The sequence below is a fragment of the Lissotriton helveticus genome, chromosome 4_1 (genome assembly GCF_964261635.1).
Source record: "Lissotriton helveticus chromosome 4_1, aLisHel1.1, whole genome shotgun sequence".
Taxonomy (NCBI): Eukaryota; Metazoa; Chordata; class Amphibia; order Caudata; family Salamandridae; genus Lissotriton; species Lissotriton helveticus.
In genome coordinates, this window is record NC_136063.1 from 818,155,479 (window position 1) to 818,227,567 (window position 72,089).

Below are 72,089 nucleotides of genomic sequence, written 5' to 3' on the forward strand. Positions count from 1 at the left end.
CCTTCAGCCCTCGGTTGAGCGCCCTCCCGCCTCCCGCTGCCCGACTCCCCTGACATCTCGGAGTCCGGTAGCCGAGTGGAGCGTAGTTCGAGGGGGGGAAAGAAACCACACTCCCCAGCATCCCGAGCGGCGCACGCCGCGTCATCTGCGCGGCAGGAGGCGCTGAAATAGCGCGTCACCCCCGTCGAGGGGGGGATTATTCTTTGAGTCTGCCAAACCTTTGCTGCAATTTGCCCTGACGCCCACCTGCTTTCTAGAGACCTTCAGCCCTCGGTTGAGCGCCCTCCCGCCTCCCGCTGCCCGACTCCCCTGACATCTCGGAGTCCGGTAGCCGAGTGGAGCGTGGTTCGAGGGGGGGAAAGAAACCACACTCCCCAGCATCCCGAGCGGCGCACGCCGCGTCATCTGCGCGCCAGGAGGCGCTGAAATAGCGCGTCACCCCGGTCGAGGAGGGGATTATTCTTTGAGTCTGCCAAACCTTTGCTGCAATTTGCCCTGACGCCCACCTGCTTTCTAGAGACCTTCAGCCCTCGGTTGAGCGCCCTCCCGCCTCCCGCTGCCCGACTCCCCTGACATCTCGGAGTCCGGTAGCCGAGTGGAGCGTGGTTCGAGGGGGGGAAAGAAACCACACTCCCCAGCATCCCGAGCGGCGCACGCCGCGTCATCTGCGCGCCAGGAGGCGCTGAAATAGCGCGTCACCCCGGTCGAGGGGGGGATTATTCTTTGAGTCTGCCAAACCTTTGCTGCAATTTGCCCTGACGCCCACCTGCTTTCTAGAGACCTTCAGCCCTCGGTTGAGCGCCCTCCCGCCTCCCGCTGCCCGACTCCCCTGACATCTCGGAGTCCGGTAGCCGAGTGGAGCGTGGTTCGAGGGGGGGAAAGAAACCACACTCCCCAGCATCCCGAGCGGCGCACGCCGCGTCATCTGCGCGCCAGGAGGCGCTGAAATAGCGCGTCACCCCGGTCGAGGGGGGGATTATTCTTTGAGTCTGCCAAACCTTTGCTGCAATTTGCCCTGACGCCCACCTGCTTTCTAGAGACCTTCAGCCCTCGGTTGAGCGCCCTCCCGCCTCCCGCTGCCCGACTCCCCTGACATCTCGGAGTCCGGTAGCCGAGTGGAGCGTGGTTCGAGGTGGGGAAAGAAACCACACTCCCCAGCATCCCGAGCGGCGCACGCCGCGTCATCTGCGCGCCAGGAGGCGCTGAAATAGCGCGTCACCCCCGTCTCGCGGGACGACGGGCGAAGCCCGGGCCAAGGGCGGGCCCGTTTAAGCCCGTTCAAGACCGGGTAAGACTGGACTGGGCCACCTTATTAACATTTCACCCTGTGTGCCCCTAACAATACAATTCAACCCATTCTGTTTAATTTGGACTTCTTGCACTGTACTGTGTAACCGTGTATACTGTTTCTGATAACCATGTCACCCAGAATCACTAGAAACAGTAAAGCTGTACATGTTGCTCAGGTTATAGGGCCAATAGATCAATTCATTGCCAAAGCAAATGATGCCATAAATCAAGGTGTGCTCCTGTTAGAAAGGAGGGTCTCACAGGAACTAGCTGCAGCCAGGCGCTCTTCACTGGGCTTACTGGCATCTGCCATAACACCGCAACGCACCTTAGTCTCTGATTTACAACACGAGACCCAAACGGTCCCTGGGATCGTGGATTTATCGGTATCTATAGATCTTTCTACAACACAAATATCACACACTTCTGCACCCCATCCTTCCCGATCAATTGAGAGAACACCAATTCTCTTTTCAAATCCGGAGGAGAATCCTCCATCTCCTAACACCAGGGGACAGAGGGAAGGTGCCATTCCGAAAAAGAGAAAGGGTCAAAAAGATAACAAGAACCCTTCCTCAAACATTACTGACTCTCCCCAGGATCTTTTGTCACAATTTAACGAACATTCTTCCTCATTACCTCAGCCATTATCCCAACCAGAAATGTTTCAACAGCCGACTATTATAACAATGCCAGAAATAATAAATCTCTCGTCTGACATTCCTAACCCTATCTCGAGTGGTAACATAGGTAGTGGGCGGGATCCCTTGATACAAGATTCACATACATTAGCCTCTATAGAGGCCTTAATTAAATTACATCTTAAACCTATTGAATCAGTGTTATCAAAGATTGAAAAGTCACTAGCTACATTAACATCTGAACTAAAAGCCAAGAATAGCTTGAACCCTATGCCCTCCCTTTCTGTGACCCATCAACACAACCCAAAACTAATAAAGCCAGGGGGTACATTTCTCCATCAAACATCTCAAGCCCCTAAAGCGGTGACTACCACAGTGGTGGTCCACCAAAAACCTGCTGGTACAACCAGTACAAAACCACAGCAAGCTGCAACTAATACTGCTGCAAAAAATCCCGGTATCCCTTCCCTTTCTGGTCCTCCTGCACCAATGGGCAAACTTACTAGCTTACCAACCACACGAACTACAGCTAAAACACCAGTCTCCAAAAACGCAGCTTATAACATAAGACGTAACGGAGCTCGTCCCGCTCACCTCCCCCCAGAAGCAACGCCGTTTGTCGTTATCATGACCGGGGTTCCAGCGTTGTACATCAACTCTGAAGAACCTGGATGGTCTTTAAAGAATAAGGTACTCCACTGGTTGTCAATGAATCGGCCACTTCCCCCCTTTTCTAACAATAGAGTTGTCTCAGTTCGCAGAGTCCCCTGGGTAGGGAAGGAGTCAAAAACCATCCCAGGAGACTGCATTATAATAACCTTTGAAGACCCCCAAACTGTAGAATATATCTGCTCATGGGGCGGTCAAACATCTTCTGAAGGAATTGGCACGAAAAGATTAGCTTTTTTTTACCCTCCTGCCCAATCCCTACCACCAGGCCCCGAGTGGAACTGGACCCAGGTAGGGAACCGAAATAGAAATTCGGATTGGACATATTGGCCAGGACAAGGAAGTAGAGATACCACGCCATCTTTGGACTGGAGGGGTGTTCCCACGTACAACAGGTTTGACTGCTTGGAGATGGTGGACTGACCACCAACAGTTAATGTCCTGGACGACAGGAATTCTTCCCCCACAGGGTCACCACTCTCGACGCCATTAAGCTTTCCCTTACCCCCAATTCTGTCGAATAATACAATGCCTTTACCAACTTCGGTAATTTTAACTGACACAGTGGTCGTACATCCTTTCCATCGTGCTGGTAGCCAGCCTTGCCCTAACACTACACGTGACAAACAACGAGAGAGATTGTCCTCCTCTCTTAACACTAATTTTAGTTCATCACGAAATATACCATCCCAAAAAGGAAGGCCAGTTCTTACCAACAGAACCTCGTCGACCCAGCTAGTGCCTATATTATTCTGGAACGTAGCTGGACTACGACCCAGGATATTATCGTCTTCCTGGCTGGGTTTTGTTACCTCATACCAGATAATGTGCTTCCAAGAGACATGGACAATTGACCCACTGTACATACAAGGCTATTTAACGTTCCACTCTTCAGCCAGCCCGTCAACACACGGCAGACCTAAGGGGGGTCTTGTGGTATACATATCAAACAAGCTTGCTGTAAAGAAAATCTCTCTCCAGTGTACTACCCTGTATTATCAAATTCTTATGATTACTTTTAAAAATGGTACGTCATATAGTCTTATTAACTTTTATAATAATCTATCTCCCGCAGAATGTGTGAAAACTGTGTCCGCAATTTCACTTTTTGTAGGCGAACAACGAGCCAAGCACTCATCAGCAATGTGTAATGTAATCTGGGGAGGGGATTTCAATGTACAACTGTGTTCTAATTATAAGAAATCCGATTGTGGCCTCCTAGACGAAAATGATTGCCCGCTGACACATTTCACCCACTCCCCCGTAGGAGATTCTCTTAACGATAGCTTAATGTCGTTGGAAATGACTTATGCCAACGAACTTACAGATCCTCCCGTGGAATTTAATCCCACTTTTCACGGCAGGGGTTGTTTTAGCACCATAGATTTTATACTCTGTTCTTATTCTTTAAAGGGTACACTTTCTCAGTTCAGCACAGGATCAGAAATTTCAGGTGACCATTTCCCCAACATGATAGTACTAAAGTTAGCTACAAGAGTTGCCGATCCCATAAGGAAGAGTCTGCTGACCCAAAAGGCATTGACTATGGATAAAACAAACGGCTATTCCGTGAAATGGTCAAGGATAGATCCAGTAGCCACATCAAGTACGGTGATCTCTAAAGCACTTCCATGGATAAACATGTGTCTTGATGAGGTATCCTCCCCAGACCAAATTATTTCCAGCTTTGGGGAAATCCTGAAAGTCATTCAGAAGGTATTATTTCGAACCTGCAAACCGGGTAGCCACTCTGAGCCAGGCTGGTTTAACACGGCATGCCGGAAAGCTCTAAACGCCCTAAAAAAAGAGCTCCACAACCCAATTAGAGACCAAAGCAAAGTAGCTAAATTAAGATCTGAATACAAGCAGGCCCAAACAAGCTGTAAAAAAGACCATAAAAACAAACTATGGGCCCAACTACATGAGAGTTGCAACAGAAAGGACAGCTCTCTATTCTGGCAAGTAGTAAAATCTCCCTTCCTACTTGAGGTAAGCTCACATCAACACCTGGATGTAGCTGTGACCGCGGACGAGTGGGTGACTCACTTTTCTAAAATCTTTGGTGACCCCCCCTCGGCAAGCGCCGCACAATCCAATCCAGTGAGCGAGTCCCAAAAAAAAGGGGTTTATCCAATTGACCTCCATTTCACTCTTGGAGAGGTCATAAATGCACTATCTTCTTCAAAAACCGGAAAGGCCCCTGGTCCAGACGGTGACCCATTAGATATATTTCTTTCAAATATCGATTTATGGTCCCCAATCATCACCCAGCTAATGGCGGCAGTTTTAAGTACCGGCCTTTTGGACCCTTGGTCCTCCTCCATACTGCTCCCAATTTTCAAAAAAGGTGAGAGAAATAACCCTGCCTGCTACAGGCCCATCTCCCTCCTGGATTCACTGGGTAAAGTCGCGGGTCGTCTAATCCTGGATCGCTTACAGGATTGGGCGGCAGAAAAGAACATCATCACTGACCTACAGTATGGATTCCGGGAGGGACTGGGCACTGTTGAACAGGCCCTAAACCTAACACTCTTAATAGGAAAGTATGTTGGGGTAAAACGGGGCAACCTATTCATGGTCTACGTCGACCTAAGCGCGGCGTTTGACTGTGTAATCCACGCCAAGCTGTGGTCTATTTTGGAGGAGTTGGGTGATGACCGTCCCCTTATTAAATTTCTGCGCGAGCTTTACACTGACGCCTCGGCTTGCGTAAGATTTGGTACGGGTGGAGAGTTAACACCCTCTTTTCCAATAAATCGTGGAGTAAGACAGGGCTGTGTCCTGGCTCCCTTCCTATTCAATTTATACACCAATGGTCTGGAAGCAGCCATGCTAGAAGGGAGCCAGGATTTACCTACCATCAATCAGCGCCCTATTCCAGCATTACTCTACGCTGACGACTCCGTAATTTTTGCTAGGACCCTAGTGCAGCTCCAGAAGCAGCTGGATAAATATTGTAACTACATGCTTTCACTTGGGTTAAAGGTGAATAAGACCAAGACCTTCGTCATGCAAACAGGGCCCAAGGTAAAAAGCTCCAAACATCTCTGCATTGAGCAATCAAAACTGGAACGTGTTAGGGAATACCCCTACTTGGGTATCCTAATAGATGATCAGCTAACATGGAAAAGGGCGATGGTAACCAGGAAATTGCTTTACCAACGAGCAACTTCTGCCCTCGTCTCATTCTCCAGAAAAATGGGCAAACCAACTCCCCCTGTATTGCTCAAAATTCACCAAGCAAAATGCTTGAGCATTGCCACATACGGAGCTGGTGTATGGGGCTACATAAATACGGCTGAACTGCAAAAAATCCAAAATGGCTTTGTCAAATATCTGCTGGCCCTCCCACGGAGTGCCCCCACATACGGTTGCCATATTGAGCTTGGGATTGACTACTTAATAGACTACATCAAATGTCAACCAATGCTCCTTTGGCATCGTATTTGGACAAAGCCCCAGTGCCACCTCACACGTGCCCTGATCTTAGAATGTCTTGAGATGACGTCCTGGAAAAACATCCCATGGTTGGCGTATGTGGTCAACTTCTTGAAAGATCTTGACCTTATACAATATGTTATTGAGCCCTCAACTATCACCGAGATGAGCAGAAAAACTTTGAAATATCATTGTCTCAATCATTTAAGGGAACTCCGTATGTCTGGTGAAATATCTAAGCTATCTAACACTCATATCTTGATGGCTCAGGTGTCTCCAGGAATACAGCCCTACCTATCATATTATATATCTAATCACGAAAAATACCTACTAACCAGGTTTCGTTTTAATTTGTTTTTCCGATTGGTTACTTTTCCAAAAACGCTAAACTGGTCACATGAATTGGACAAATGTCCTTGTGACAAGGTCTCCCCCCAATCAACCATGCATGTAGTACTGTTTTGTCATTACTATGTTGAAATACGCAGACGCTGGGTTTTACCACTGTTGCGCCAAATGGGGTTGAGGACCTGTCGCCCGGCGTTTCTAGCTTTACAGCAGCTTGAATCACAATATGTGGCAAAGAATTTAGCGCTGTTTTTGAAATCATGTATAACCATTCGCAAAACTTTAGAAATGAACCCCAGTTGAATTTACGAATACCTGCATTAACTTTGTATATGGACTAAAGTGTATTCTCTTTTATTTTGCCTTTGTTTTTTAAATTTGAACTGTATTAATGTATTAACAACAATTGTGATTTTATGAAGAAGTGTTTAAATATGATGTACTTTTTATGATTAACAAAATGTCTAATCGAATAAAAGATTTTGAACTGAACTGAACTGAGACAAGTTGTTTGATACCAAACATGACACTTTTCAGTGGACCATAATGGAGCTGGCAACCTAGGGGTGCCCGGGTGCCAGCCCGTATTATTGCCCTCTGAACACTTATAGTAGCCCTTAATGGTAAGAGGCTACTATGGGGACATATAAGCTTGTGCTTCTATGTCCACACATTTAATATAATGCAGTCTGCCTCCTGGGCTCAGAAAGTATACCTCAGGGGTGACTAACATTTTAAAAATAGTGCTGTGACCTTGCCACTAAAGGTGACAGCAAAGTCGAGTTTGAGCAGTTTGCACTACCCTTGCAGCCTGCAATTGAAAGACTGTTGTTATCTGTCTACTTGGGTCCCTCAGTTTGGCACAATCAGTGCTTCAGGCTCTAATGACCCCTTTAACTCCCAATCCCTGGGTACCTCTGGGACCACTAACCAGGGATTTAGGGATTTATGAGGGGGAAAAATTCCTTGCTAATTGGGGTGCCAATTCATATACTTTATATTTAGGGAGAGGCACCGGTGCCTGGTTAGCAGCCGCCAGGGCACTTTCAGAGTCATAACCATCAGCATTGGGAAACAAAGTGTAGGGGGGATTATACATAAAGAGCACTTTCCTACACTGCCCCACACCCAATACTCCTCTGAGACCCTGTGCACCCTTAGGGCTAGCTCATAAGCTGAGAACCACTTGTCAATATCACCCCCCACCACATGGCTAGACACCAGGTCTTTGGGGATGTGGACCTCTTTATTTTCATTAGACACTACAGTATCACTGTCACAAATACTGCTGGATTCTGTTTGTCTAGCTCTAAGTTCCAGCTCTTTAGGCTCCTCTCATGAACCAGTCCCTTTCCTTCCACGGCCAGCTTCTCTTCCATTTTTAATTTGTCCATCTGCAGCGGAAATTTCCTCTCAGCTCTCCTGTCCGCTGACTCCTAGGGAGACAGCCTTGGAAGGATACAATGCTCTCTGCACTGACAGGGAGCTCTGTTCCTCGGAATAAGCTGTCCTCCTCCTCTGGGTGCTGCAGTTCAGGACCTGTTTCCAGGTCCTCCTCATGCTCCTCCATACCCTCTTCTTCATCGTGGTGCTCTGTTGTTGCCAGCAACTGGTGAGCCTCGGCCCAGGCCCTCAGTGCCTTCTGGAGCTCCAGCATTTTGGAGCTCTTCTTGGTTGGAAGCCCCCTTTCCATTCCATACAGAAGTCATTCAGCTCAGTCATAGTATAGCTCTTCAGATTGACGAGCTCAAATTCCATTCTTGCAGGTATGGTTGCAGACAGTCAGGTAGAATGAGAGTAAATTTGGAAAAAGCAAAAGACCAACTAAATGAGAAATAAAAATACTCAAATTGGTATCAAGATTTTATATGGCATTTTAGTGTTACACAAAATCACTGTATGGCACTGCACAAACACAAGTACTGAACCCCAGCACTGAACACCAATTTGAGAAATGGGGTTATTGGTTGAGGGGGGTGTCAGCCCTTCACAAACATCAGCCACAATCCCAATCAGGGTGAACCACAAAGGTCACTAAATTAACCTGGGCTTACCCCTCTGGTAAACTGGCACAAAAGTAGTCAGGCTTAACTTTGAGGCAATGTGTAAAGTATTTATGCAGCATTGAAACAGTGATAAAGTGAAAACACAACACAAGAAAAATCCCGCACCAATTTAGAAAAATAGAGTAAAGTGTAATCGATTATTTTACATCAAAACAGCAAAAATCCACTAAATAAAACCCGAGATATGCAATTTTAAAGGTTTAGATAAACATAGTGCTTTAAAGCATATTGCACCTACTGTGGATATCTGGCTGTGCCGGACTAGGAAAAAGGCACAAGTTCAGGCTGACTATGATAGAGTGTAGGCAGATACACAGACCATGTTAGGCCCACTGAGAATTGTACCTTATGTCCTTGATGTGGGGCATTGCGCCGGACAGTGGCAGTTCCTAGCAGCGATGTAGGATCCTGTGTTGAGATGCGCTACACTGTGTCAGTTCTGATGAGGTACCGTGAGGGCTGTGATGCAAGGTCCGCTTCGAGTTGAGTCATGCTACGTCGATTCTGTGGGGAGCTGCGAGGGCTACGATGCAAGGTCTGCTTTGAGTTGCATTGTGCTGTGTCAGTTCCGATGAGGAGATTCGAGGGCTGCGATGCGAGGTCTGAATCAAGTTGCAGAGCACTGCGAAACTTATGATGAGGAGCTGCGAGGACTGTGTTGGGTTGCGTTGCGCTGTGTCAGTTTTGATGGGGACCACAGCTGGGCTGGCAGAGCACCTTTATCCCCACTTCCAAGGATCCAGGACTGGGGAGGCTTCACTTGGGGGTTAAGAGTTACAGCAGCCAGAGTCCAGATGCAAGTTCAGGATGGCTGGAGCCTTTTCTGTGGATGTATGACGTTACAACGCATGCTTTTACCACGCATGCTGTTACAACGCAGTTTTTACAACGCAAACCTTTACAACGCATAGCGCTTTGGGGTGCTGGATAGTGAATAGTTTAATTTACTATTCCAACTCCAGTCCCCGTAGACACTAGGGAAGGTGTTGGATAGTAAATTAAATCTATTCCCTATCCTAGAGCGCCCCCCAGCGCAATGCGTTGTAATGGTTTTCGTTGTAAAACCTGCGTTGTAAAAGCGCTGCGTTGTTAAAGTTTCGTTGTAAAGGATGTTTCCCTTTTCTGTCCCTGAGACCCTCCTTTGTGATACCGTCTAGGAGGAATACACAAAATGCCAATTGCCAACTACACATAGTCATGTGACTCAGGAATAGGCTGCAAGCACCAAATAGTTAGGACAAGAAAATGCCAACTTTCTAAAAGTGTCATTTTCAGAATTGTGGCTTCAAATATAACTTTACCATTGAAGAGGATTTTACATTACAGATCCTCAGACACTAAACATGACTTTCCTACTTGTTTCCAATTAAAGTTTATCACTTGTTAAATTTAATGAGGAAACTCAATGTTATCCTATGGGAGAAGTAGGGAGAGAGTGTCGCTGGTGTTGTAGGGTGTTCTATAGAGGAGTTTCTCTCCACTTAAACTTGGGCACTACCCAGAGTTCTCTGCTTCCCTTTTTTGCATAATTCATGCGCCACTCTAACCTTGAAAGGGTATTGCTTTGATATATATACATATATATATATATATATATATATATATTTACTGAAAAAAACATAGGTTTCAGGGGTATTATAGTTAGCTGGACATTTCACTCGTACAAAATCATTGAAATTCCTCCATTATAGTTAGTTCTACTAACTATAACTTGCGGGCCCACAATCCACTGCTGATGATGTCACATATTACATCATTCATGACATGGTCAGTGACATCACTGATGACATCACTGATGACATCACTGATTACATCATCCACTGAATGTGGTTTGGTTCGATATTTAAATAAGTATTACATATATAGGAATCTGCATGGAAGACTAAGTAGATGTATAAGTGTCTGGATGGAGGATTTAGTAGCACTGTGATTGACTGTCTAAGTGACTAATTTAAAGTGTGTCACTAAATATATGGGATAGTGATTAAACTGTGTGAATATCTGTTTCACTGTATCTCTTGTTGTGTAAACTACTACATAAGTTGGTTACTAGCTATGTGAAAGTCTATATTAGTTATTAATTAGTTAAGTGACTATTTGTATGGGAGAGTGAGTGTGTGTGGTTGGGTGGGAGGTGTGTGACTGTCCAAAGATCTGTAAATAGTTGATTTTGTAGGTATATGAGGTTAAGACTGCACTTGGAAACACTTGTTTAGGTGAGTGAATCTCTTTATGGCTGTGCTGATGAGTAAATATATTTCTCAATGATACATGTCCAACAAAGTAGAAATATAAAAGGCAGTGTATGTAACACTTGTTGTTTATAAATAAGTATACTTAAGACTCAGTGATTCTATGAGTGACTGTATCAAAAACGGTATACTTGTAATAGTCATTTTATAACAAACTGAGTATGAGTTACTATCTATATCCATACTAATATTATAAAGAGAGAGCCCAAACCTTTGAGGCGGGTAATCTCAGGAACCACAGAACCAATCACAACACCCAATACAGCGTTGGAAAGGGCAGTTGCAGCAGAAGGACATAGGTTATGCAGACGCCCACCATATACATTTAAAAGGTAAAAGAACCGTGCCAGCAAAGTAGTCCCTTGTGGGCGTGTCTGCGTTGTGCTGTGGGCGTGTGCTGGGGGCGTGACAAATGCTGGGGGCGTGTGTTACGTTCCGCCCTTCATGCCATGTCTCATATTGTGTGCTGTGAGCGTGTGCTGGGGGTGTGGGCGTGTGCGGGGCGCGGGATTGTGGAAAAAAAAGCGAGCGTTGTTCCCAATATTTCATTGTTTTTTCTTCCCAGGTTCTGTACATTCCAGCTCCGGGTGTCCACCCTGCTCCCTTTAAATACCTCTGCACCCCATAATCATAACCCACCCTTACTCCTTAAAATACCCCAACACCCTTAAACACTAACCCATCTTAACCCTATAAATATACCCTGTACCCCAAAACCCAAAGCTATCCCTAAACCCTAAAAATACCCCTGTACCTCAAAACCCAAACCTACCCCTGAACCCTAAACATACCCCTGTACCCCAAAACCCAAACCTAGCCCTGCACCTTAAAAATACCCCTGTACCCCAAAACCCAAACCTACCCCTGAACCCTAAAAATACCCCTGTACCCCAAAACCCAAACCTAGCCCTGAACCATAAAAATAACCCTGTACCCCAAAACCCAAACCTACCCTTGAACCCTAAAATACCCCTGTACCCCAAAACCCAAACCTAGCCCTGAACCCTAAAAATACCCCTGTACCCCAAAACCCAAACCGAACCCTGAACCCTTAAAATACCCCTGTACCCCAAAACCCAAACCTACCCCTGAACCCTAAAAATACCCCTATACCTCAAAACCCAAACCTAGCCCTGAACCCTAAAAATACCCCTGTACCCCAAAACCCATACCTATCCCTAAACCCTAAAACTACCCCTGTATCCCATAACCTAAAACTATATCTGAACCCTTAAAATACCCAAACACCCAAAACATATACCTCAGTACCCCAAAACACATACCCCTATACCCATACTTACCTTATCCAAACATGAAAAAAAACATGCTTTTACCATTCATGCATTTACAACGAATTTCGTTGTAAATGTATGCGTGGTAAAAGCATATAAAATGTAATGCCATGCGTTATAATGGCATTGCAGAGTCATGGTATGCGGAAAGAAAGCTGCGGAATAATGGGTGTTTACCTTCCCCCGTAAGTACATTGGTGGCACGGCGGCCCACATCTCCAGCAACATGCTCATATTTTTTCACCACCAATTTGAAAAATGCACAGGTCTCTCTCACTGACGGCCAGCACCGACATACACTTTTAGACACACCTCCCGCTACAAGTTCTAGAATTGGGAACTTTAGAGCTGGGGAGCTACGTTCGAATCTCGGCATCAGCTCAACATCATGTGATTCCAGGCAAATCACTTTCTCTCCCCGTGCCTACCACAAATAAATGTGTTATTCTGTAATGTAAATTGTTCTCATGCCATGTTGTCGAGTTCGCGCTCTATAATATTGCAAGGAAAAATAAAGTAGGGAAACTCGAGTTCACACACTACTGAACGCGCACTCTTAAGTGCATCAGCAGTGCACTGTGAATCAGAGCGTTTCACAGGCCTGTCACAGATAAGAAATGCTATCAAAATGAAATCCTACAAAACAATATACTACTGGCCGGCAGCAATTCATACCCGGACAACGTCGGGACGGGCTGCTAGTGAATAAATAAAGTGGTGTTTGTATAAGTGTGTAGCTTAGTTAATGTAAGTATGATCAATTGTTTGCATAAGTGAGTAGGATGACTGCATAAGTGAATAGGATGTGTGCTGGTGTGTCATGTCGATGTAGGTGCATAACTATATTTAAGCATGTTAGCATGTATGAGTGAATCTATAGGTAAGTGTTTAGATGTGTGTAGATGTAGGAATTACTGAGTGGGGTTGTAGAACCTTGTACTGGTGTGTCAATGGTTTCAAATATAGTACTCCATATTTTATAATGAGTTCTGAAAGGTTATACTAGTATATGATGAGGTGTATCAGATTTTCACGTGGAAGATGTCATCAGTGATGTCATTTGAGATGTCATCAGTGATGTCATCAGTGATGTCATCAGTGATGTCACTGACCATGTCATGAATGATGTAATATGTGACATCATCAGCAGTGGATTGCGGGCGCGTGAGTTATAGTTAGTAGAACTAACTATAACGGAGGAATTTCAATAGTTTTGTATGAGTGAAATGTCCAGCTAACTATAACACTCCTGAAACCTATGGTTTTTTCAGTGAATTTCTAAGGTTTTTTAAATGCTAATTCCTAACTATAACATGCCTGAAACCTATGGTTTTTTCAGTGAATTTCAAAGGTTTTGTAAAAGACAATTTTTAAATGTATTAATTCTTATATTTATTTTTTTGATACTGATTTACTACATTTTTTAAACTATTTATTTTTAGATATTTTATTTTTTAAATTACTTTATAATTACATTATACATTACATCACAGAATGAATTACTTTAGTTTAAATACTTTGCAAATAGGCAATAGTCTTTAAGTACAGTAGTCACAGTTGATGCATTGGGCAACACAATTTCAAACACAATGCAACATTGAGCTCAATGTGAATTTCTAGTTAAATGCAATTAGTTACTTTATTGATTACTTTTCTAACCACAGGACTGAATCTTAGATTCAGTCCAGGGACTTCTCCTGTAAACAGTTGAGTAAAAGCGTTTTGGTTACAGTAGCGATTTTTAAGGAATAATTATTGTATTTTAAAAGTTAGAAATTTTTTCACATAGAATTACCAATGTTATCCTAAGGGAGGAAATTCACTTAGCAGGTAAGTAGTGTTATTGTTACTTTTTCTTACTCAGTGATGGATCCTGGATCCAGCACTGGTGCATCTCCTGTAAACAGTTGAAAGAATGCGTTTAAGTCATACAGGTGATTTTTTAGGAATATTCGTAGTTTGTGAAAATAGACACTTAGAAACTTTTCTTGTGAAAACCAGACAATGAATTCCTATGGAAGGAAATACAAGTTACTGGTAAGTACGGTTAGAATTACTTTTCAGAGTTAGTGCTGGGCTAAAAGATGCAGCACTGGATTCTCTCCTGATAACAGGTGAGTAAATTGGAATTCGTTGTTCGGATGATTTTAGGTGAATATTTTTAAGTTCCAAAAATCCACACTTAGAAGAAAACCAGTCAATGTCAGCCTACGGAAGAAAATTCAAGATACGGGTAAGTATGGTTAGAATTACTTTTCAGGATCAGTACTGGGCTCAAAGATGCAGCACTGAGGTCTCTCCTGATAACAGGTGAGTAAATTGGAATCCGTAGCACATCCAGTAAGCGCCACAGAGCTGCATAGCAAAGAGATGTAAAAAGGGGCACGGCCTGCTCCACCTCTCTGCAAGGCGACGCAGCGGCGCTTCTTGGAAGCACCTGGTGGGCTACTTGGCCCCTATGGTCCCTCACGTTTTAAGTGGAATTTTTTCCCCAACTTAAAACGCACCACAGGGCGTGTTTGCACACATCACGTCAGGGCCCGTCCCCTCCCTTCACCATAGTGTAAACGCACCATGTGGCCATTCTAAGTTGAGAGATTAAGTCCCCTTCAATCCTAAGGGTCCCTAAGGTCAAACTAGCCCACTAGGTACCTCTAATAAGCGCTGCAGAGCTGCGTTGTAGAGAGGTGTAAAAAGGGGCGTGGTCTCAGAACACCTGTCTGCAACACAGCTCTCTGGTGCATACTGGAGATACCTGTTGGGCTATTTGTCCCTCAAGGACCCTCAGTATTGAAAGAGAATTAATTTCCTAACTTAAAATGCGTCACGGGGCGCGTTTGCAGAGTGGTGAAGGAATGCCTGAGGTGACATGTCTGCAAACACGCCCTGTGACGCGTTTTAAGTTAGATAATTAATTCCTCCTCAATCCTGTGGGTCCCTGGAGGCCAACTAGCCCACCAGATACCTCTAGTATGCACCAGGGGGCTGCGTTGCATAGAGGTGTTCAGAGGCCACGCTCCTTTTTACAACACTCTGCAACGCAGCTCCGTGGCGCTTACTGGCGGTACCTGATGGGCTAGTTGGCCCCCAGGGACCCTCAGGATTGACAAGGAATTAATTCCCCAACTTAAACTGCACCACAGGGTGTGTTTGCATACATGTGAACTCAGGCCACGCCCCCTCCCTTCACCACTGTGCAAACACGCCCGTGGCGCGTTTTAAGTTGGGGGATTAACTCCCCTTGAATACTGAGGGTCCCTGGGGTGCAACTAGCCCACCAGCTACCTCCAGTAAGCACCGCAGAGCTGCGTTGCAGAGAGGTGTAAAAAGGGGCGTGGCCTCTGAACACCTCACTGCAACGCAGCCCCCTGGCGCCTACTGGAGGTTTCTGGTGGGCTAGTTGGCCCAAGGGACCCCCAGTATTCAAGGGGAATTCGTTCCCCTGGCGCGTTTGCAGAGTGCTACAAGAAGGGGGCGTGGCCTCTGGCGCGATGCCGGTCTTTTCCTTTTTTGGGGGGTTTAAGAAGGGGGGCTGTGTGGCCCCCCTTCTTTTCCTAACGTTTTTGAAAACTAGACAACCAAGGTAGTCCAGGGTGGTGTGCCTTGTGATGCAGCATAAGCGTGGTAGCAAAATTATTTTATTCGCTTATTCTCATTTACTCCCCTAATCTACTGGGCCCTTTACAATGAGCCAACTAGGTCAAGCTCCTTTACCACAAAGGCAATGATCCTCTGATGAATCTTCTCCGTTAATAGGAGGGGTGGAAATTAGGGTGACCAAACTCCACATTAGCTGTTCGATGAGGAACATTAATTGACAGCCAACTCACAGGTTAAAAATCAGATTTTTGTACACCACTCTTAAGACAATACTATAGAAATAAAGAATAGCAACAGGAAATCTCAACCTCCTAAGGAGGTTAAGACGCATAAGAATTATGCAGACCAATAGCTCTGCGATTACCACATAGAACAGAAGTAACACATTTTGGTGGGAGATTTGCTAAGGTTTTGTGCTGTATTTGCGTCACAAAAGTGATGCAATACATCTGTGTCGGTGGGGAGCATTGGGGAGAAAATACAAAAAAAATATACAAAATATGACCTCATATGACTTAATTTCTATCTGTGATCTCTGGGTGGGAGTAAGAGTGAGGATTATGACAGGTGATAGATCTGGGGTAGAGTCTCTTGAGATTTTAAGCTGGAATGTGAATGGTCTGAGAGTTAGGAAGAGACAGCAACTGGTTTTGCAACATCTTAAAGATAACCCGGCTAAGATTCTTATGCTTCAAGAGACTCAGCTGTTACAGTCAGAATGCAGGGCGCTGTTCGGGAATTTAAGATGGGTGGGGAAGGTAATTGCATCTGATCAACAATGTTGTTCAAAGGGGGTAGTTATAATTATTAAATCGAATGCAGAAGTAGAACTTATTAAGTCACAAATAGATATCAGTGGAAGGTGGGCAATAGTGGAGTTGTGGTGCCATGGTATTAGATACACTTTAGCCAATTATCATGGCCCTAATGAAGATGATATTGACCCTTTTAGTAACTTGTGCTCGGCCTTGGTGGACTTTGATGCCCCCTTAATTTTAGGAGGTTATTTTAATGTTCTGCTTAATAATTAATTAGATAGATCTTCTCCCAGAACACAAATCGCGGTACCCCGAGTAAAAGCATACTTAGTGATGATGCTAAATAACTTTAACCTCTGTGACATTTGGAGGAAAAAAATGGGAGAGAAGAGAGAGCACTACTTTTATAGTAAATAAACACCATTATTCGAGAATCGACTACATTTTCATTGACCTCTCCGAAGTAGAGTCAGTAAGATCAATTAGATATCAGCCTATCCATATCTTGGATCATGGTGCATTGATCTTAAATTTGGCCCTTTCATTGGAGCCTCTTTGGAGTAGATGGACCTTGAACAGAAGATTTCTTTTGCAACCGTCGACTCCTGAGTTTCTAAAGAAAGAGACAGCTACCTTTTTCCAAAATAATCTAGATTCTGCCCCTTTACATGTAGTGTGGGACGCCTTTAAGGCTTGGCTTAGAGGGACCTTAAAGGGGGCTGTCGTCGGCTGGGCTATAGTAGAAAAAAATTATATTGAAGAGCTAGAAAAGCAGCTAGCATCGGCTGAAACAGCCCTAAAAAGAGCTCAAACGCCCGCCGCGGAGAAAAAATCCCTCGGAGACAGGGTAGAGGATCTACAGAAGAAATTTAGACTTAAAACTGAAACAATAATGCTTGAAAAGTGGAAGGCAAGCAAGATGAGCGACTTCGATCAGGGGGAGAACTGTGGCAAACTACTTGCAATGAAAAGTAGATCTGATAGGTCCCATAATTTTATTAATAAGATCAAGGTAGGAGCCAAAGTGGTAGAGGAAAAAAGGGGTATTGAGAAAGCAATTGTGGAGTTCTTTCAAGGCTTGTACAGGGAAGAATTATTGGTTGAGAATGAGGTCATCGATCAGTGGCTGGCTGGAAAACAACTGCCGAAATTGGATATAGCGAGCCAAGCAATGTTGACCCAGGATATAGAGGAGGGTGAACTACGTGCAATCTTAGACAAAACTAAGAAAGGTAAAGCAGCAGGCCCCGATGCAATCCCAACTGAAGTCTATATGCTAATACTAGATGAAATAATCCTGATCTGGTTGAGGTTGTATAATGAGATCCTTAGAGGGAATTCGCCCCTGCCAGATACCTGGAATGAGGCGGTCATTATGCTAATCTTGAAGCCGGGCAAAGATCCAACTCAGTGTCAATCTTACCGCCCTATTTCACTATTAAATTGTGATTATAAGGTTTTTGCGGGTGTGTTAAATCCCCGGCTCAGCAATATAGTGGGGTCAATCATCCACCAAGATCAAAAGGGGTTTTACTGGGCAGGCAGATGCTGGATCTCGTGTATTCCTTAAATGGCTCGATTGACCTGGCAACAACATTAGGGGCCCCACTTGCTATCATTACGGTTGATGCTGCAAAAGCCTTTGACCAAGTTAACTGGCATTTTCTTAACAAAACTTTAAAGGCTTTTGGGTTTGGAGCTAACTTTAGGGAAGTTCTTAGTAAAATATATTGTTTCCCCCGGGCACAGATTTTGGTTAATGGTAATCTTTCCGCCGCAGTCTCGATTCAGCGTGGTACAAGACATGGGTGCCCATATCACCGATCCTCTTCGATCTATACATTGAGCCTTTAGCTCAAAGTCTAAGACAGAATGATAATATCTTACCTTTTAAAATCAATGGGTTTACTAGGAAGATTGCTTTGAATGCAGATGATCTTATGTTATATTCTTCTAATGTTAATTTGACTCTATCAGAGCTAATTGCTGAAGTACAGTCTTTTGGAGAAGTGTCAGGTTACCAAGTTAATAGTGACAAAACCGAGATTATGGCTTAGAATACCGCTGCACAGGGGGTCAGGTTGTCTAAAGAATTAAAGTATCTGGGAGTGTTAGTAACTCAAGATATAGGAAAGATCCCCAAAACAAGCTTGGATAAAGGCTCTAAGGAGGTGGCTCAAAATGTGTGTGCTCCCCAAATTTGCCTATCTTTTCAATAATATTCCTTTGGAATTTGATAAAACCGCTCTTTTGAAAATACAGGGTAAGATCTCCTCATTTGTATTGGTAAGTAAAGGGATCAGGTTATCCTGGAAGAAGCTTAGGCGAAAGATGGTTAAGGGAGGCTTGGGTCTGCCGGACCTTCTGTTGTACTGTTGGGCATATCAATTAAAAAATTGCAGGATGCTACTAATAAAAACCAGATAGCTCCTTGATTGGTAGTATGTTTGAAGCCATGCTCTCTGTTATGGATAAGGTGGGTTTTATGTATAAATTTGGAGCCCCTAAATACTTTAAAAAGATTAGTCTTAAGACTTTATATATGGCGGCTAAATTATGGACTGAGTATCGAGCTGTTTTAGGCTTGCCGTATTACAGTGATGGGGCTCCAGTGTGGAACTCCCCAGGAACGCCGGAATGCCTTATAGACGCATTATCATTCCCATTAAAAGAGGCTGGAGTCCTTTTCTGGAGGGACATATTGGTTGGGAACATCTGTTATCCTTGGGAAGTATGGTGGAATATTACCAGCGGAGCCCTTTCCAGATTTAAATATTACCAAATAGCATCCTGGTGTAGAAGTTTAAACAGGTTAATGCCCGAGGACACCACATGAGCTGCAAGATCCAAAGGTTAGAAAAAAGGAAGTTGGTCATTGGTACCAGCATCTTCTTGAGGCAGCAAATAAGAAAATGGAACGCCCATATCTGGTCTGGGAGAAATGCTTGCCGAGTGAAGATCTGGAAAAGTTATGGCAAGTATCTTTGGAAATTTTATATTCACTATTTAAATCTGCTGCACTTAGGAAAAAACATTTCTTCACACTGCATAAGATATACTGGACGCCCCTCAAGCTCGCAAAAATAAGGGGAGGTGGAGAGGCTAATTGTACGAGATGTGGAGCCCCGAACGCAGATGATGTCCACATCTTCACGGCTTGCCCTCGGATCCAAGAGTTTGGGGCAGCGTGGGTAAGACCTAGTCTGATCTATTGGGCATGGAGGTCGAGGTAAGCCCTTCCCTTATTATTTTTGGTATTATATTGAAGCCTGATGGCTTGTTGGGATTCTCGGGCCTCGAGAGTAAATTGGTATTTTATCTCGTCCTGTTGGCAAGAAGGGAGATCTGTAAGCTTTGGCGCCAAGTCCTCCCACCAACTTGGAGAGCCTAGTGGAATGTGGTACGATATTTTAGAGATTTGGATCAAAAGGTCAATCAGAATAGGATTCGGGCAGATCTGGGGTTGTTCAAAACCTGTTAGATCGTACTGTCGGTGTTTAATCTACCTGTGCTATCCGATGATTAGACCTCTCAGTCAGCTCCCGAAGAGTGGTGTGGTTGGGTGCCACCTAAACACCATCAGCTGAGTCCACTCCCCCTAGATAAAAAACGACAAGGGCGGTAAAGGTTGAGAGGTCGTTATATCTATGGAGGTCATATGAGGATAACAATTAAAAAAAATTAAAAAGTGATGCAATTCGGCACTAAATCTTTTTTCCCAATTTACTTTCCAGCGCTAAACTTAAAATATCGGAAAATTAATGCGAAGGGGTGCATAGTGCTGCTTTGCATTACTTTGCACCCTGGGGGCGTACCAAGGGTGTTGCATGGGCTTTCTCATGCAACCAACCACCCAAGGTTTCTTATGCTAAATCTAATTTAGTAAATTAAGTAGATTGTGTTTAGCATTAGAAAACTGTGCCCTTTTCAAGTAGGTGCAAGGAAATACTTCCATTTCTCCTTCCTTTTCCGACTTTGAATGTGTGCTGCATTTTACAGCACACATACAAAGTGGGAAAATGGTTAAAGTGCATCTGTGCATAGTATTTTGTACTGGAAGGGTTCCTTCCAGTTCAAAACCTATGCTAGACTCATGAAGACACCCTCACCATGGCGCAAAGGTGTCTCCGTGGCGCACGGCAGCTGATTTGAGCACCAGCGCTAGTGAGAGGGGAGGAGAGGGCCTTATTTTAGTACATAGGGCATTCTCCTTTTCACATAGCACAGCACAGCATTTTCGGCTGCTGCAGTGAGCTACGTGAAAAAATTGTAAATCTGCCCCCAAGTGTTCTGTCAGAGCTCGCTGATTCTCCCTTGAACATTTAAATCATTTATCGCAGTCAAATGGAAGAATCAACAGGACTCAATATTAGACTCAGACAGTAAGTTGAATAATTTGGTTATTGTATTAGAGATGCAAAATTCATCATAACTAGCAATTGCTTAAGAATTTCAGTCAAAAATATAACAGTTTTTTTAACAGTGCCAAGTATTTAAACAGTCTTCCAAATCATCAATAGCCACCATATTACAGAGTCCTACCACCATATGGGTGAGAGGATAGCTCGTCATCTAACAGCTCAGATTTCTAGGAGGATGGGAAAGGTTCAGTTTAGAGTTCAATAAGGTTGAGTCCATTAGCATTACCAGAAATAAAATAAATGGGAAAATGGTTCAGCATAGAAGGCTCAGTCCATCTGTTACTGACTGTAGAATAGACCAGGCAGTCCTAAGTTAGAAAAGTTCAAAAATCAAACAGCATAACATACGGGTCTTAAGTAGGGAAAATCAGAATAGCTGTCATCAAGAGACAAAAATCAATGGCGCTGACCTTTCTTTGGAATTTCTTCTTTTATAAGTTCTTTGATAAAGTTCAGTGGTGTGGCATCACACCACCATGGGAAGACCATCACATGGCTATGGTCTCATCATGTAACCTGAGATGGTTGAAACATCGAGCTGGTTTCCCATGCTAGTCATGCAAAAAGCGATACTTTGCAAGTCCACATGGCCTAAAATGTGTAGAGAAGAAATATAAAGTTGCAACTTATGGCTATAGCTAAAATTCTATTCCCACAGGAATATTTCTCTGTGAACACTGAAAAAAAGTATTGAAATCTGTCAGGCGGTGCAAGTGATCAGGACAAACAATTTATATTTCAGTTGCAAAGAAACGATCCATTGTATTAAACCAGGGGAAAGGTCAACACCAGGGAAAAAATATTTTTAAAAAGGCCTTTAAGTTAGTATCACACATTTAAATGAACAAAGCTTTGACTTTACTTCAAGTATGATGAAATGAAATCAATTCACATAAAGAATATATAAACTTTCACAAAATATAATTACAAGAAACTAACTAACGTTAGAAATACCCTACTACCACAAAATTTCACGTTATTCATATAAATGCACATTTTTCATAAAACCTATTTCTAATATCGTTTGAGGATTTTCATAAACTATGATGTCTTTTGTATCATTCTATGGAATATTAAGCTTGTACTTCATTGCTTATACATGTTTGCACTGACTTTTCTAACTGGTGCTCAATAGCAAAGAGCATCAAAACACTAAGCCACTTCACTTAATATAAAACCTTGTCTATATTAGTTAATAAGCAACATGTCCATAAGTAAATCATTGGTGCTACTTTGTTTATGTGTATTAATATGACCTTATGTGTGTGTTTTCTTCATCTAACATTTTAAAGCACGCTTTTACTGTGCTTCTACTACCCTTGTCTCTGTTTCATGTATACAACCAAAAGAAGAGAAGTTTCCCTTGAGACAATGCTAAGTGAAGGTTACGATACCAAGCCACACAATGTCATAAGTACATACAATAGAAACATATAGGTAGTTAAAAATTCATTTATTTTGAATAACTTAAAAACACAGGAGTACATTTCACTAATCTAGATCCCTAGTCTTAAAACACGGTTAAAACAATACACACAATTGCGACCTGCACAATTGAGAAGAAAAGACAGAACAGGTACAACATGCAATTGTTGAATACAGTTTGTATATTCTGGCTCCGTTGTGATAACACCAATATTGTATTGCTATGACATCACCACGCACAGAGTGGTATAATTCAAGTCTCCAACACCAGAGTTGATATGCTGATGTCAAGTTGTACCTGTTCTGTCTTTTCTTCTCAATTGTGCAGGTCACAATTGTGTGTATTGTTTTAACCGTGTTTTAAGACTAGGGATCTAGATTAGTGAAATTTACTCCTGTGTTTTTAAGTTATTCAAAATAAATGAATTTTTAACTACCTATATGTTTCTATTGTATGTACTTATGACATTGTGTGGCTTGGTATCGTAACCTTCACTTAGCATTGTCTCAAGGGAAACTTCTCTTCTTTTGGTTGTATAACCCCATTTCCCTTGGTTCCTCAAGGGGTACCTCTCGACTTCCTTCATCTGTTTCATGTATTACTGTGTCTATTGTGTGCATGTACTTTCAACCTTTCAATTTCTGTATGAATAAATGTATTGTATATTTTGATTTTTTAAATCTTACTGGTTCATTTGTGTGGATCATTCAAGGTTTTCTTACCCACAATATCTACAAACCTCAAACTATCCCTGAAATCACGCATTTCCCTTCCATTTCTGTGAAGGAAACTTAAGGAATCTGCAGGAATCCGCAAATTCCTACAACCCATCTGTGCCGATAAAAATGCTGCTTCACTTGTGGGACTGTGCCTAGTACCCACTACAGGAACGGCTCAAACCAAGGTCAACGGGAGCCTTCGTCAGGAGACTCCCATAGACCTTGGTTTGATCCGTTTATGTCATGGGCACTAGGTCCAGGTTTCCCTAGGTGCTGGCTGAGCTACTTCTCAAAACTTAGAGCTACCCACATTGGAAAAAAGGGTCAGTTTTCAGTGAAAAAATATGATGCGTCCATGTGGCTCCCCAGAGATTCCAGAACTTTTCATCACAGACATGTGAGGAAAATGTGTTTTTGTAGTCAATGTTTGAGGTTTTTCAAGAGATTCTGGGTCAAAAACCCTGGTGAGACCCACACAAACCAGCCCACCCTGGTTAGGTATTTAGTTTTAAATAATGTACAGGTTGTCTAGGTTTCCCTAGGTGCTGGCTGAGCTACGGTTAAAAATCTGGCATTACCCAATTAGAAAAATAGGGTAAGTTCGGTGGAAAAATGCAATATGTCCATGTTGTGTTCTGTCGCAGGCATGAGGCCTACCATCACAAGTGAGGTACCATTTTTATTGGGAGACTTGGGGGAATGTTGGGTGACAAGAAGTTTGTGGTTCCCCTCAGATCCCAGAACTTTCCATCACAGAAATGTGAGGAAAATGTGCTATCTTAGTCAAAGTTTGAGCTTTGCAGGGGATTTTGGGTAACAGAAATCTGGTGGGAGCCCTGAAAGTCACCCCACCCTGGATACCCCTAAGTATCTAGTTTTCAAAAATGTGCATGATTGCTATGTTTCCCTTGGTGCCGGCTGAGCTAGGATTCAAAATATATAGCTGTCCACATTGGAAAAAAAGGGTAAGTTATCAGAGGAAAAATGTGATGCGTTCATGTTGTGTTTTGGTCCATTACCTGTCGCAGGCACCAAGCCTACCAACACAAGGGAGGTACCATTTTTATCTGAAGAGTTGTGGGAGCACAGAATAGTAGAACATTTGTTATTACCAATTGGATTTAGCTGCAATTGTGCCTTTCAAATGTAAGCCAGCCTATAAGAAAGAAGAGATTTTGAAAAATACCCTCTAGATCATTCACTAGTATAGAAACCAACAAATTCAGAGATGTACAAATAACCACTGCTCCTAAACTCCATATCTTGTGCCCATTTCAGAAATACATGGGTTTCCTTGATGAACATTTTTCACTCCACCTATTTCACTATATGAATTGGTCTATACTTGGTACTCAAAGAAAAAACATTGCACAATTCAGCTCAGTTGTTGGCTCCGGTTTCCTTGGGTTCTCGAAGAACCAATAAACCCTATTTATCCCTGTAACCAGAAGGGTCCCTCGTGATGGTATTTTGCTTTTGTAAATCGCCCATTGTGACAAAAGTTAAACGTGAACATGTTGTCACAAATGGATGTTTTATTCCTGTTCATTTTCAATATTTCAACAATTATTTTCTTTGGGAAAACCTTGAAGGATATACACATATGACCTCTTGCTGAATTCGGAAGTTTGTGTTCTTTTCAGAAATTCATTGCTTTTCTGGATCACCTATAGGATCACACTGGTTTCCTCCACAAACTTGGAAGTAGGTTGTGAGCACAAAAAATAGGAAAAAGGGCCCACTTCTTTGAAAAATTTATAACTGTGGTATGTTTTTGATTCAGCTCTGCATGTTCCTGAAAGCTGGGAAGATTGTGATTTTAGTACAGCAAACTGTTTGTTGCTGCCATTTTTAGGGAACCATTAGGGAGCACTGTTTCTCTATTTTCCTAAAAAAACTCAAAATGTTGCTATATTTTGCCAATTTTGTCAGTCCTCTCCACGGGAATCCACAAACCCTGAGTATATAAACTTCTTTATTCGTTTTTTTTTTTCACAAGTAAAAACCATAAAAGAGACAATAAAAAAGTACAATATACATTTTCTAAGCAAAAGTGGACATTCATACAAATACATTAAAAGGTAAATTTTCAGTCCGTTTCATTTCCTCAGGGTATGGTTACATAATACTTTTTATACAATGCTTTTTATAGGCTTTTCCTGTGCCTCATAATACATTTTAGGAAATTAAGAACAAAGTAGCAGACAGACTCAGATTCAAGCATTTGGAGTCTAAGCAATGCCGGCCTGCATTGTCTAAGACCCCAACTCCTCAGCGTGGGCAGTAGCCAGATTTTCCTGTGTGCATGATGGAATTTGCAAAACAAAATAACGTGTAGGTTAGACTGAATTGATTTCTCGTCACAGGGGCAGAAAGGAAAACTTAAAACCCATCCATTATTCATAGGAAAAGCAACCAGTCTAAAAAATGTGTCCAACCTGAATCTGGTCAACAGCATTCTGTCATATGTCGTCACCGGCAGTGTTAGATACGGCTGGATGCTGTATGTTGTTTGGACCATATTCGCGTGAATCACCGCGTGTTTCAGTGATTCCGAAGCCAGTCTCAATGACTATAGGTGACAGAGGGCTTGTTGTTTTAGTGCTTTCTTCGGAAAGTTGACTATGGTCTCTGGATGAGCATAATATTTCTCAAGGCCGAGATCTTTGAAGAAGTTTCTAATATAGGAAAGCCATCTTACCTTGGAAGACTTGTCAAGAGCCATTGTATCTGTTATGATGGACTGGGACAGGGCATTATTCGCAGATGTCCAAATACGCCGCCACAGCATCAGCGGTTGGATCTTGATCAAGTCCTCCAGGTAGGGAATTCCCAGTTCCAAATGTGAGGCGTAGGTTGAAGTGCCTCTGGGTGTGCCTAGAAGAAATCTCAGAAAGGCGTTTTCCGCTACTTGAATGAAGCTGGTGTCCGTGTGTCCCCAAACCCCGGCTCCATAGAGAGCAATGGCCTGGCATTTGGCACTGTAGATCTTCAATAGCTCCACTGGAGCCCTTCTCCCCAATCTCCGAGAGAAACTCATCAGAGCCGCTATTGATCTTTTAAATAGATGGCATCTTGACTCTACTGCTGGCTTCCATGTCAATCGTCCGTCTATCATGATACCAAGGTACGGATACTGAGGAGTAACCTCTAGTTTTTGTTTGTCGAGGTAGATCTCTTTTACTCCTTTTTTCTTGGTACCTGCTATCATGACAAACGTTTTCTTGACATTTACCTGTAGATCTAAGCCTCCCATGAATGTCGTGTATCTCTTCAGGGAGCTCTGTAGCTCGCGCGGAGTACGCGCGAGGATGACGGCATCATCCGTGTAGAGCAGGGCGGGAATCAGGCGCTGTTTTATGCGAGGGAGGTCCTGGGCCCCCCTCAGCATCTCCCCCTCCAGACCATTGGTGTAGAGTGAGAAGAGGAAGGGGGCCAGGACACATCCTTGCCTGACTCCACGCTCCACTCTAAACGGGGCCGTCAGCTCACCATTCTTTCCAAAACAGACTCTGGCCGAGGCTCCTGAATAAAGCTCCCCTACAAAGTCTAGGAGGGAGGGTTCCACACCCATTTGTCTTAGGACCATCCACAGCTTTGAGTGCGACACGCAATCAAAAGCTGCGGATAGGTCTACATAGACCATGTAGATCGTGTTCTCCTTAGCCTGTGTGTATTTGCCCACTATCAGGCTAAGATTAAGGGCCTGCTCTACGGTTCCAAACCCCTCCCGAAAGCCGAATTGGAGGTCAGAGATAATGCCTCTCTCCTCGGCCCATTGCTGAAGTCGCTCCAAGATTACTCTCCCCACAACCTTGCCAAGCGAGTCCAGCAATGAGATGGGGCGATAGCACTTCAAGTCTTGGCGGTCCCCTTTTTTGAATATTGGGACCATGATGGACCTAGTCCATGAATTCAGAACCCCCTCATTAGCAGCTGCTATGCATACTCTTGTAAGAATGGGTGCCCAGAGGTCCAAGTTGTGTTTAAAGAAATCCGCTGGGACCCCATCCGGGCCTGGGGCTTTCCCTGTTTTGGTTGCTTCCAAGGCCAGTAACAAGTCGGGTATGTCAAAGAGGAGCGGGATAGGGTAATATACTTTCGGAAGCATGCTATCGGAACAGTCACTAGTTGAGTCATTTTTAAAGATCTTAGAAAAATGGGCCACCCAAGTTTCTTCGTCAATGGCTACTTCGATCTTGGGGATGTTATTGTCAGTGAGATAAGGGGCTCTAATTGTGCGCCAAAAAGCCTCGCTATTTTTTTAAACGGCACTCTTGTGCAGATCTTCCCACAATTTCTGCTTCAGTTCTTTAGTTCGTAGCTTTCATTCCCTAATGTATTCACGTCTGAGAGATTGGATTTGTTCCATGTCTCTGGGTTTGTTGTGTAGCGCAAGTTTTAGTTTAGTAAGGGCTACAGTGCAGTTGTGATTGAACCACCCTTTCTTGCCGGATTGCTTAGACGTTAGTTTAGACGAAAGTAGTCCCTTTATTTTCTTCAGGATTTGCTTAAAGTTGTCTAGGACTTCTTCGTGTTTTACCGAGAAGTCCAAGCATTTAATTATATTGGAATATGCGAGCGTGACCAGCTCTTTGGTGATTTCACGCGGGTTAATTTTTTCCCATTTTATTGTATATCCATTCTGTTTGCCTAATTCTAAATTATTCTGTGCGAGAGTATTTACTATTTCTATATTTTGGTGCTAATATTTGGGTAGGTGAAGATGCAGCCTCAACGCAGAGTGATCACTCAGAGAGTTATCAATAACCTGGAAGTCTTTAGCCATCTCTGACAGTCCAGGAGACAAGAACATATAATCCACTGTGGTTTGGTGACCTCTGCCCACATTGGTCGGAATTAGGCAACATGAGTCCGAACTTGGGCGGTTGGCGATTTGCAGGTCCAGTTCGGAAAGCACATTGTTTAAGGCGTTCCCCGTCTTACTGTGAGTAATATGTACTAGTGGGAGCTCAAATTCGTCCACAATCCCACAGCAGTGTGAATTCGCCAGTGGGCACGGGTGAAGGTCGAAATCCCCTCCCCATAATATGTGGTTTGCCCCGTGGCTGCCTTTCCACTGATAGAGTTGGCTTAATCTCTCATGAACGTCCCTGAGGAGAGTCATAAATTGATCTTCGTCTAGGTTATTATAGAAATTAATCAAAAGAATAGTCTCCTTGTTCGCGAAGGTAAGTAGACGAATTTGGCAATTAGAATCAGAATGGATAGTGGTCACTTTTAGTTGGTTCAAGGTATTCGCAATGTACGTTGTTAGCCCCCCTTTGGGCCTACCTATTATGCTACGGACCGCTGGGATGAAAAATGTTTTAAAACCTAGTAAGTGAAGCTCAAAAGTGGACCATGTCTCCTGCAGACAAATTATATTATAGGGTTCTAAAAAGTTTTGAGCCGACCCGTCCTCAATCTTGGTGCGCAGGCCTGCTACGTTCCAAAAGAGGATGGGTATAGGTAGTATGTCAGCTTTTAGTCCTATTGATTCTATTGGTGCCGGGAAGGAGTTTATTGAAGAACTCTGGTGGGGTGAGCAGGGGTTGACAGGTTCTATGTCAGTTGATGGTCAATCGACCATTTCCAGCCCGCTAAATCTATTAGTCATCGGGATATTGTACCATGGTTCCCAACGGGGCGATTCTCTGTATGTCATCCTTTGAATAGGAGGCCTCCATTCTCCCCATCCACCACCCTGCTGACGAGGACCCACTAATTGCCATGAGTTATCTTGGTCATGATGTCTGGGGGCCCCTTGATATCCCGTATTGTAGAAGTCGGTGTGTCGGGGAGCAGGAACAGACCATGGGGGATCGTAGTCCTGGAAGAAGCCCTTCGGTTGTCTTAAGGGGTAGAAAAAAGAGAGTGGTTTAACACTGAAGCCTCCGTTTACATTCATATCTTCCCATGAGCAGATATAATCTGCTATACGAAGGTCCTCGAAGGTAATCAGTATACAGTCCCCAGGGATCGTTTTTCTAGCTTTGCCCACCCATGGAGTCCTACGAACTGACAGAATCCTTCCATTCCATGTTGGAGGGAAGGGACGATTGTTCTGTAACCAATGTTGTACCTTATTTTTGAGGGACCAGCCCGGTTCCGTGTTATGATCCGCAATTTCTGGGACACCGGTCATAACCGCTACATACGGCGAGGCCTCAGGTGGTAAATCCACTGGCAGTCTGCTCTCCCCTGCGCCTCTAGGGATATTTCTATAAGCTTTGGGGACCGGGGATCCGGGGCGGATAATTGAGAGGCCGGTGTTTTTGCTGTTACTTTGTTTATAGCCTTATTTGTAGCCACTAAGTTTGGAGCTGGTGAAATTAATGGCTGGGAGTTTCCTTGTGGTAAGATAGTAGGTGCCTTAGTCACTATGTTCGGGGTACTCTTAGTGATCGGAAGGGAAGATGTTGCAACTTGGGTTACCTTATTCTGATCAGTTACGGGTTTCTGGGGGGCATTTAGAGGCTTTGTATGAGGGTGATTGATGTGATTATTTCCCCGTGTATTTTGTGCCCCTGCTGGTTGATTATGTTGTTGGGATTTCACAAGCTTACATATCTGCATCTCCATCTGTGATAGTCTTTTTTCTATTGGTTGCAGGGATGATTTAAGTAAATCAGCGATCTTCTTTAAGAGCTGTATATTTTCGCCATCTCCTAAACCCCTATTAGTAGGTAATAAAGTAGGGGATTCCAAGTCAATAAGGGTGGGGGTTTCATGCTCGTTGTGATGTATTAAAGCATTGACTACTAACTGTTGTACTCTGGGGGGTGGATCCTGAGGGGCGCTTGAAATATGATATAACGTGTTCAAGCTGGAATTTACTTGATCGTTCGTTCTCTTGCTTATCGCGCCCTCCCGCCTTCCCCTTCGTGAGTTTTCTCTAAAGAGGTCATTTGAGTGGGGGTTTGGGGAAGTAAGTCAGGGGTTCTCTCCAAATCAGTGCTTAACTGCGAATCTGCAAGTTGAGACACGGATAAATCCACGTTATTTGGCAGACTTCGCCTCCCGCGACTCTCCCTCTCCCCCTCATTGTTTTTCCCTACAGCCACTGGAGTTCTTGCGTCGGCCAGGTTACCCAGAGAGGATCTCTTGGCGCGAAAGGTATTAAAGGCTGGAATCAGAGGGCGTGGCCGCCGGGGGAAGAGGCACCAGCTGTGCAAGGTGGAGAATGCTGGTCCTCGCAGTCCCCCAGTAGGCTCCTGACAGAGTTTGCAGGCAATAGTCCTCCACCTGGGCTGTAACTCACTGGGAGCGCGTTAGGAATCCGCCGACTGCGGAACCGCTCACACCAGCTTAAAACAGCCTCAGGGAGCAAGCAGGAAACAAACGGCCAGAAACGATCCTCGTGGCATTCAGATTTGATCAATGAGCGGCACCCGCGAAGCGGGTGGCGCGAAAGGTATTAAAGGCTGGAATCAGAGGGCGTGGCCACCGGGGGAAGAGGCACCAGCTGTGCAAGGTGGAGAATGCTGGTCCTCGCAGTCCCCCGGTAGGCTCCTGACAGAGTTTGCAGGCAATAGTCCTCCACCTGGGCTGTAACTCACTGGGAGCACGTTAGGAATCCGCCGACTGCGGACCCGCTACACCAGCTTAAAACAGCCTCAGGGAGCAAGCAGGAAACAAACGGCCAGAAACGATCATCGTGGCATTCAGATTTGATCAATGAGCGGCACCCGCAAAGCGGGTGGCGCGAAAGGTATTAACCACTTGGATGCTAAGGGTATTTGCTCTTCTTCATGTAATTTCCATTGAAATCAATGGAAACTCCATGACGAGTTACCCTTGTCATTAGCACTGAAGGGGTTAAAGGCTGGAATCAGAGGGCGTGGCCGCCGGGGGAAGAGGCACCAGCTGTGCAAGGTGGAGAATGCTGGTCCTCGCAGTCCCCCGGTAGGCTCCTGACAGAGTTTGCAGGCAATAGTCCTCCACCTGGGCTGTAACTCACTGGGAGCGCGTTAGGAATCCGCCGACTGCGGAACCGCTCACACCAGCTTAAAACAGCCTCAGGGAGCAAGCAGGAAACAAACGGCCAGAAACGATCCTCGTGGCATTCAGATTTGATCAATGAGCGGCACCCGCGAAGCGGGTGGCGCGAAAGGTATTAAAGGCTGGAATCAGAGGGCGTGGCCGCCGGGGGAAGAGGCACCAGCTGTGCAAGGTGGAGAATGCTGGTCCTCACAGTCCCCCGGTAGGCTCCTGACAGAGTTTGCAGGCAATAGTCCTCCACCTGGGCTGTAACTCACTGGGAGCGCGTTAGGAATCCGCCGACTGCGGAACCGCTCACACCAGCTTAAAACAGCCTCAGGGAGCAAGCAGGAAACAAACGGCCAGAAACGATCCTCGTGGCATTCAGATTTGATCAATGAGCGGCACCCCTGAGTAGCTTTAGAATACCTAGGTGGAATCCACAAGCCCTGAGTATGCTTTAGAATACCTAGAATGTTGGAAAAAAGGGATGGAAGTTTCACGTGGATACCTTATTTGGTCAAAATGTTATGGAGCCCTAATCGTGACCTACCCCATATAGCCAAAAAAAGGGCTCAGCAGCTAAGGTGTTAAATGCTAGAGGTAAACAATGCCAAATAAAGTTTTTATTTAACTGCCTCTTATCCCTGCAGTGATGAAGCACAGAGGAAAGCTCAGAAGCCTGGGCATTGGCCCAGGTTCTTTCAATATGCTGGTTTCCTTCTCTTTACATCATGTTTTGCTGCATGAACCAGGTGTGAGAGCACAACATAGAATCCTTTAAGGCAATTAACCTCGGCTGTGACATAACAAGAGTGGACCCATTGAAATGTGAGCTCTCACAAAAAGGTAACTAAAGTACGCCCTCACCCACCCCTCTCTACAAAACCAGGGCACATTTCATTTAGGGAAAAGAGTCAGTAGCATGTTCACATTAAATGTGCTAGGACCCTTGTGGGTCTGGGTGGACTCTGAACAGGAACTACGTAATATGCTGAGGGGTGTTAGGGTGTGGTTAATGTGAAGTATGATGTAGTGTGCGAGTGTATGCCTAAGAATAAAGTAATGCTTGAACGCAGCTCCTGTGTGGCATAATTCATCTGAACAGTACAAAAAAACGCTTGTGTGTACCACGTGTGCCACGAATCGATGCAAAGCAGTCTGCGACAGGCACATGTGGAGTCAGAGCCCTGCTCCAGCCCATAGACCGTCACAGAAGAAGTAGAAGGTCCTACAGTGGAGCACATCCAAAACACCCGCCAAAACCCCGCTTATGAGATTGCCAGCATAGATGCTGTGCTGCATCCGAACAATAGAGCAATTACTCAGAAGAAGCAAAAAGATAATGACAGCAATTAAAAAGTACGAGAAACAAAGAACTTACTCACTGTCAAGCGTGATTGCAGAATTCTGCCACCCAAGTTCAAGCACAAGGCTGGTGCTTGTAGAACGTGTCTGTGCTGCTCTGCATGGCGAACGTCATCTGAACAGCACGTGCTCTCAATAGTGGGAAAAGAGAGTGCGAAGTACACTGTGGCCATGTTCCCGGAACCACCATCACCGTTCAACACAGCGAGGAAGCAGAACATTGGTACCAGGTGGGCTGCCTGGAATTAAACATTTGATGACTTCATAGGTGTGCTAGAAGAAGAAGATGACAAGTTCGATTCAATGTTGAATGTCAACTATGAAAGTTATGACTTCAACCAAGCCTGACAGCAGGTTGGTGAGACAATGGACACGTTTGTGAAAAGACTTAATGCACTGATTAAGCATTTCAAGTTCTGTGATTTCACCAATGAGGAAGCAATGTTCCTCAGAGTTGTTGAAGGCTGCCTTTCAGATTTGTTTAGAAGGCGTGTGCTGAGAGAAACACACAGTCTAGAGAAAATGCTTATGGCTGCTAGAGCAAATGAACAAGCAGATGACAAGCTGCTGACATAGAAGTGGCAACAGCACACAATGAATCAGCTCTGGCCATGAAAAACAAGCAAAAGCACAAAACAAATGCACATCGACGACTTCAAAGAAAACAAAGTTATGCTTCCAGTGTGGATTTTTGTATCCCCATGAAGGTAAATGTCCAGCCATAGGACAAAACAAAAAAAGGTTGTGGGAAAGAGAACCATTTCATAACTGTGTGCTGAGCTAAAAAATCAAGTGTGTCATGAAGGCAAGAGAAGATGGACGCAAGGACGTTCCAGAAACAATCTCTCCACGCAACATCAGCTACAACAAGTGGAAACCAGGCAAAATCAATCGTCATCAAGCTCATCGTACAAAGGTTCTTCAATGTCACTATCGAGTACTAGCAAAGGAGATGGGGATGCACTGATGATATCTACCAAAGGATAGCATGCACATGTGGCATTGGCTCCTGTAAAGAAGATCACAGTTCAAGAAAAACTCACCAAACAAAGTGGCAAACCTCATTTGGACATTGTTCCCAGATCACATTGAAAGTGAACGACCGCCCAATACCTTTCATCATAGACAGTAGTGAATTGATTAATCTCATGCCAGTGGAAAAGTTTAACAGCCTATCCCCTAAGACCATCTCACTCCATCAGGCACGAAGGTCTATAACTGGGCTGCTTCTGATCCATTGCAAAGCCAAGGACCTTTCACAGCAACACAAAAACATGTTGGTAAAAGCTATCATTCATGTTCTACAGGGGAATGTCCCGTGCCTGTCTGCTCAGTTTTGCCACCGCTACTGACATGTGATTGATATCCCTAACCTTCAACCTCTGGGCTCAGTCTGAGATTACGAGGCGATTCCCATCATTGTTTCATGGCCTGGGAAAACTCAAAAAAATGAACGTGCAACTTCATATCAATGAAGACATTCACACTGTTTCTCAGCGGCACCGTAGAGTTGCTTTTCATCTACAAGAAGCTGTAGAGAAAGAATCGGAAGCATTTTTAAAACATGACATCATTGAATGCTGTACAAGTTCCACGCTATGGGTGTCGCCCATAGTAGTAGTGCAGAAAAAGCACAGTAGAAGAGCGGTGCACATGTGCGTGGATATGCGCCAGGCAAACAAAGCAATTGAGAGGGAGAGACACCATGGACCCCACATAGAGGACATAATCATGCAAGTGAAGAGAGCCAAATTCTTTTCACGTCTTGACCTGAATTTGGGGTACCATCAACTCGAGTTGGAGGAGAACTGCAGGTACATTCCCACCTTTTCGACTTACGTTGGCTTATTTAGATATAAGAGACTGTGTTTTGGAGTATCTTTGGCTGTTGAGCTATTTCAGGATTGTTAGAATTGGGGATCTCTGGTTGGCTAAGGCTTGCGCCAAAGCCAGGCAGAGACCACCACTCTAGTCAGGGAAAGGGGGTTACACGCCAAAGATAATCCCTGCTCATCCCCTTGGTAGCTTGGCACAAGCAGTTAGGCTTAGCCTGGTGGCGATGTGTAAAGCATTTGCACAACACACACAGTAACAACATACTAGGCACACCACAAAAGGAACTTCGCACAAGGTTATATATAAAAATAGCCTTTGTATTATCATAAAACACATTAGATGGTAACCACACAATATACACTGTGCGAACTGGCACTGGGCAACATTTACAGGGCGTTATTTACACATGACAGGGCCACGTGGGCCACTGTCAGAATCATCACTTGGTAAAAATAGTAAAAGTAAGAATATATCATGAACTTAGAACACAGCCAGTAATCACTGGCAGACACTATACTCAGCGTCAACCTGTAACATAAATCATATCATGCACAGTATCACATAAGGCATAAATCTATTCTGTGCCAACCTCATAATCCTAAAGATAGTAAACCATAATCTCCTAAACATAACTCTCATTAGGAAACAAACGTATTAACATAAACTGCTGTGGGGAATAAATCAAACCTAGACCACAGTAGAGTATCAAATAAAATATAAGACAGTAGGTAAAACCTAATAATCATAAAATCATATCTATAAGCATAAATCAAGGTGCATAAAACATATAATCTACATTACATTTCCTAGCACCTATATAAATCACACTAGGGCAAAGCGCCCTACAAACCTAATAGTCCCCCGGCCCAACTGGCCATCTCTAAGGGGCTCAAATGCCATCTGTCCATAAGTCAGGGCGCTGCCAATGCAGCAGGAGTCAGGGGTGTGCAATTTGTGCAAACCTAAACGTTGCAGCTGCCCACTACTTGCTGGGCAGCTGTGAATCTCAAATGAAGGCCTAAACGTAGCAGCTGGCACTAAGTGCTGCGCAGCTGTGCAGGAAAAGATGGGGGCGAAGGAGTGCGTCTCACTCCTGAATTCAGCATGTCCCCTAAAATAAAGCAAGGCCTAAACGGTGCAGCTGCCCACTACTTGCTGGGCAGCTGTGGAAGTTAAAAATGCAGCATGGGCTCTCAATGGCCCTTGAAACAATATGCAAAATGTTGGAGCCATCTAGGCTCTGAAAACAACTATGCCTCCATGGAGCGCACTGGCTCCTGAAATGATCATGCCCCCAAGAGAAGTTGCAGCGGCCCGCAACTGCGCGCCGCTGTGAAGGGTAGCCCCACACTGGGGCACTGAAAAAGGGTCACGGGCCCTTTGGCCCTCTAAACAACCATGGGCCCCTTTAAACAATTATGGCCCTTAAAGTAAATAGGCCCAAAGTGGTAGAGCCACGCACAGGCTCTGGGCAAACCTGGGACCTAAAACAAATATCACCCACATTGGAGCGGCCCTCTGCTAGACGGGGCCGCTCAGGCACATTGTGCTCCTGCCATTCCCACTCAAGGGCAATGCGGGGGCTCTTCACTGGGATGCGGCAGGCACCGGCAATGTGCCTCGCGCCCCCTCCGCAGAAATCACGCTGCTGCTCTTGAGGCGGCCTACTTGCTTCGCCCGGACCCTCCTTCTGGGACCGGGACTTCAGGAGGGAGCCGGCGAGGCTCCAGGCGGCCTCTCCTCCTCACAGCGCGGGCTTCCCTCCACCACACAGGAGACCCGCGCAGAACACATTACTCTGGTGCCCTTCCGGCCGGATCTCAGGCCCTTCCCACGTCCCGGGCGCGGGGCGCCTGACTTCCGGTGCGTCCGTATGGCTGTGATTTCTCTTAGGGGTAAACAAGGGGTAGGCTCCCTCAAGATTAAAAATATACAGCCGGGTGGGCGCCCGCTTTAATTAAGGACAAAGTTGCGGGGTGGAAACCTGCGCATCCAAATAAAGGCAAAGTCAAGGGGTGGGCACCCGCACATAAAAATAATTAAATAAGCGGGGTGGGCACCCGCATCGAAACTAAGGCAATGAGCGGGGTAGGCTCCCGCTAAAAATAACTAATAAGCAGCCAGGCGGGGTGGGCACCCGCAAAGCTCAGAAGGAGGGGGGAATCCCTATGCTGGGGATTCGCTCCAAAAAGGGCTGCAGCGTCAGCACTGCACAGCCCACCCCCTTTTCCTGGGGGAAAATAAAAGAAATGCAGCACAGCACTCCCAGGGCGCAAAAGGGGCTGCCAAGTCTCTTTAGGGTCCTGGAATCCAAGCAAGGCAGAAGGGTCCCAGAAAAATAAGTCCTCCAGGCGTCCAGGGGCAGGGCAGAGCCCAGGGAGGCAAGCCCTCTCCTGGGCCCCAGCAGCAGCATGCCCCTGGCAGATTCGAGCCCAAGAACAAGAACTTTTTCATGGGGTCACAGCCCCTATAGTTATACCACCAAATCCTTTGTCTCAAAGGGGCAGGCAACGAGAGAACCAGATATAACTGGTTCAGGAGCACTTTGTTTTGCTCAGCTTCCCTCTCCCTTTCACAAGACAGGCCAGGGACATCAGACGCACCACAGGAGGTGGAGCCAACATTATGGAGGGAAGGCACAGCCCTATTCAGGTCCCAGGTCCAACTCCCCCCTCCCATCTACATGCAGATCTCCCTATTCACCACTGGGCAGACTCATCCTAGCTCCTGGAGCCAGCCACACCATCCAGTACCTCTCACTCACAAGCCAGACAGGCAATTCACATCACACAGCACACAGAGATGCCAACTTCCAAAAGTGGCATTTCTAAACTAACCACAATAAATCTGCGCACACTATTGAGCAGCATTTATTTTCACGAGTTCACACATACTAAACTTGACCCTGCACTCCCCTCATATCAGGAACTACCATGGACACACATATCCCTCATGGATTCCTATGGGAGGGCAGGCCACTCTCACCACAGGCACTCAGAGTGCGCACACACTTTACACTGGGCCACAGTGCTAAAGTGTGCAGAGGCCTAAAATCACTACCACTATGCCAGAGGCTAATGCAAAAAGTTTAGGGGTGAACCTGCCAAAAAGGCCCAAGTCCAACAAGCATGTTATTTGCCGACTAATCCAACCTGTTACACATGATTTCAAATACAGTGATGACGCACTGTTTTCTGGGAAAACACAGAGAGAACACGACAAAGCCCTCCCCCAAGTGTGCCAGTTACTTGCTGATGCAGGTCTTATTCTGAACGTAGCAAAGTGTGAGTTTCACAAAACCAAACTCAAGTTTTTTGGACACATATTCTCTGATGGGGGAATGACTCCAGGCCCAGACAAGATGCAATCGATGTCATCCACTTGCCCCCACCAAGATGTTACCATGAGGCAGTCCTTTCTAGGCCTGGCCAGTTATTGCTCAAGATACATTCACAACTTTGCCACAGTGAGTGCTGCATTGAGAGACTTACCATTTCAGTGGTCTTTTGAGTGTGACCAGAATTTCATAGACACTAAACATGCGATTGAGAATTAACTGACCTACTTTGACCCCAAGTTACATACTGGAATAACGGTTGATGCAAGTTCAGAGGGACTAGGGACAATTCCTACTCAAGAGAACGGCATATGAATGCTCAGGGACATATTGTGGCCTATGCCAGTCGAATCCTGTCTGAAACAGAACATGCCTATTTGCAGCTAGAGAAAGAGAGGCTGGCTGTAGTGTGGGCCTGCAAACATTTTTATGTGTTCCTCTATGGAAAACGATTCACTGTCATCACAGATCACCCAGCGTTGCTCACAATTTTTGGAAACCCAAAGGCTAAGATGCCCCCTTGAAGCGAGAGGCGAGAGGCGGGGGCTACGACTGCAAGAGTATGACTGAGATTGTGCCCAAACCGAGGAAGGATCAAAACCCAGCAGAATACTTTTCATGAGTGCCGCTACATAGTCACACTTCAACATCCAAGACAGCTGAAGCTGAAGCTGTGATCCAGCACACCAGTGGCTCTGTTGGTGGAAATCATTGCTCCCACCAATACTGATAAAGACATGATAATCATCAAAGAACTTATTGCTATGCATTAATGGAGAAGAAGTACCCGGCCCCTTGCCGATGATGTGGAATTCCAAAAGTTTAAAAATGTACATGATGAGCTATCAGTCACCCAAGAAGGAGTAATACGGTTCATCAAGTTTGCCCATGAAGGATACTGTGGTATTGTAGCCACCAAAAGAGCCTTGCGAGATCGAGTGTGGTTCCCTCAGCTAGATGAACAAGTTGAGAAGAAACTGAAGGAGTGCCACATTTGCAATTGTTTGTCCCCCACGGTGATGCAGCACCCAGTGACAATGTCTGACCTTCTTGCCCATTTCTGTGAGAGAGTTGCAGTTGAATTCTTTGGGCCTTTAGGAAATTGTTAGTCATTGATGAATATTCGCAGTTTCCTTTGATGGAAGGCCTATCTTCGACAACCCATGATGACATCTTTGCAACGTGGGGCATCCCCAAAATCCTCATATCTGATAATGGCCTCCCTTCAATAGTAAAGAGTTCAAAGAATTTCTTATCCGACTCAATGCCAAATCCAAATAGTAATCCCCCCCCTCTGGCCCCAAGTCAATGGTGAAGTTGAACGATTCATGGGCACCTCAAAAGGGTCAGTCAGTGAGCATCCTTTGACAGGAATTGACAAAGCCATGTGCCAGGCCCCTTGGGCCTATCGATCAACTCCTCACACCAGTAAATATCGACCAAATTTGAGATACCAAAGTGACTTGAAAAAGGAAAATTAAAACATATGCAGATCAGCGTCGCCATGCCCAGGAGACAGGATACTGGTTAAACAGACGAAAATGGAAACAGACACTCCTTTTGCCTTTGATGCTTTACCGGTCTTGGTACGTAAGGGACACATGATGACAGAACATCATCCTGGACAATCCATCACTCTGGACACGTCACATTTTTAACACCTACCGCAAGATGTGTCGAGTCCTGAAGTTGCGCGTGAGGTGACCCACCCCCAGCAGGTGCAGCTCAAGCGTCTGAGCCTATGTCGCCGTTACCCGATCAGGATGGACCTTAATCACCTCAGATCACCTGAACCAGCAAACAAGTGCAGGTGCCTCACTGACTAATCGAGGAAATGTGAGTTTCTGATGTTCGTCACTTTCTATTTAACAAAGGGAGAGATGTGGCATATTAACGTTATATGCGCTAGGAAGCTCGTCATTCTAGGCAGACTCTAAACAGAAACTACTCAATATGTTGAGTAGTGTTATGGTGTGGTTAATGTGAAGTATGATGTAATGCACAGTGTGTGAGTGTATGCTGAAAAATAAAGCATTGCTTGAATGCAGCTCCCGAGTGGTGTAATTCATCTGCAAGCTCCAGGGCTGGGGAAGATGTTGCAGGTTTGAGATGATGGGATAGGAAGTGGAAAACCTGGACCATCCCAATAATTCAGGAACGTTTTCTCACACTAGGTACACCGGAAGAGATAAAGAAAGAGGAAGATGGATGGAAAACGGGAGAGAAACAGCAGGAAAGAGAAAAACCTAACAGAGTTCAATTCAGAAATATAAGGATATGGTGAACTGATGCAACCCCAATCTGACACCCTTCATTCACAGAATAACTATGTGGGCTATTTGCCTGTAAATTGGAGACACCTCCACATGCCTTACTGGTGCATCAACCCCAATATATTCCTGTTTATCGATACATTCAAGAGGAAACTAGTTTGAAACACTCAGACTGATAGGGGTCGGGTAGAGTCAGTAGGGTGAAGTGTGACTGTCTCTACTACTGGGCAATCAGGGGCATCAACCTGTCATAGAATGTCCATAGTTAGGTCAGTCTGCCTTTGCCTCCTTCTAATGCGCCCTTCCAATATGATCCAGTGGGTATGGCTCATGGTTTGGACTTTGGAGCCAAGTTAGACCCCTGGCTCAGCTCTGGGCACGCTCTTCCCATAAATTCTCTGGCTTTCCCACCTCTAAGAACATCCTTCAGCAATAGCCGTGAATTAGTATTAGAGTAACAATAGGTAGTAAAGATACACGACCAACAGAAAACATTGTGTGTACTTTATAAGTGATTCTCCTGTAATAGTCTCACTTGGGCAACCGTTACTTTGGATAGACACTACCAAATACTTTTGTTGACTGACTGTTGGCTGAAGAGATAGAAAAGTTTATCACCAGCGTATCAATCAAAGATAGCTATCAGAAGAGTAAAACACACATCTTACAACCCGTAAGTGCACTCACTCCAAGACACAGCCCAGATGGTGGAACTAAGATTGGACTGCAAAGATGAGAAGATCATCCAGCATGTGGAACACAAACTTCTTGCGTCTGCAGAGCACCAACAGACCAAATGATGACTCCAGCAGCAAACTGTAAGTTTAAACACCAGTGAGAGTGTGCACAGCTAGCTAAAACATAAAAACATCACACTGCACACCTGCTGTAGTGAACAAAGTTGTGCCCTCTCCTTTAGAACTTCAAGGTAGGAGAGACTGTGGGGGATAGGAGTTCCCTCATTGCCAAATGGTAAAATAGAAGCCTGCAATAGTTCCCAGTAGACTAGGTTATAAGTAAAACAAACATATTTGTCTAACTCACCAGGGCACTATTCAACAGGCAAAGGTGTGGAGAAAAGTGATGACATCAGTGTTTAACCCAATATTTTATGTATAAGGTGAAAACATCACATGGATAGCATTGGGGCCTGAAATCATGTGAAGAACATTTCTTTTATTCCTAAGCCTGTTTTGGAAGCATGACCCTTCTAATATTCATCTATCTTTTTTTGTTGATGCCCTGGAAACTGTCACACTCAAGATCTAAAACCATTCTATCTTTCAATGCTCTTAAACCCTTAGGAGTGTCCCCATCAGCAGCATGTGTTGCGTTTTGTTGTAAATATATGAGGTATAAATCTTGTATAGCCACGCTTTGTTGCTACATTTCCTTGGCTCTTGTAGCCTCTTGCACACAACATTTTATGTCTTCCATCTTTTGAATATTTGTCTCCTAGCTAGTAGTATGGCATAAAATAGACAAATATGCAAAAGATGGAAAGACCCCACTCCCCCCTTGTATTCTGACTGGTTGACCTTGCTCTTTGAGACATCTAAGATGGATCTGTCAAGAACTTTCGGCAGGAAAAAGACTGCTTTCTGGGATCTGTTGATAAAATGGCCTGGGGCTCAGTCTGGCGTGAGGTACTAGGGAGTTCCATTTTTAGTTAAGTATCTATAAAATAATCTTTGGAACATTGCAGTCCCAGCTGGATATTTAGTGGCACAAGTAGATAGGAAGGGAGCAGTAGGAGGGGGTATCGCGTTGATATATCGCTCCCATTTTAAAGTTAATTTTAGATTGGAATCTACACTAGAAGCAGAAGCTATGTCCTTCAGTGTAAAATATAATAATCAAGAACTTCTACCTGGTTTATTGATATACAGGCCGCCATGGGCAAGAGCCCCTTTCATCAGAGGACTACAAACCTTTCTGGAATCCTGTCTCGATACTACCACCTTTACAGTCTTAGGTGATTTTAATTTTCACTTAGAGGAAAATAATAATTCACACTCTTCTATCATAATTGACAACTTGCTGGGCTATGGGATGAAGCAGATCGTATCTAAACCCTCTCATCAAGCTGGGCATACGCTGGATGGCATTATTTACTAGCAATTACCATATTGCAGTAGGAGTTGTACAGCCTGTTCCTTGATCAGATCATGCAGCTATCCACTTTAAAGTAAAAATAAATGTATCTATTAATGGCCGAAGGGATCATCCCCTGTTAGTGAAAAGTCGCCCCTGGAAACGCATACAGAGAGACGAGCTAATTACTAACCTGACAAATAGTTCCCCCCTATGGAGGATAGCAACGGTGGGGCTGATAATTTTGATCTATGGATTAACCAGGCAGTAAATGAGTTGGCCCCCGAGGAAAGTAAGCAACCAAGGAGACGATTAGTCACCTCGCCATGGTACACAGCAGAGATCAAGCTTTTTTAAATTGAATGCCGGCGTCAGGAGTGGATCTGGAGATCTGACTATAGTGAAGAGCCTAGGAAGGAATACAACAAAACCCTGGAGGAGTATAAAAAGGTAATAAAACAGGCCAAGATGGCGTATTTTACCAAAAAAGTTCACAAGGCTACAAATGCCTCCAAGGAACTATTTAAAACAGTATTGATCCTAACATAGGGCCCGATTAGGATCGCGGTGAATCCGCATCCTCCGGGCCGGCGGAAGCCACCGCCGGTCCGAAGGATGCGGATTCACCGCGGCGGACACAGAAAAGACCCCCCGCCAGATTAGGATGGCTGGGGGGTCATTTTTCCGTCTGCCGCTTTTCCGCTGCGGTCGCCTTCCGACCGCGGCGGAAAAGCTCTAATATGGTGGCGGTGTCTATCAACACCACCAGCCATGTTAGGATGCCGGCGGAGACATGCATTTCCACGGCGGGTTTTCCGCCGTTGAAAAGCATGTGGAGTTTGAGTATGGTGGCCCGTTGCGGGCCCCCAGGGGTGTTGGGGGTGGGGGGTGCACATGGGGGGGTACCTATGGTACCCCCCTGCCTTTGAATGCATGAAGCGGCAGGCACCACGCGGTGCCTGCTGCTTCGTGCAATTCATAAAGGGGGTGGTGATGGACAGAGTATCTGAATTAAGCAGAACACTCCTACCCAGTCAAAAGATCAGGGCTTGATCCATCACCGTTTTTTAGCTCACTGCACCATCCCAGCTCAGAACTTGGCTACATGCATATTAGTCTGACCCTGGCCCAGTGCATCATGGGAACAGGGCAGACCAAACTACCAAGCCAATTCTTTACTGGAAAGGAAACAAGCTTCCGGGGACCGGTTTCTGGCATTAAAGCCGTCTTCGGCCCCGCTTGCTTGAATCCTGATGGTGCAGTGAGCAAGGGACTCACATCTGAGCATACCCTTCCACACTTGTGGTGGCCAAAACGGTTCATAAAGGGGGTGGTGATGGACAGAGTATCTGAATTAAGCAGAACACTCCTACCCAGTCAAAAGATCAGGGCTTGATCCATCACCGTTTTTTAGCTCACTGCACCATCCCAGCTCAGAACCTGGCTACATGCAAATTAGTCTGACCCTGGCCCAGTGCATCATGGGAACAGGGCAGACCAAACTACCAAGCCAATTCTTTACTGGAAAGGAAACAAGCTTCCGGGGACCGGTTTCTGGCATTACAGCCGTCTTCGGCCCGGCTTGCTTGAATCCTGATGGTGCAGTGAGCAAGGGACTCACATCTGAGCATACCCTTCCACACTTGTGGTGGCCAAAACGATTAATAAAGGGGGTGGTGATGGACAGAGTATCTGAATTAAGCAGAACACTCCTACCCAGTCAAAAGATCAGGGCTTGATCCATCACCGTTTTTTAGCTCACTGCACCATCCCAGCTCAGAACCTGGCTACATGCAAATTAGTCTGACCCTGGCCCAGTGCATCATGGGAACAGGGCAGACCAAACTACCCAGCCAATTCTTTACTGGAAAGGAAACAAGCTTCCGGGGACCGGTTTCTGGCATTACAGCCGTCTTCGGCCCGGCTTGCTTGAATCCTGATGGTGCAGTGAGCAAGGGACTCACATCTGAGCATACCCTTCCACACTTGTGGTGGCCAAAACGATTCATAAAGGGGGCGGTGATGGACAGAGTATCTGAATTAAGCAGAACACTCCTACCCAGTCAAAAGATCAGGGCTTGATCCATCACCGTTTTTTAGCTCACTGCACCATCCCAGCTCAGAACCTGGCTACATGCAAATTAGTCTGACCCTGGCCCAGTGCATCATGGGAACAGGGCAGACCAAACTACCAAGCCAATTCTTTACTGGAAAGGAAACAAGCTTCCAGGGACCGGTTTCTGGCATTACAGCCGTCTTCGGCCCGGCTTGCTTGAATCCTGATGGTGCAGTGAGCAAGGGACTCACATCTGAGCATACCCTTCCACACTTGTGGTGGCCAAAACGATTCATAAAGGGGGTGGTGATGGACAGAGTATCTGAATTAAGCAGAACACTCCTACCCAGTCAAAAGATCAGGGCTTGATCCATCACCGTTTTTTAGCTCACTGAATCATCCCAGCTCAGAACCTGGCTACATGCAAATTAGTCTGACCCTGACCCAGTGCATCATGGGAACAGGGCAGACCAAACTACCAAGCCAATTCTTTACTGGAAAGGAAACAAGCTTCCGGGGACCGGTTTCTGGCATTACAGCCGTCTTCGGCCCGGCTTGCTTGAATCCTGATGGTGCCGTGAGCCACTCAGCCACCCCCTTTTTGAATCGTTTTAGCCACCACAAGTGTGGAAGGGTATGCTCAGACTTGAGTCCCTTGCTCACTGCACCATCAGGATTCAAGCAAGCCGCTGAAGCTTGTTTCCTTTCCAGTAAAGAATTGGCTTGGTAGTTTGGTCTGCCCTGTTCCCATGATGCACTGGGCCAGGGACAGACTAATTTGCATATAGCCAGGTTCTGAACTGGGATGGTGCAGTGAGCTAAAAAACGGTGATGGATCAAGCCCTGATCTGTTGACTGGGTAGGAGTGTTCTGCTTAATTCAGATACTCTGTCCATCACCACCCCCTTTTTGAATCGTTTTAGCCACCACAAGTGTGGAAGGGTATGCTCAGACATGAGTCCCTTGCTCACTGCACCATCAGGATTCAAGCAAGCCGGGGCGAAGACGGCTGTAATGCCAGAAACCGGTCCCCGGAAGCTTGTTTCCTTTCCAGTAAAGAATTGGCTTGGTAGTTTGGTCTGCCCTGTTCCCATGATGCACTGGGCCAGGGACAGACTAATTTGCATATAGCCAGGTTCTGAACTGGGATGGTGCAGTGAGCTAAAAAACGGTGATGGATCAAGCCCTGATCTGTTGACTGGGTAGGAGTGTTCTGCTTAATTCAGATACTCTGTCCATCACCACCCCCTTTTTGAATCGTTTTAGCCACCACAAATGTGGAAGGGTATGCTCAGACATGAGTCCCTTGCTCACTGCACCATCAGGATTCAAGCAAGCCGGGCCGAAGACGGCTGTAATGCCAGAAACCGGTCCCCGGAAGCTTATTTCCTTTCCAGTAAAGAATTGGCTTGGTAGTTTGGTCTGCCCTGTTCCCATGATGCACTGGGCCAGGGACAGACTAATTTGCATGTAGCCAGGTTCTGAGCTGGGATGGTGCAGTGAGCTAAAAAACGGTGATGGATCAAGCCCTGATCTTTTGACTGGGTAGGAGTGTTCTGCTTAATTCAGATACTCTGTCCATCACCACCCCCTTTATGAATCGTTTTGGCCACCACAAGTGTGGAAGGGTATGCTCAGATGTGAGTCCCTTGCTCACTGCACCATCAGGATTCAAGCAAGCCGGGCCGAAGATGGCTGTAATGCCAGAAACCGGTCCCCGGAAGCTTGTTTCCTTTCCAGTAAAGAATTGGCTTGGTAGTTTGGTCTGCCCTGTTCTCATGATGCACTGGGCCAGGGTCAGACTAATTTGCATGTAGCCAGGTTCTGAGCTGGGATGGTGCAGTGAGCTACAAAACGGTGATGGATCAAGCCCCGATCTGTTGACTGGGTAGGAGTGTTCTGCTTAATTCAGATACTCTGTCCATCACCACCCCCTTTTCGAATCGCTTCGTGCATGCAAAGGAAAACATGCACATTTAACCTTGCGGCGGGTGCTGCTTGAAGCAGCATCCGCCGCAATGTTAAATATAGGGGATGTGACCGCCAGGGTGGCGGTCACATCCTAATTCCTAGGGAGTGAACACCGCAGCCCCTGCGGACAGTCCCTCCACCTCGGGGGTGGCGGACGGACGCTGGTCCGTCCGCCATCCTAATCGGGCCCCAAGTGTCCTTGTGACACAATGTTTGTCCCAGACCAAAATTTTGTTGACAAACTGGCTGTGTTTTTTCAGCAAAAGGTCCAAGCAGTTTACAATTAACTTAAGAACTTTCCGGTAAATGTGGGAAATGACAACAGGGAACCAATTGAGACCTCTTAAACCCTGAATTGTCTGTCCCATTTTCTCTCCTAAAAGAAAAACAGATCACTAACCTGTTAACTCAAACTAAGTTAGGTTCACCCCTTGACCCATGCCCCCCCCTATATACTCCATCTGGCCTCCGAAGAGAGAAGTGCTTCTCTGACTTCTCTTACTAATGAGATTATAAGATCCGGAGACTTTCTTCAGAGATGGAAAAAGGCCTGTATAAGAACCTATTTTTGAAGAAAGACTCACTGGACCCTCAGGATACTAAGTATTATCGTCCTATATCCTGCCTCCCTCTGTCATCTAAAATATTAGAGAAAGCTATAAATCAGGAGCTAATGGAGTTTGTTGGATCTTAACAATACCCTGGACTCCACGCATCACGGCTTCAGATCACGACACTCTACGGAATCTGCTCTAATAATGGCAATGGAGGAAATTTGTAGGGCCATGGATGAAGGTGGCAGAGCTGTCTGAATACTACTTGATTTAAAGGCAGCTTTTGACACCTTAAACCATGTGGCCCTACTAGAAAGGCTCAAAGCTGTGGGTATTAGGGACACTGCTCTAACCTTACTTAGGTCCTTCTTGGACTCCAGAGTACAACAAATCTACTGGGATGGAAATCAATCGGGAGAGTTTTTTCTCCTGTGTGGAGTCCCCCAGAGATCGGCATTATCCCCCACATTGTTTAATCTGTACGTTACCCCATTGGAAAAACTGATAAAAGATCAAGGTCTGAAACTGGTGTCATACGCTGATGACACTCAGTTAGTGGTGTCACTTACACAGAGTGTTGAAGTCACAGCGGAGCGTTTCCGAAATTGCCTTATAAGTGTTATGAGCCGGATGAATAAGAATTTTTTAAAGCTCAACACAGAGAAAACTGAGGTGATAGAATTTGGCCAAAAACCCTCTAGTTGGAATCATTTATGGTGGCCCACAGAAGCTGGCATCTGTCCCGTCCCAGCACAAAAAGTTAAGAACCTGGGTTTCATGATTGACAAAGATTTAACACTCACCTCTCAAGTCAATCAGGTCACCCTGGCCTGTTTCTTTACGATTAAGGTCCTCCGAAAAATACTACCATTTAAGCCTTTTGCATTAAGGAAGACAGTAGGAGGAGCCCTGGTTTTATCGAGTATTGATTATTGAAGTGCACTGTATGTTGGAACTGGAGAAAGATAGTTCTCCAAACTCCAGTCATTGCAGAATGCGGCTGCAAGAGTGCTGTTGGATCTTCCGAAACACCACCCGACGTCCAATAGTATAAGGCTACTACATTGTCTTCCCTTTCGACGAAGGGTGCAGTTTAAGGCTTTATGCCTCGCTATGTACCATCTCGCACATTAAGATCTGGTAGTCTGGGTCTGGTTTGCCTACCTAAGATAAAGAGAGCCCGAAGGGGTGGCAAGGCTTTTTCATTTCAGGCGGCAAAGCTGTGGAATTCCTTGCCCGCGGAGTTACTCCTGGAAACAAATAAGATCCTGTTTAGAAAGGCATTAAAAACCTGGCTATTTACTAAATCCTAGACTGCAAGTGGTCAATCCTAATCCTGACACAGGGCCAAAACGCCTTGGCAATAGTGTGCTTAATAAATAATTCAGTCAGTCAGTCAGTTTGGGTCCTATGATTATGCCTCGTCTGCACTCTTCTGACTATGTCGGTAATCCCCGGTTCCCATGATAAGCCAACAATATTAGTCACTAGGCTCACCCGGGCCGAGTGGAAGAGTGACCTCTCCCCCGTTACCCGGGGTTATAGACATCTGAGCCTGTCATGGTACCTGTAGGCAGGGTGCACCCCTAGTCTTAAGCTAATCGCCTCCTTTTTCCATCATTGGGCTTTGGTACGGACGGCTCGTTTGTCTAGTCAGGTCGGAGGTGAATGAGGACAAAAATGTAAACATTTTATGTCTTGAATATTCAGTATGATCGTTATAAAGAGATTCTTTGACTTCACCTCTGGCCCAGTCTATTGAAAACATCAACCTTCAGTTACATCAAACTCTACAACAGGGCTAAGAACGGGGGCCCCGATGTACGACCCTTCCATTTTGCGAGTCCCAAATTGCTTTGTTTTGTGGTTGCAATTTGCAACCCTGTTGGGAATGGCCAGCACTCACAAAGATGGTGGCCTGCTGGGGTCAGCAGACCCCCATATTCTGTTACTGCTTTTTAAATAAAGCATTTTTTTTTAAATGCATCCTGTATTCCTTAAAGAGAAACAGGATACATTTAAAAAAGAAAAATGAAACATTTCTGTTTCATTTTTTAAGAGTAGGCAGTGGTCCGTGGGACCACTGCCTGCTCTAAAAAATATTTTTGCTGTCAGTCACAAAGGGGAAGGGGTCCCATGGGACCCCTTTCACATTTACGAGTGGCTTACCACCTTTTTGAAATATGTGGTAAACTGTGATTGCGGTCGCAAACCAATCATACATAGAAGTGCGACTCGATATTAGGAAAGGAAGCCCTTGGCACACCCCTTCCTAATAGCGAGCTGCAAACCCTATTTTGCAAGTTGGTAATAGGTCACTGAGTCACAAAATAAGGTTTTGTACATTGCACAGACCTGTTTTGCTGTCGCAAACGGACGATTTCCCGTTTGCGACCGCATAAATCGGTCGTACATCTAGCCCCCAATGCTTAGGCCCGCCCTGAAAAGGGATCCTCTTGAACTATTATTACATCACAAGCGGTGTTACAAATCTAGTTACAAATCTAGTTGTGGTGTTTTTAGCATGATAACTCTATTAGACAATCCCTCCCTTGCATTAGTACACTTGATTCCTAACACCGTCTCCTCTAAGCCTATGCTAACATTTCCTATAATTTTTTATCATTTTATATCACCACTACTTTTCCCAAACTCCCATTATCTGTACTCGTGCCATCCTCTCACTATTTCTTTATGAAATTGTCTCACATTCGCTTCTTTTCAATCACCACCTACTCCAAAGCTCATGCTCTTCAGTATGTAGGTCACAATTGTAGCTTTTGAATAGGGATAGAAGGTTTGGAAAGTAAAGCTGTTGAAAGGTGCACTGATTGCATTACATTGTGAACATTTATCCAAACTGCTCAATTTCAACGGCTCTGTCTCTTCTCTCCTTCTTTTGTATCTTCACTGTCCTATAATAAACGCGGAATGAATATCTGAGCTTCTTTTTCACCATTAAGGTTTTGTGATCCTGAAGACGTTTCAATGACTTCACCAGCGTGATATATATGGGTCCCTCTAAATTTGTCCTAACTTGTATGGAGCTTTACCAGTATGCATAGTAACTTATGGAACGCTATGTAATATTTAAGTAAATATACCCCCCTCTTAATCCTAGCTCTGAATTTGAGGGGCAAAAGTTCCATGTAACAAGGATCTTCTCTCAGTAGATAAAGTTGTGAACTAACACATAAATGACTGGTGAATTCTTAAGCGATAGGACAAACATCATATATGTTCTGAGTTCAGGTGGTCTCCCTAAGCTTAGTGGGTAAACCACAGATGGGAAAGGAACTTTAATGAACAGGCTGGTGTTCTACAGAACATCGTCACCGGCACAAGGCAGATCCTGCTGAGGATCAGCAAGCGACAGATGCGCCTATTCTGAACCATTTGACACAGTCTTCCAAGTTAAAACTTCATAGTCTGTGCATACTGCTACTCCATCTTGCTAATTTGAAGACAAGGCTACCATTTGGTTATAGAAGCCACTGTACCTTATTTTAATATAAAACTTGAACCAGGGAATTAATAGGGAGTTATTGATCACGGTACGCTTGGGTGCGTATAAGCCACACATGACTGAGGGGGTTAAACCTTTTGTTCACATAGATCAGTTGATACAAGACAATTGTTAGACAGCCACACTGTGCACACTATGGTGCTTTTTTATTTATACTTTAGTATAACCAAGGATCAAACCAGGTATTTACAGACCCACACAGATGTCACTCAGGGCTACCCATGATCAAGACTGGCCACAAGCCTCCCAGCGAAGAAAGCCACCAAGATCTGAGCAACCCTGTGGTAGAACAAGAGCATAAGGGCCCCCAACAGCAACCTTCCCTCAAGTCAGCCCCAATCTGACGGCCAAGCTAATTTTCCAACAGTTTAGGGAGCACTGTGGCACTAATCCACAGAGATCAATTAAACACAATGCAGAGAGAAAGCCATCTTCACCTGCCATGGTCACTCAAAGAAGAATATTCACAAAGATGCTTTCACTGGAAGCAGTAAGTGTTGTGGATCCAGAGTGGCATCAAAGTGGAAAGTCGTCCATCTGTAGTCCTGTTCAAAGAGCCTAACTTTTCTTTCATCCACCTTGCTCCAGCCACTCACAAAAAATTTCTCGCAAGGATTCAGTTCATAATGCTCCAATTGGCTTCCAGACATTGTGCTGGTCGCTATACGTCAGATTATCATTAGGCAAATTATTGTCTGACGAAAATATTGTGTCCTAAATATCGTTTATAAAAATATTGCCCCATTCAATGTAGATTTTCTATAATTAAATCTAATAGGGCGATATTTTTGTAAATAATATTTAGGGCACAATATGTGTGTCAAATTATATTTTGGTTACAATATTCTCATACTATACTGCACTGTTGGGCTTTCTCATGGAGTCTGCTGACTGTCTACATTATAACCACACAAACAAGACTTACAGGTACCAACAGGCCTTTAACATGTACCAGTCTGCTTTCCAACCAAACTTGAGACACACCATCATTTCTCTCCAGTACTGCGGGTGCGGGCCAATCAACCTGGATTGCCCTTATTAACCCCTTCCATGCTGCCGTCTGCCATTGGCCGACAGCAGCACTACCTGAGCAGTGCTGCCATCGGCCAATGGCCCCCGCGCCCCCGCCCGTTTTGCGGAAGTGCCACACTTCCGCAAAATCGCGGGCGCATGAAACGGGTTAAGAGAAATAAACAGAAGACATATGCTAGAGCGTCCTGAAAAAAATATTATACATACACTAACCCAATGTTTTCAAGAGGAAGAGCCCTGTTAAGAAATGTGTGACTTTCTCCTAAAGAGCGGCCTGCTCTTCACACATAGCTCACACACTGCTCTTTAACAGGAGGAACAGCTGTGTGTGGGAAGATGGGAGAGAGGGAAGTGGTCCATGGTGTAGCAGGGTTCAGAAACTGACCATAAAACAACAAACACTTGCTCTTTTTAACCTAAACCAGCACCCCGCATGCCTGCTATAATGTATTTACTGTAGCTTACATGCTTTCAAATTTCTGAAAGCGATTTCCTGCAATTTTTAAGGTTTTTTTTGCATTAATCTTAAGGTAGCAAATCGGTTCTTCATTAACGGAGAACAGTTCACTTTAAATCGACCAAAAATGGTTTTCAGTTAATGCGGCATCCTGCACTGGGGCAGTTCTCAGTACCTGTGTGTGCATGTAAGGTTTCTGGAAACCCTGATGTCTTTATGTGTGTGCTGTAGCAAACAGAATCTTCTATCATTGTCTTAAGGCAGGGATATAGGTATCAATAAATGCAGCAGGTGCAGTGGCACCAAAGGTCTGAGGGGCCCATTATGTATTTTATTAGCCTTCCGGCAGTCAAAAAGGCTGTGTTCAGTGTCTTCGCTAGGGCCCATGGCTCCACATCACTCTGCAGTCCTAAGGGTAAATGGTAGATTCCTGAGTAGATTGCTTTGCAATAGTAGGGGCCACAATCGGACCAGTGCCTATTTACTTGAAGAGGCTTTCAGCCAGCTTTTATAATCTGTTGGTATGTTGTTGTGTCATTCACATGTTGCTCCTACCCTACATAGGGGAACGGGTCAATTTTAATTCAACCACTAACTAACTTTACTTTTAGTTTAGTGACTGTATTTTGCTCTGTAACAAGGAGCCCAATCACACACAATGTAGATCCCTTCAGTGGTGTTTTTGTTTTTACTTTATTATTACTTTAGCTTCCTTTTGTGTTAAGAGCCTGATGTGATAGCAGGACTCTTTCTACCCGCTCTGTCTTTTGATGTGAACGCATGGCACATTCCAGCTTTGTCAATTCCTGTCCTGCTAATGCTGTTGTAATTTCCTTTTAGAGTAGCCTTTATTTATCTGACTTCTGGTATTTCACAGAATACCCAATTGGTGTCCGTTTGAAACTGTACTTCAAAAGTTATCCTCTTTTTAGTAGGCATGCATTAACGATCATTTAAAACTGCACTCCTGTATGTACATACTGCCTATATGGTGTTCTAGTTTGCTTTCAGTGTTTTTTGTATGTCATGTTTTTATAGACATTTAACTATAATATTACTCATTAAAGCTGTGTCATCTATCTATCTATTTATCTATCTATCTTTTGCAAGCATCTCTATTTATCGATCTTTTCAACCCTCTCTATCGATTTGTAATATACATATATAAAAACAAAGTAAAAAAATTAACAAAGGCTAGAAAGAGGCTAGCAGTCAATGTCAGACCAATTGGCTTTTTTAGGTCTGCTTTTAGACAAAACCCTTTGATTTTACTACATTTATGTGTGAGACATAGTTACTTATAGGGGTTTTCACCCAGATTTCATCCATTAGACTGTTGCTGTGTCATTCACATTTTCTTCCACCCACTCCAGCATGCATTATTGAGCAATGGTTCAGCCCGCTTCAGCTTACTCCACTGTGAGTTATGGCATGCGCCCTTCCACAAAGAGCACATCGCCACACAAAGTAGTTTGCTTCAGTGCCAGGAACAACTATAGTAATGTGCAATTTTCTGAGACCAAAAAGAAGTTTGCCCTTAGCAAATTTTTTTTTTTAGGTTGATTAGGGCTCAGCAGCTTTCCCAACAATAAAGTGTTGCAAAAACAATGAGAGAACACAATAAGACTTTCCAAAGGCAAAAAGCCGGTGGCATTCACCAGTTATTGGATTTGCCAATACTTGTTTATAACTCTTGCAATCTGCTGTACAGAAGAATGAGCTTTATCAAGCAAGACCCCACGATTTTTGGGCTGGCGTTGAAACCGCTCCTAGTAAATTTTAATTGTAGTATGAACTCAGTACATGCTAATATGGCTGGGGCGGTTACTTCCTTATGGCGTTGGGGCAGTGTCCCACTCATATTTGCACCCCCCATTATGTGTGAATAAAATATAAATAAACTGCTTGAGTCAAACGTAATATTTTAATTTTGCCCGCGTGCCTGTAGCAGTAAGATATCAGCCGAGGGCGGTTTCTCTCATCGGCGGCTTAGAAGTTGTTGGGGGCGGGGCTTCAATTTGATAGACATGGTGGCAGGCTGGCAGCAGCTCACAGCACCTTTGCCCACAAAGTGGCAGTGTGCATGTCAGGTTGGACGGCTGCCTGTCTCCAGCAAGCCCGACAAGCGCACTAGAGACTTCTCTCCAACTGCACATTAGGAGAGACGGGGTTGATCAAAGCCACAATCCCTGGTCTCCTAATGAGAGGTGAGTTTGCCTGCTCAAGCCAATCTTGGCGCTACACTCTTGCTGTGTAACATAATCATCTATAGAGGGTATTGGCCCTTAATCATTAAGGCTAATATTATAAAGCTGACAACAACATGCGTGCCAATACTGATAATTAAATAAACATCATTCCATTAGATCACACATGACACTCATTGTGATCGAAGAACATTTCTTTTTTTATTCTTTCATTTCAATAAAATTGAATTTCAAATTGCAAAATCGATTTCTGAGAATCTCAATGGTTAACACAAAAATACATTGAACAAATTTGACAAAAACCACACATATTTGAACACATACATTACATATATTACTTATATTATTCATCACACTTATTGCACAACACAAAACATGACGTGGACAACAAAATATACATTTAAATAATGAACAAGCTCAAGTTCCAAAATTGAAAGACCTGAACGTGATAAAGGAAAAGTTCAAAAGTGAAAGAGAAAAAAGAAGAAAAAGCCCAAAATGGTTGCAAATTATTTGAAAAAACAATTTATGACAACTTTTGTCTGGGCAGTGACCAAACAATTTAATCAATCTTTCACCAATTTTTTTTTTCAAAATGCAAAAGAGGGTTAGCCTGAAAGTGTACTTTTACACACTTGTGTGGTCATATTGTGGTCAACGTGTTTTGAACCCCAAAAAGGTTTTGTAGGGTTCTACTCAGGACCTAGAACTGAAAAGAGCTGAAATAAAAAGAAAAGGGAAAAAAGTACTTGTGTTATCACTTGCAACACAACTTTTATACAAGCTACACCTTCCCTGTGGATCTAGCCTTGTGGTGAAAAATTACCTTGGCTTGAGATCTACCGATCTCTGCCGTGTGGTGGATCCTATCTTTATCCTATTAGTCCCATTTCAAAAACTGCAATCAGCCAGACCTTTTTTATTACGTTTTACTTGTTAGGTAGCCGGTCTGCCACTTTTATTCCTTTTATTGCCCATGGTTCCTAGGCAATGACTAGTTGGCAAGACATGAGCTTCTCTGGGGCTGCTGCCTACTAATGTGAAGTTAGAAGCAGTCAGCGTCGGATTGGTAACGCGGGCATTCGGGCAATGTCCGAGGGGCCGTTGTCCGAGTGCAGCTGTGGGCCTCTTTTTCAGCAGTCTGGGAGGCCATTTGGTCGCTGTCTCTATTGTTTGCATACAGCCAGCGGCCCAGTAGGCGTTTGAGTGGCCTTTGTAGAGGCAGTTGGGCGCCCATTACCTCCGTTTAGCAAGAGGTGTCACTCCCTTTGTCTCGCTGGCCGGCCCATTAATGTGTGCACATACTGAGTGGTGGCAGGGGGCCTGAGTAGAAGTGGCCTCACTTGTTTCACCACTGTAAACTAATGCGTGCGTTTTTTTTTATCCCCTCCTACAGTTTTTTTATAAGATTACGCCAAAGTAGTGATTTGAGGAGTGATTATGCAAATGTGGGCCGATTTATTTTTTGTGCGTGCCCGGGCCGATTTTCAATCCCAATCCAACCCTGGAAGCAGTGTATATTTTAAAATCGCAAATTCTACTGTTCAGAATAAATCCGTAGAACAATTTTCAAAATGGATCAAATGGGAACCACATTAAACAAAAAAAAAAAAGTATTTCAAGTTGAGTGGTGCAAGGAGAACTTTCATCTATGCCGTCTTTTATGTATTTATTCCACTGATTAATTTCTAGCGTCGAGTGGGATCTGTATTAAACATACAAACATAACATGTTTTCTTCAGATGAGATTTTGGATGCAAAATACGTTTCTTAAAAGCAAATGACTTTTCCACAACTCATGTTCTTCTTAGTCTGTTTACGACAAAAGCAATGGTGGAGTCTTTACGGCCCACCACGCCGCCCCTGTAATATCGCGGTATCTTCATTCAACATCACTTGCTAGGCTTTGATGAATGAGGCGGGAAGCACGAGGTTAGGGGCACTGTGGCGAGTGTTCACCGCTGTAATCAGCTGAGTGCGGTAGGGGGCGGAGGGGGCAGATGAAAAAAATGCAGCGACTCGGGTCGAATTTCTCTACAACAGACCAGTCTTAATCTGGAGCCTCTCTAAGGGGCTCTCAAGAGCACGAAAACTAATTTACCATCATAATATAAAAGAAATATATATTTAAAAAGGTCATATGCAAATCTGACATTTCACTTTAAAACGGGCTCCTGCAGGATGGTATAAATACGTTTGTTTAATCACTCTGCACAGTGATGGATGTACACGTCCATGTATTGACTTCATTTTGTTCCTGCTAGATTCGCCTTTTCTCTTCTTATTGAGCTTAGAGAAACCAATTCATTTCAGGCTTCAGAATAATGAGGGGCTATTTCTTACCTCCCAAAAAATTAAGAGCAGACAAACAGCTGGTGGAGCTGTACCAGTCCTCAAACTGTCTCTCAAGTTCATCCTTTCGCATTTAACTTTTTGGTAAGCCATTGCAGCAAGTCTTCTGCATGAATGCTGCTTTCCTTTCTGGGAAGTCATAAACTGCAGAAATTCCACGAATTAAGGTGCAACGCCTTATACAGGAAACCCAAAGTCACAAATATGCCCAGACACTGTCCTCTTTTGTCTTCCCACTACGTGTGGAGTAAACAAATACAATTCGTATAGGGATCTGACATGGGTACCAGAAAGCATTCCGACAGGACAATAATTAAGGGCCCGGGTCATAAAGTATTTTTCCAATCTGTGCAGATGTATAGTGGGGGGAAAACACAAGCACCCTTGGGGCTTTTCATGACATAATATAGTAGGATGGGATGTCTAGGAGGAAGGTCCTGGAGCTTGGGGATTCATCAAGAGCATCCAATCAATTTCAGAGTGTGACACCAGTAGGGGAGCCAGTGTGTCATTGTCAAAGAAGTGCAAGGAACGAAATGCCTTCAACAGGTTCCTCTGGCCCCGGTGCCACTGCTCCTGCTGCACTAGTGGAAGCTATGCCCCTGGGTGACACCTTGGCCGAACCACGGATCAGTGAGATGCTGGGTCTTTTTCTTACAATTGGAAACGGGAAAAGGGTTGTTGAACCCACGTAGACGAAACTAAATTGGACCAGATGAAGGGCAAATGCTGGCAAATAGTTTTATGACAATAAACACAGTATGCGACAGCAAAAACACGCACGAAAACAAGTGTGCACCTTGCACACGTTAAGTGTATTTCAATGCTACTGAGTGAAGACGAGAATGCAAGCACTGTAAAAGAGGGCTTTGAACTGTAGAAATAGAAATGATTCATATATTGTGTTTACCATGTCTAATAATCATCTTCACTGATGTATAAACAACGTTGAAATGAAAATTAATAAAATATCCACTGATAATATGCAAACTTATGTAAACTAAACTGGATAAGCCATATACATATGCTAACATGATTATTATATGAACGGTGATGGATTAAACCTAGATCTTTTGACTGGGTGTGAGTGTTTGATTGGTTCAGATGCTCCGTCCATCACCACCCCCTTTTGTACCGCTTTGTTCGCCTTAAGTTGGCAGGGTATGCTCAGACGTGAGTCCCTTGCTCACTTTGCCACTGGATTCAAGCAAGCCTGGCTGAAGACGGCTGAAATGCCAGAAACCGGTCCTAGGAAGCTTGTTTCCGAACCAGGGAAGGCATGGCTTGACAGTTCGGACTGGACTGTTCCCATGAGGCACAGGGTCAGACTGATTTGCATATGGCCATGTCTGAACTGGGTTTGCAGAGTGGGCTAAAGAACGGTGATGGATTAAACCCAGATCTTTTGACTGGGTGTGATTGTTTATTGGTTCAGATGCTCCGTCCATCACCACCCCCTTTTGTACCGCTTTGTTCGCCATAAGTTGGCAGGGTATGCTCAGACGTGAGTCCCTTGCTCACTTTGCCACTGGATTCAAGCACGCCTGGCTGAAGACGGCTGAAATGCCAGAAACTGGTCCTAGGAAGCTTGTTTCAGGTCCAGGGAAGGCATGGCTTCGCAGTTCGGGCTGGACTGTTCCCATGAGGCACAGGGTCAGACTTATTTGCATAGGGCCATGTCTGAACTGGGGTGGCAGAGTGGGCTAAAGAACGGTGATGGTTTAAACCCAGATCTTTTGACTGGGTGTGAGTGTTTGATTGGTTCAGATGCTCCATCCATCACCACCCCCTTTTGTACATGATTATTATGCAATGTGTATGACAAATGCAAAACCCATCTTTATATGCTTCCATTGTAATGCACCATAGAGAGCGAAAAACTGGTACTAAAGTGTCATAATACAGCTTACATGAATGAAAAGTTCAATGCAGCTGGTTTACACTTATATGAACCCAGATTTATTGACATGACAATGATTTTATGTTTTATAAAATTATGTTACTTATAGGTACTTTGTGACATGTAGTAATAGGTCATACTTAGGATTGAACATTTCTATGCAAGCACTGATCATGACTTATAATACTTGCTAATTTAGACATGAATACTGAATTTAATTTATCATGCTTAGATCTAATTGAACATTCATTTATTATTAAGAAATGCATTACTTTATATGCATTAATGATTTTCCTTTTAGGTTTGCATTTTACTTCATGGACTGATGTGAAAGTACTCTGTCTGCCTGTTCATGTATCTTTCTTCCTTTTTTATTTTACATTCCTAATGCTTGAAAGGATTCTTTTTCAACTCTTCAACATGGTTTTTCGTGTGAAAACCTGAACCCTTGACACTAGTACATACAATGCAACATATTCAATTGTTATTTGCAGACTGACCTGTGTGCCCGGTACAAACAATCGATTACCATGGATGGTATGCAAATTTCTCTAAAGTACCATCTTTACACCTAGTGAGTAGATGATAGTCACATCGATGACAGACCATTGCGGGGTTAGGATTGATGTCACCTCAGAGTGCAGCAAGTGATATATCATTGAAAGGACCCTTGGCAGAGGGGGCATTCCTTTTTGGCAGATGCCGCTCTCAGAGAGATGCTCTCAGATTCTTGGACTGAGTCATTCTTTTCTTGGCAGTCCTTATTTTCCTGATGCAGAGGCTGCTGATAATGACTTCCCGCTCCCTAGCTATCTTTGGAACTTATGTCAGTGAGACTTGCTGATATTATTGCTTACTAAGTATATTACTACTTTCCCAATCCTAAACTTCGATCAAACTGTATGCCTATGCTAAAGAACTGTCCCGAACCATCCGTCTGCCTTTATTGGTAGTAGGAATTTCCCTTTGCTTATAACTTTATGGACGTTGTGGCTAGATACTAAATTTCAGTCTTTCTTGTAAGATATGTCTTTGATTTATCTATGCTAAATATGTGGTTTTGAACTACAATTGTAATTGTTTATCAAGACTCATGACGTATTGCCTAAATGCTGATTTTTGCTTTGAATTCTAAATGGTTTAATACAATAACTAAATTTGACCCACATTGTCTGAGTCTTCTTTAAACGTAACCTGAGATGTTCTTTCCACAGAGGCTTTGCATTATATACCTCAGATTCTAATGCATAACAAGAATGGCCATAGATTATTTTCAGAACACCAGATTCCATTGTTATTGTTCTACACTCCTAAATTAGATTTATTAGTGTGTATGATTTTGGCCTGACTGACCTTCTTTAGGAGATTCAGATTTCCTACAGTCATCCTATATAGCTATAACATCATCCTGAGTGTAATATATTTGAATTTGATTTCCAATTTGTGAGTAGGATACCATTTAGTTGGTTCTCATTGGGTAGCCAACAGGAGACACTGTAGTTCCTCACCCCTCAATGCGATGAGCAAGGTCCATCAAAGAATCAAAGCCTCGTGGGTGAAAATAGAAATAATCAATACATTGTACACAAATTGAATGGCATGGACTCAGTGGATGAAAATTAATCAGTTTCCGCTGCAACTGGCGTTTACAACCCCATGAGATGAATAATCAGGGGATAATTGAGCCAAATTGACAGAAGAGGCCCTTTCAAATCTCCAGGAACACAAGACTTAAGCTCCATCAACTTAACTTCTTAAATCAAACATAGCTTACTCCCAAAAGCCTGGCTGAAATGTACCCAACTCTCACAGCAGAATGTCCCAGACGTAAGGATGTGAAGGTGGACTTCCTTCACATGATGTGGATATGTCCCTCAATGATAAAATAATGGGATCAAGTAGCAACACTACTGGAGGGGACAGAAAGTAAGACAAGGCTACTAGGTGTCATGCCTGCAGGGCCTTATGCTTTGCCTCGTGAGAAAAGAAATGCAGAAGTAGAATACCATACTTTAAAGGTATAGCCATGGTGTAGAGACTGGTCAACACCTCAATAATTGTCTAATGGGTGCAAAGAGCTATATACTGGGGAGAGTTAGAAGGAACAGTTCTTAGGGCCATGACACCGCTGTAGCCTATGACTAGATCATACAATCCTTCACTAACACTACAAACATTAAGAGAGTCCTGAATCCTTCACCAGAACCATGCGTATGAATGGTCCAGCCATCAGGCTAGGAAATACAAAACACAGCACATGCAACAGCTCTTGACTGACAATAACAGAGACTCATTAAGGACACAGATGCAAGTAGTACCAGCCCGCCCAAAATTCACTCCAACATTTCTCATAAACAATATATGAACACAAGACTGCTGCACACTACCTGTTTGATACAGAACAGACAGGACTTCTACCTAGTTGTTGATCAGTTATCAGTTATTTAATAGTTATGTCTTAGGAACATTGAAAGTGCAAGAAGAGTGGTCACAACAAACAAAATTGTTGCTTTAGACAGGCACATTCTATCTGGTCCTAGCCAAGATAACAGATACATTATCATAATATCAAATAATACTGTGATTGAGTCTATAATGTTATATATAGTATAAAGTACCTCTTGCTGTACATTATAAGGATATTGCAAGTCACCAAGGAGTTCTGTGACCATATAGAAGAGTGAGGCCGAAGGCAGAGCCCCTGTATAAGGTCATGGAATACCGAAGTGTACGGCATGGGGTACGTTATTCATTAAAATACATGGCCACACCAGAATACTTCCCAAAAAACATTTAAATCCTTGATGTGGTGCTCTTTCATATGAAAGAGATGGGATGTTTGAAAACATGTACACACAATAGAAGCTACCCTGAAATAATGGTCACTGGCATAATGTAATTGTATCCCTACAAAGCACCAAATTGGTTGAGTGCTGGACATCTTCAAAAATGTTAACGGCTGTCCTCACACACCACCACAAACTAGAATGTGGGGATGAGGTGATCTATTACCCCATCACCACTCTTGTCATCAACCTGTTACTTCCGTTGGCTCGGGTGAGTCTGTGGCATTCATCAGGACGGGATCTGTCATCCTCTAACTAAAACTGGTGTTCTCATTTACCCCAATATAGGGTCCTAATTGCCCCATGGGAGGAGGGTAAAGGGACCCCTGTAGTCATACTTGCCTCAAGGTGCGTCCCTCTCCGTACACCTAAAGATGTCCTCTCCTCTTACCTGAGGATTCTAGTTTTGAACACCAAGTAATACCCTATACCCTATGCTTAAATTCAATTTGGGGTAAAATATTGGTATTTAAATCACTATTGCACAGGCCCCCACTTATATTAATACAAGTGCCTTCCTGTGTTCAGGTGTAGGCCCGCTCTCTATCAAACCCGGTTTTTAGAGAGTGAGGACCGCCTATGATGAAGCATGACACCTGGTGGTGTGTGAGGACAGTCCTTAACATTTTTTGAGATGTCCAGCACTCAACCGATTTAATGGAAAGGGGCGACCATTCGGTCCCCCCGAACGTATGGTGGAGTACCACGATCCCCCCGGGAAGCCATCTTGGGCGGGAGGCGAGTCTCGGCTGGTATGCCCGAAGCGGCGTAGCCGGGGCGCGCCTTTTTCCGCCCTGGAGTGGGTTGTCCTAGACACTGACGCACTCGGCCACGCCCTCGGGGGCGGGCGGGGGCGGGTTGACGCCCGCCCCGAAGACGGATAAAAGAAGCAACAAGCCAAGAAAACATCCTCTCGTTCCTGTGCTCTGAAGCTGCACCTCCCCACTGCACGTGAGCTCAAGACGGAACGAAGAGCCAATTTTGAGCGTTGTAATCTTTCTTTTTGTCTTACAGATATCCGTCTGGGAATGCCTAAGAAAGTCGGACAGCGGGTCAGTACCGATCAGATGCTCCGCATGCTCATGAAGGAGGTAGCCGATTTGAAGAAGCAGATGGCGGCTACGAACGGGGAGGGAGGACCGAAACGGCCTTTGCCGGGAGTAGTCCCCGGTGGGAGAGGCAAGAGGTCCAGAAAGGGGACGCTTGGGGGTGAAACTCCGGTCCCTGACACCCCACTTGAGGAGCCAACCCCGGTGCCGAAGGGGGGGAATCCGATCCCCGTGGTGGTCACCCCCGTGACCAGGGAGGATATGCCTCCCGAGTTAGCGGCACAATTGGCAGCGTGGTTGGGAAAAGAAGACGAGGGCACCACGGCTGACGACGCCCGGGCAGTAATGAGACAACTGCGGGAATCTAGGGAGGCTGGGAAGACACCAGCTTCTGTTACCCCGCCAGTTACGGCGGCGGAAAATGCAACGGGCCCAGTTTCGGCGGCAAATGCAGCTTCTGGTTCAGGTAAGCGGCCATTGCCGATCGCGGGGGAAGGGTCTGTACCTTCACGAAGGGAGAAGGTGGCTCAGCATGTTCCACTGGAAATTAAGGAAAAGATTTGGGCGAATAAGTATGTTAATATTTTTTCCTTTGCTTACCGACCATTACGAGATGGAGCATGTTAAGAGCCAAAAGGAGCTCATGCATCCGAGTGTTTGGCGCGCAAAAATGTCCGCCTTTAAGGTTGACGAAAACATTGGTACTTGGGGCAGAGCGTGGGGCATTTTTACCTCCATCATGGGTGAGCGCAGGCCCGAGTTGCTGACCGAGTTGCCTATTTATCAATCGCGTATCATGGAGTACTCTGTAGCGTATGGGGGCAATCAGTGGTTCTGCTATGACAATATTTTTAGAAAAGCTAAGGAACATGACCCAGTTTTGACTTGGGATTGTTACGACTCCGTGTCATGGCAAAAAATGGAGAGTACTGGAATGTTAAAAGTACCATTGTCAGGGAGTAGCGGGGGTGAATCTTCCCGCCAATACTCTGGGACCCCCTTTCGGACGGGTGCAGGTAGCGAGTACCACTCGAAGACGAGTGGCAACGCAGGTAAAAGGGGAATCTGTTGGAATTTTAACAGAGGTAAATGTACGAGGCCCCAGGGGTCGTGCAAGTTCAGACATGAATGTGGGGGGTGTGGGCAGCCATCCCATCCTGAGTCCATGTGCAGAGCCAAAACGGGTGATAACGGTGGTAAGGGAAGCGCCAAACAGGTCTGAAATAGTCCGAGGGGCGACTTTACCTACTCCGATTGATACCATGGCAATGATTCCTTGGCTCAGTGAATACCCGGATCATGCTTCCGCTGGGGTGTTGCGGAACGGGTTTTCATATGGTTTCCGCATCCCAGTGGGGGATTTTCAGGGTGTAGCTAACTGTACGAATCAACTATCGGTCCTACAGCATTCGGCTGTGGTACAGGCAAAGATTGGGAAGGAGGTGACTCGAGGTCGGGTCGCCGGTCCATTTGACTTGCCACCGGTTGATAATTTTGTTTGTTCCCCTCTAGGGGTGGTCCCCAAGAAGGACCCGGGTGAGTTTCGGCTGATACATAACTTGTCAGCCCCACGGGGTCTTTCTGTGAATGATGCGATAGACCCGGAAGTATGTTCGGTGCGGTACGCATCTTTCGATGAGGCCGTCGCCATGTTGCATCGCCTGGGGCCCGGGGCGCTGATGGCAAAATCAGATATCGAGTCAGCGTTCCGGTTGCTCCCGGTACACCCAGACGATCAGCGTCTCCTTGGTTTTAGGTTTCAGGGTCGCTATTACATGGACAGATGTATGCCAATGGGATGTTCTATATCTTGTGCCTATTTTGAAATGTTCAGTTGTTTTTTGCAATGGGTCTACACAAAGAAGACGGGTTTTCAACATGTTATGCATTATCTCGATGATTTTTTGTTCTTGGGGGCAACCGGGGATCCAGAATGTGGACAGGCTTTAAATGAATTTTGTGTCTTGATGAACCAATTTGGTGTGCCATTGGCGCCAGGTAAGACCGTGGGTCCCTCGACTTCCCTCGATTTTCTGGGGATCGAGCTCGACTCGGTAGAGGGTTGTTTTCGACTACCAGGAGATAAGGTTTTGAAATTCAGGGCATCCCTTGAAACATGTATCAGTGAGACTAAAGTAAAACTGCATCAATTACAACAAGTGGTGGGCCAGTTGAATTTTGCCCTGAGAGTAATGCCGATGGCCCGCCCCTTTTCCCGCTCGATTGCACAAGCCATGGTCGGCCTGAAGGAGGGCCATCACCGCACGAGGCTCTCGGCAGAGGTTCGCCAGGACATGCGCATTTGGTTGGCATTTCTTGCGGATTTCAATGGTCGAATTGTCTGGATAAAACCGGCGGTGTCCTCTGAGGAGCTGGGGCTGTGGACAGATTCGGCGGGGAGTATAGGTTTTGGCGCCATATTCGGCACACAATGGACGGCTCAAAAATGGCCGTCATGGTGGCATGAGTGCGGATTGACGAGGAACATTGCTTTTCTCGAACTTTTCCCTATTTTGGTGGCCCTGAAAACTTGGCCTGAGGGGTTCCGGGATCAGTCTGTGGTGTTTTGGTCTGACAACATGACCGTGGTAGAGTGTATCAATAGTCAGGCAGCACGTTGCAAATGGATGCTGAGACTGCTTAAAGAAATTGTGTTATTGTGCATGCAGTTGAATGTGCTCTTTAGGGCAAGACATGTCCCGGGGGTATTGAACCAAGCGGCTGATGCGCTTTCTCGTTTCCATATGCAGGCCTTCTGGGGTTTTCTGCCCGCAGCGGACCCGGTGGCAGCACCCTTTCCCGAAGCTCTCTGGTCTCTCGGTGCCCCGAACTACAAAACCTCGTGGGAGAGAGTTTAGCGCCCAGGACAAGGAAGGCATACGAAGGGGCGTTTCGTTCCTATTGGTCCTTTTTGGGTTCTGCTAGGGGGGAGCTTTGGGGCCAGGAGGAGCTTGTCGTTAAATTTTTGCTGTCTTTACATCAGGCAGGCAAATCAGTAGCTACGGCCCAGAGGCATCGGGCCGCCATTTCCTTTATGGCAAGGGCTCATGGGATCCAGGACCCGACAGCGTCTTTCGTAGTCCAGAAAGCGCTACGGGGGTGGCAACGCCTGGAGGGTCGCAAAGCAGATGAGAGGCGCCCGATAGGTCTGGATAGGTTGGCCCTGTTATTTTCCGTACTCCCGGCAACGTGTTCATCACAGTATGAGACAGTGTTATTCCGAGCCGCTTTTGCGCTAGCATTCCATGGGGCTATGCGGGTAAGCGAACTAGTGGCGAGGAACAAACGGGATACGATGGGGGGATTGTGCCAAGAGCACGTTCAGGTCAAGGGGGAGACAATGACTGTCTCGTTTGTCAGGTCCAAAACCGATCAGGGTGCGTTTGGGGACTGCATAATCATACAGAGGATTCCCGGGTCCCCCATGTGCCCTGTGGTTTGCGTAGAGGAATATTTAGCGCAGAGAGTGGCATCATGGGGGGGGACCTTTTTGAGACACGCTGACACCACCCCACTGACAAGGTTTCAGTTCCAGCGGGTGCTTGCGATGTCGATTTCGGCCGCGGGCTTGAACCCCGGCGAGTTTGGGACCCATTCTTTTCGAATAGGGGCTGCTACAGAGGCTACAGCCAGGGGTCTGAGTGTAGAAGAAGTAAAACGTGTAGGGCGTTGGTCTTCGAACTGTTATAAAAGGTATGTGCGGTTGCACATGTTATGAAGCTGTAATGATGTACTCACGCTTCTTGTTTTGTTTGGTTTTCAGTTGCGCAAGCCTACGAGGCGGGGCGGACTGTGCAGTCGACCCGACACATGGGGACCAGCGGTCAGACATCACCGGCTGGGAAAAAGGAGGTGTGGGTCGTGGGCCACTCATACGTGAGGCGTGCCGCGGACGTATTCAAAGCAGGTGACATGATTCACGTGGCTGGGGAATACGGGTACAGTGTGTCCTTCCACGGAAAGGGCGGGCTCTGTATTGACCAGTTTCAGACCTTTTTCGAGGATTTGTTAGGGCGGACAAGGTCACCGCCGTCTATAATCATAGTTCATCTTGGGGGCAACGATTTGGTGGCCACTGGTAGACGACTTCTTCTTGAGGCAATGCTTTCCACAGTAAGTTGGTTGGCAAGGAGAGTTCCAGGGTGCACAATTGCATGGTCCCACATGATCCCACGAAAAGTGTGGCGGGGGGCTATTTCTGTTTCTGCTCTGAATCATTCAGTAAGGAAAATAAATAACAAAGTGAGTAGATTGTTTCGTTCAAGTACTCTGCATTCTGTCTCGCATGGTTGTATCAGAGGGGACAGTATGTATTTGGGGGACGGTGTTCATTTGTCCCGGGTGGGGAATGAGTTACTCATAGGAGACCTCATAGCTTGGTTAAAAAGTTTATAACATGACCTTTAGGCAGGAGTTGTTGTGGGGGGTCCGGATAGCCGGTCAACTATCCGGCCTGTGGCGGTAAGGTCATGATCGGTGAGCAGTAATTGGAAGATCCCTATGGGGGGGCGTCACCCATTACGGATGGGAGCGCTCGGGGGAGGTGGCCATTGGCCCCTCAACGGGGAGGCGGTCCCGTCTAAGGATAGGCCGCCGGAAGGAAAGGAAAGGTGGTCAAGGCCCCTTCCTGGATAGGAGGGGCTACGGGCCCTCCTGGGGAATTTCCCGGGGCCAGGACATCTGCGACGGCAGATGGGTAAGTTGTGTGGGGTTCGGGAGGGGGTTTACGCTACCTCTTAGACACCTCACACGAGTCCTCGGACGACCGTTAAATGGCGTCGAGTTCATTGGGGCCCCCGTCAAGTCCAAGGGAAATTGGTAGATGCACTTGAGGTACGCCTCTGTGCGGTTGGTCCTCTCACAAGTGAGGGTTGTATTTCTGGTTTAGGGATCTGACACCGGTTACGACCTTGCCGTTGGCCCTTAACGTTAGGATGTACAATTTCAAGTCAAATGTTTTGTAGGATGTTGGATCGGCTAGGAGAATCTTTGTATTAGAGATCTGTTAAAGTTAGCCAAACATCGTTATGTGGAAATGAAATTGTACATAATATGAAACTGTTATTTTAATGTTTTGATTTTGTTTCATATTTTAATAAATACGGCCGGGAGGGTCACTCCCTCCCGCCTTCCAAAAGTTCAGAACCGTTTCGGTTTCCCATCCTTGGGGATTGTGTCGAGAGGGGGTGGCGGGTATCTCAGCCATATGCTTTGTAGGGATACGGTTACATTATGTAAGTGATCTTTATTTCAGGGTAGCTTCTATTGTGTGTACATTTGATAAATTTGGAGGCCAGCTTAGGTAGGATGTTTGAAAACATGGCTAATAAAATTAGAATATTTATTGGAAAATGAAACACACTAAAAACCAGTTAGATAAGGTATTAGAATCAGTTTACAAGTCAGATTAAAATAACTGTAGCTCAGAATGCTTAGAAATATGCAGAGATTCTATCTTCCCTATAATTACCTAAAGGATGGAAAAAATGAACATGTTGCCATGCTTACTACTGTTCATCTAGAAAAAATAAGCAGAAGACGGAAAAGCCATGTTTAATTTTCATTTGGTAAGTGTAGATTTAATTACGTTTTTTGGCCTGCCTTTCACCCTGGCATTGTGATGTCAGAGCTCAACTGCAATAACTTCTTACAGTTGAGAGACTTTGTAATTTCTTTATTACAAGCAATTAGATACTTTACAAAGTGCCTGTAATAAAAGAGTTAAAGACAGGTGTTTATACAAGGTTTGCAGGCTCTGATGTATTATATGTTTATTGAAATCCAATTAAAAAAAAATGAAAAAATGTATACTGGGGGAAATGCAGTTTGCACATGTGCACATTTACAAAATGAGTTTAAATATAAGCAAATTTAGAATTTTTTTGCAAACTTAACTATGCACTTGGGTGTGTCAGTTTGTGGCAAAGCTGATCTGAGCTCATTTATCATTTATAGAACGATGTGCAGCTGTTCAAGAGTTCCTTCCCCCGAGTGACGAGTTTTGCTCAGGCCTTATGCTGGGGAAATTGCAATGAAGATAGAAGACAAATATGTGTCATGAATGCTTGCACGTGAAAACTCATACAAGGCATGATAGCTTGATAGCTGATGCTAGTATTTCTTCTCTACCTGTAGCTGTCCTTTAATGTCCAAATAAAGACATATGATCCCAGAACCATGTGTGTGGATTCAGCAGGTAGAAGGACAAGGTAGCAACAAGAGAGAGAGGAATAGACTGTAGTGCTTGTCCTTTTCCCCAAACATATATATTAGAACAACTTGGACAAGACCTCGAGCAGGTACAGGTCAGGGATATTACCCTGGCACCTGGTCATATGATGATAACAACAGGTTGTTGTTGTTAAGAAACCCCTCACCCACCTACCTGGTAGGTGCCATGCTTCATCATCGGGGCCCAGCTGGATCACCGAGTGCGATCCAGCTGTGCTGCAAAGCCTGTCTACAGCGAAGCGGGATTTCGTGTGAAAGTGAACGTGCTATGTGAGGTGAGTTAAGTGCTAAAAATGCCTATAGGAAATTCCCTTTTAAAAGTTTTAATTGAAGGGTCCTATGGCATGGGTAAAAACATAGGCAGGATAAAATTGAGGGAAAAATGTCCCTCTATATCTCAGTCAAGAAGTGCAGGTCTACTAGTTTCAGCCTTCTACGATAGTCGTGAGGCTTTCTTCAGGACCAATAGTGTGAGCAGCCAAAAAAGGTTTGGGTGGCCACTGCGGAGTGTAGGTATATCAACGCGCACCCTAAAGCACGTTGTGTATTTCGTGGATCAATATACTCACAGATCCTGTACGTAAAGTATCTGAAAAGAGAACAGTATAATGCAAAGCATATTTTATCATCGTAATCAGAATCGCTTATATTGTGCTTGTGGTGAGCGAATAATGTCCAGGTGGAAATACCTACTTCTTTCATACATCATGCATGTCAGGATCAAGTGCGGCAGGCATGCGAGCGCTGAAAAAAACCTTGCGTGGCTACGATGTGCCAAGGTGGACTTTTAGCGACTACTAGTACAATGCTCTTATGGTGCCTAGAAATATAACTATGATTCAGAAAAGGGGGTGGTGATGAACAGCGTGTCTGAATTAAGCATGGAAGGGTATACTCAGATGTGAGTCCCTTGCTCATTGCACCATCAGGATTCAAGCAAGCCGGGCCGACGACGGCTGAAATGCCAGAAACCGGTCCCCGGAAGCTTGTTTCCTTCCCAGTGTAAGAATTGGCTTGGTAGTTTGGTTTGCCCTGTTTCCATCATGCACTGGGACAGGAACAGACTAATTTGCATATAGCCAGGTTCTGAACTGGGATGGTGCAGTGAGCTAAAAAACTGTGTTGGATCTAGCCCTGATCTCTTGACTGGGTGAGAGTATTCTGCTTAATTCAGAAACTCTGTCCATCACCACCCCTTGTTGTTAAATATTTTGTCCACCCTAAGCGTGGAAGGGTATACTCAGATGTGAGTCCCTTGCTCATTGCACCATCAGGATTCAAGCAAGCCGGGCCGACGACGGCTGAAATGCCAGAAACCCGTCCCCGGAAGCTTGTTTCCTTCCCAGTGTAAGAATTGGCTTGGTAGTTTGGTTTGCCCTGTTCCCATCATGCACTGGGACAGCAACAGACTAATTTGCATTTAGCCAGGTTCTGAACTGGGATGGTGCAGTGAGCTAAAAAACGGTGTTGGATCTAGCCCTGATCTCTTGACTGGGTGAGAGTATTCTGCTTAATTCAGAAACTCTGTCCATCACCACCCCTTGTTGTTAAACACCCCTTGTTGTTAAATATTTTGTCCACCCTAAGCGTGGAAGGGTATACTCAGATGTGAGTCCCTTGCTCATTGCACCATCAGGATTCAAGCAAGCCGGGCCGACGACGGCTGAAATGCCAGAAACCCGTCCCCGGAAGCTTGTTTCCTTCCCAGTGTAAGAATTGGCTTGGTAGTTTGGTTTGCCCTGTTCCCATCATGCACTGGGACAGGAACAGACTAATTTGCATATAGCCAGGTTCTGAACTGGGATGGTGCAGTGAGCTAAAAAACGGTGTTGGATCTAGCCCTGATCTCTTGACTGGGTGAGAGTATTCTGCTTAATTCAGAAACTCTGTCCATCACCACCCCTTGTTGTTAAATAGAAATATAACTATGGCATACTTGCACGCATAGATCACTTTCCTGACCACAGACACGTTACCTAACCGCTCGATTCACTCCCCCTCTACAGTACCCCTTGCCAGGTATTGCAGGGCGCTACACCTACGCCTCAGCCATTCCCCTGGAGGGAATTTCTCCCTCTGCTCGCCCTGCCCCGGTCATTATGCTGAATCACATACTCTGAAGGGTGGACATACATGAGAGGGAGATTGTACACTGTTGATTCCTCACTTTTGTTCTCAGGTTTTGATGGTTGGGGGGTGGGGGAGGAGGGTGAAAACAGAAACATAAGAGACCTCTGATGTCCAGCTGCTGAGTTATAATGGCTCTGGAACATAATTAGTAAGATGACGTAATGTACATTGCCTTGTTCTACTTTTGACGCGGCCGGCCCGAAAGGGTGTAGGCGACATGCTGTGTTTAACGAACTGTCTCCACCTAATCGTGCTACGATGCTGTGTTACTACCTAAGCTGCTGCCGGCCTGCTATCTCAGGTTGTAGGCTGACGAGGCTGTGTAAGTTCCTTTTTTTACACCTAATAAAGGTCTTGGAAAATATATATATATATATATATATAACTATGGCACATCCTGTGTGGGTATACTTCTATATTAAAATAATATCAGAGCAATAGCGCATGGTATGTGTTTTGGAATCCATTTGTCATGTGCAAAGACAAAACAGGACAAACAACACATAACAAAGAAGAAAGTCGCTCAATTTATCTTTACGGGTATCTTGGTACAGGGATCCTGTCACACGTTGAAGTGCTAGGGGACCCTGTAGACAGGTAGGAAAATAGTTGCGATCAGGTGTTTAAGTTCGTAACCCCTGTTGAGCTTTAACGTTCGAACAAGCCACTTACAATGCCATTGAAGACTTAACCGAACAATCAGTGTTCCGAAACACCAGTGCCAACCAGTTTGCTGCCATAAACCGCTTAAAAAAAATGACCCCATCGTCATAAAACCAGCAGACAAGGGAGGGGGCATTGTCCTACAGAACAAAGAAGCATACCATCATGAGTGCCCACGACGCCTGGATGATGAAAAAAATTACAAACAACTTGACCATGATCCAGCACACAATTTGAAAACCAAAATCAACACCTTGGTTTTAGAAGCTGAAGCAAATGGTGACATCAGCAGACAAGAAGCCTTATATCTTACCTCTGGAGAAAAACGGATCCCCTACTTTCATACAATACCAAAGATTCATAAGAATAAAAACCCACCACCTGGCCGCCCGATCGTTTCGGGAATCGGATCACTTCTTGAACCACTATCGCGCTTCTGCGATTTGTTTCTGCAGCCACTGGTACAAGCTACACCTGCATACCTAAAAGACACCAAAGACCTACTGGCTCACATAAAAGACATTCCATTTGACCCAACTACATCTATCCTGGCCAGTATGGATATTGAAAGCCTGTACACCAGTGTGCCTCAAGACGACACTTTGGATGTCCTTCAGACCGCACTGGAACAAGCAGACTGGCCCTACAGAACACCAAGAAGCTTCATCTTACAATGTGCTGAACTAGCTTTAAAAGACAACTTTGTTGAATATGAAGGTACACTGTACTTACAACAGTATGGTACATCTATTGGCAGCACATTCGCGCCGAGCGTGGCAGGATTGTATGAGTCCAATTTTGAATCCCAACATATCCTCAATACAGCATCTCCTTTCCATGAGGAACTGGCGTTCTACAAGAGGTACATCGATGATGTCCTGTTTATCTGGCAAGGCACTGAACAAAAACTAGCAGAATTTTTGACCTGGATCAACATACTGGACCCTAATCTCAGGTTTACCCACTCCATGAGCAGGTAAAGTATAACGTTCCTAGATCTGGACATACAAGCACACCAAGGCACCCTATTGACGAAAACACACTTCAAGCCCACGGCAAGAAACTCCCTGCTCAAGTATGAAAGCTTTCATCCCAGACCTGTACGCGAAAATCTTCCATATGGGCAGTATCTAAGACTGAGGCGAAATTGTAGTGAGATCAGAGACTACAAAATACAATCACAAGCCCTAACACAGAAACTAACTAACACAGGCTACCCTAAAAGAATCGTCCAGAAGGCACAAAAACGGGCAAGGAATCAAAATAGGGATGCTTTACTTGAACCCACAGTAAAACAAGACACA